The sequence below is a fragment of the Erithacus rubecula genome, assembly GCF_903797595.1.
Source record: "Erithacus rubecula genome assembly, chromosome: 3".
Taxonomy (NCBI): domain Eukaryota; kingdom Metazoa; phylum Chordata; class Aves; order Passeriformes; family Muscicapidae; genus Erithacus; species Erithacus rubecula.
In genome coordinates this window covers 41,394,537-41,461,427 of record NC_136689.1, presented here as the reverse complement: position 1 = coordinate 41,461,427, position 66,891 = coordinate 41,394,537, and the positions used below count along the sequence as shown (strand labels likewise).

Sequence of the window (66,891 nt, the reverse complement as noted above, 5' to 3'; positions counted from 1 at the left end):
GGTGGAATTTCCCTCTGGAAAAAACCATCCATGCAATGACACTACACTTGCAGCAATCCTGCTGCTCCTCTGACCAAAATGCAGAGTGTGCTGCTTTTGCAGATTTAGAAAATAACAGAGTAACATGAGCCTCTTCCTCAGATCTGCTGCTGAATGATAAGGAAGATCTTTTTTACAGTGCTTCATACTTGAGCAGGGAAAAACCCTATACTGCACCCTTTTAAGTTGAATATATCCACCTAGGTTCCCAGTCCTGCTATCTGCTTTTCTTGATAAGCAGCCTCACATCAGTTTCAATGGCAGCAGGATCAAATGCAAAGGTGTTAGTCTCTATTCAAAATGAGGCCTTAGACAAGAGTTATTGCTTGTGAGGGCCAAAAGGAGATGCAAGTGCCATTCTCCTCTACTCAGCCCAACAATTCACCAACCCTTTGCAGCAGTGTGGATACATCATTGCTATTCAGTACAAAACCACCCACCCTCATCTTTTATTCTCTATACTTAGACATCTATGCAAACCACATTTAAAGCATTTATTTAAAGAACCACCTCTGACTCTCAAATAATGTCAGCCATGTGGAAGTATGCGTCTTATTTTTTTAGTAGTGTGCTTAATGTTCAGACAAGTTCCATATTTGTGGCTCTTTAACTGTGTCAGTAGATTTCTCACTGGTAATTTAAAGGATAAAATCCATTCACAGGTTTTTTGCCATCAGCCCGTGCTGCTCATGACACCAAATGCAACACTGACAGATGAAGGCAGGAGTCCCTATGAAAATGCAAGGACAAAGAAGAAACTCCAAGTAGCAACATTCCTGTGGGTCTGGTTCAGGTGCACTTTGTGTGACAGAGCCATGAAGGGCTGCTCAAAGCTGGTAATTTCCACAACCCTTTCCTCAAGCAGCATGGCTGCTCTGTGAACTTGGCACATTCCAGCTCACCAGGAGAGGGTCTCCATGTGCCTCGTGGTCCCAGGCAATGCTCCTGACAGATGCTTTGTGACACCCAGTCCCTGCAGTGAGTCATCTCCTGTGGAGCAAAGGTACCTGGTGTGTGCAGGCTGGAGCACAGCTCTGTGCAAAGGCAACCAGGTGACTGCTGAGGGCTCTCTGACCACAGACTTTACATCTTACTAATCTGTTATCAGGCAGGAAATTCACTCATACCCTATTTTAAGCTGCTGAACACACAACATTAAAATCTTGAGCTTCTGTCAGAGATCTCAGAACATTCCTTCAAGCATCAGCTATCCAGAGAACCTTTCCCTTTTGTTTCCAGCATAAATCCTGTTTCTTATAAGTGCTTCCCTCTATGAATCACCTATTGATTAATAGAAGGAAACAGCACAGACATTTCAAATAACAGGGTGGCCCAGAGGATGAGGGGAAACAAATACCTATTCAAAAATGAACTTCCAAAGAGGGCTGAGTAGATCAAGTAGCTACAGGAAGATTTGGGATCCCATTTTCATAATGAATAGCTCAAGTGCAAAGAGAAAAGGCAGAATCATGGTCTAAATCTAAAGAAAAAAACAAAACAAAACAAAACAAAAACAAACAAAAGGGAGGGGGAGTATGGGCAACCAAAGGGGAACTCCTGCCTCTGAGTTGTGAAGGCAGACTGGCAGCCAAGAGGGAGACAGCTGGGAAGCCCAGAGATGGGGACAGGCCCTTCCACAGCCAAGTCTCATTAGCAAGATATTAAGAAAGGTCTTTGCACTGTCTGTTTGCTTCCTAACCACATTTGACTGCCTATAGGCAGTGACAGGAGAAATAGAAAATGTTTTTTATACTCTCCTCTTTAGTTTCCTTTACAGGATGGTTATAGCCTATTTTACCTTGTGCCAGAAATATGAGCTTGTGAAGTGTCTAGATACAGAAAAAAGTTGCCAGTTTAACAAATTTGAATTTGACCTCTGCAAGATCCTAAGTGTCTACACTTCAAGTGTGCTCTTCCATATATATTGGAAATTCAAACCTTTAAAATACTAGAATTAAAACTCTCTGTCTGAGATCTGTACAAGTGAAATGTTTCCTCTGTACAAAGCCCCCTTTTTCCCTCTCCCAGCATTAGTAGCTAGATTTTCTGCCCTGGCAGAATCATACTTTTCAGTGCTTCCTGTTACATTAAAAATGGAATGATTGAGCACATTGTGTGTAGGAGTGAAGCAGAGTCTGTTTTAGCACCCAGCTTTATATGTCAGGAGAAGAAGCAGTGATTAACTGTGATCCCTCTCCTGCCTGCTCCCATGCCATAATCTGCATGTACATGGTTACCTGTGGCTGCTGCAGAGCCACATCCCTGCATTTCCATCTTGGTGCCCAAGAGCAGCCTGGAGGGCTCTGAAACCAAAGTCAGTCACACAGGGCAGGTTTTGAAGCCTCCCTGGCATGACATGCTGCAGCAGTACCCAACCAAATGCTCTCATCTCCTGAAGCTTAACAAACACTTTGGATTGCAGAGCTCACCTCTGTTCCCCACTCCTCAAGTCTGTTGTCTCTACTTCTCCCTCATGATCCAGCTCATCCTTGTTTATTCCCCAGTCTCAATACCTTCTCAATCCCTTCTTTCTACCACTGCAAGTATTATTTGACCCATTGTTTCCCTCCTTTCTTAATTTGTCTTTATCCTTCATTTCTCCTTTTCCCTTCTTTCATGTATAAGCTGTTACATAGTAGTTCCCTTAGCTATGGTTCAACACAACCACTTGTCAAAATGATGCAGCTTCATAATTTCACCTCCCACTTTGGGGTTGGGTTTGCTAATCAGTTGCAGAGACTGAAAAACCTTTGCAGTATCATTTGGAATATGTTGATCCTCCCCAGAGCAGAGCAGAGCAGTCTCTTTTGCCACAGGAAACATGTTCAAGCCTAGCTGCAAATTCCTCTCCACTGAAGTCTCTCCAATGTGAGGGCAGTTTTGCAATCCCAATAAATAAGAGGTCATGGGGTTAGAAATGAAACATTTCACTTTGAAAGCCCCTGCAACTCCCCCAGTGGTTAGAATTTGGGGGTTTTTTAAGATGCCCTCTAGACCTCGATAGTGGGATTCACTTTGTGTAGGTAACTGAGTTTAAAAACTACTGCCTTTTGTCTAAAAGGGCATTCATTCTTTTGTTTTCCTTATTTTGTTAACACAAGAAGGTGAGATGGCAATTCTTTCATTATTTTCCAGTGACTGTATCAGAACAGCACTTTTCCAGCTCAAATTGCAGGTGTATTTCCTAGATGTAACAGCCACTATGTATCTCAGGAGCAAGTTCCACAACAGCAGGAAGACATAAGGAAACACACTTCAGCCCTTTGGAAAATCCTGCCCAAAAGGATCATGTTGAGCCTGACAGATTGTCTTTTATTAAGATGCAGATGAACACAAATCACTTCACATTGGGGACTCTGTTCCTCTGATCTAAAAGGTGACCCCTGAGCCTCCTTTTCAGCTCCTTTGCCTTTCCTCCAACTTCCTCCCACCCTTTTATTTCCTACCCTCCCACAGGGTAACTCCTTTCAGTGAGCTGCTCACACCAGAATCCCCAGATACACTCCTGCACCTACACTTCTGTCGAGCCAGCAAGGCACAAACATATCTCCTGTGATGCAAAGTGTCTGAACCCCCTGAAAGTGATAGGTGTGCTGAATACCTGGGGGAGATTCTGGGAAGGACAGACGGATTTTATATGTTCAGGTCTTGAAAAGGAAAAGCTGCTTTGGTGATTTTCTGTCAGGATCATTTCAGCAAAAGGACTTAGAAAAGTAGTTCAAGGGATTTGCATTTGATGGGTGTGTGAGGATCATCCAGCCCTTGTTTGGAGAAGGAAAACACACATTGCAAAATAAGCTGAGAAGATGTTTGACATATCAATCTCTCAACAACCAACCTACCAGAAAGGAGAGGGATCTGCCTCCTTGGTCACAAGAAGGTTTGGTGTGCTCAGCACCCTGGGGATCCCATAAGGTGTCTGTCAGATTTCCCAGGCAAATTGGGAAAACTGTCAATAATGCAAATGAAATGCTGATGCACAGGGATAAAAGCTGCTCGAGTGCAGTCTGGCATCCACACTGCTTCCCTGTCCCAGCAAGCAGGCGTGGGAGGGCACCCCAGTATAACAGCAGGGGCAGGCTCAGTATTCCCAGTGCCATTGCACAGTGCTGGGATGAGCAGTGGGATACCAGCAGGACATGAAACTGATGTTCAGGTGCAGGCATTCTGCAGACAGAGCAAAAGGAACAAAGCAGATGTCAGGCAGTCTGCAGTAGGGCTCTCCTCTTGCAGGCACTCCTTTGGAGCAGTAACTCTTTCAGGGGGGGAAGGGGGGATAAAACAGCCACCCAGCAGTGTGTTAATCTTCACAGATGGAGCAGCTTTAATGCTGTCTAATCCTCCAGAGGGAGGAAACTGCATTTCCTTTGTGCCAAGGATATCAAAATGGTTGAAGATGGCAATCTCCACTGACATTAACTTTATTAAAGGAGGGGTATTTCCATGAGCTCTGAGAAGGCTTGGTCAAGAGCCAGCTGGAGATGCACTGCATGTAAACATCTACTCATGACAACAGAAAATAACAGGCAGTTGGGAACTCCTGAAAGAATTTACAGGCACCAAGCATGCACACAAACTGGAGATTGCATATCACAGCCACATGCATCAATTATGCAGCTAGCAAACAATTGCATAGCAGCAACAATGTGAGCAGGTAGTTACTGCTTTTCACTCTTTTTTAAATTTGGCTCCTGTATTATTTTGCTGCAGCTATGTAATCAACTTTTACTCTGAAGAGGGAAGTGGCACCCTTGGGTTGTCATAACAAGAACACCAAACCTTATTGAGCCACTTCCTTGGCAGTGGATGATTTTTACATGTAAATTGGATGCATAAGTAAAAAAAGGATAAATGTTCTCAGTAAATTTTGAGTGTCAGGAGCCAGCACTTGACTAGACTTTACTTTAAATAACTGTAGTATTTACATTCCACAAATAGATGCTTTCTTGTATCTAAATATCAAGCAACTGTCATTTTGCAATGGTATTGCATATAAAGTCAGTTCTTAAACAGGTTATGTAATGCACAGTTCAAATATAGTCTTGGGTGTCAGAACATCTCACTCAGACTGCTTGGAAAAAATGGAAAATTAGAGCTCTGAATTGAGGATTTGTAATATAAAGCTCAACTATTGTAATGGAAGCAGAAAATGCCCATGCATTCATCTCCCCTTTCTGGAGGACAGTTCAATTGCCATCATGTCCCCAAGCAGATTTTGCACTGAATCACTGTGACATCTGCTAGGGAAATGAACACAAATCTATATCTGCATGTAGCAAATACACTGGCAAGGCTGCAAAGGGGGAAAGGTAAATAAGTGTCATTTTTCACACAAACTAGAAAATGATAGCTTGTCATATCCATGAGTAAATTCTAGCAGAAGTGAGAGGAGGCCAGATGCTTCTTCACCTTTTCCCCCTTCCATAGCATTACAAAGACACACATTAAGGACAAAACCATGGCTTCTTCTTCCCTGCCTACAGTAAGATCATCTGGACACATTTCACCATCTGGGAACACGAACAGTAATGGATCATATCTGTCATTTGCACAGGTTAGTAGAGTTACCCTGAGTTCAAGGAAGCTGTGCCTCTTTCCTAGCTGAAGGGCCAGTCCAACATGTCAGAGATTGGGAAACAGAAGCTGGAAGAGCCCCAAAGAGTGAGGGTGCACAGCAACCTTCTCCAGATCACTTATGGCAAAGAAGACTTGCCCATTGCCTTGTCAGCAGCAAGGGATAATTTTATGACACAGAAGCAAGGGGTTTAGTCATGACTTGCATACATGCAAAAATCATGATGTAATGTAGTACGACTCTCTTGGTAGAGACAAAAAAACCCCCAAACCAACAAAACTTAGAAAAAGGATAAAGTTAGCTTGAATACCCCTATATGTCCCCAAGGACATATGCTCACAGACTGAGAGAAAATCACCATCTAGCAAGAGATTCTTTGCTCCAAAGCCTAACATAATTCCTAACAAAGCTCCAAAGCTGCACCATAACACTGTGACCTCTCCTCCACTGCAGTCACACACAGGGCTGGAGATGAAGGCAGCACAACAGAGCACACCTGAGACTCAAATACCTAAGTGCCATGCAGGATGTGCAAGATGGTTCTGACTTTACACCCATAGAGGAAGCAGCAGCATCATTCTAAGCTCCTTTTAAACTAATGATGCCTTTCACACAGGGTTACAGTAGCTGCAGCTCTTTTAGAAGGAAACAGGCTCTCCACCAAAAATGCATAAATGGGTACAAAACCTCTGCAAATCACACCTTCACCTGTAACAAATGCATTGCATTAACAATTAACAGTATCTCACTGCTAGAGCACAGCAGAGCACCCTTTCATCAATTATGGCTTGTTTTCTGGTGCTCCTTCCCCACACCCAAAAGCCTGTGTTCAGACATTTCTCTTCAGATATTCTCTGATTCAAATGGCAAGATTAACATGACTGTAAAAAGGGTATCATTACAGGTTTTTTTAAAGGGATGTACAACCTTCCACTCACTCTTTCTTGTGCTTTTGCAGTGAGAATTTCTGCCTAATTGGTATCCAAGTGTGCAGTCAGATCAATTTCTCTTCAAAAAGAGTGCTGCTTTTTATCCAGATGAAAACAGATACTACAGACTTCACTTACAAGCTCTGATTTTAAAAATTACTGTAATCAGACTTTCACAGAACCACTCTGATAACAGATGTGTGACTAATCTGCTTCCTAATGTTGTGGTAATTCAACTACTAAATTAATAAATAAATGGTTTAAAATTAAAAAAAAATTATACATTTGGACAGGGGCAATGAATGCGAAAATCAGAGTTCAAAAGTCTCCTCTGAAATATTTTTAGTTCATATTCTCCTACTTCTCCACAATCCTAATCTTTAAAACTTAGGATAAAGAGAACTTTGAAATTTGGACTCTTTATCTGAATTTGCTTTTTCATGTAAGAAATAAACTTTAAGCTTTCAGGAGTTACATATTTAGAGTCTTGTCTCACAACAAAGAACATTGATTCTTCTAGTCAGTAGAGAAATAGAAACAGTTTCTCTTGAAAGCTGCATTCCATAGTTTAAATTAGGAACTGACTGGAAAAAAAAAAAAAGGTAGAAAATAAAGACTATAAAGACTAGAGGGGCTTTTTTAAGCTATGTAAAGGAAGAACTGCCAGAATACTTTACATTGGCATAATGCAGTAAGAACACTAAAATACTTCTCTACTAAATTACAGTTTCCAGCCTTCCACTTTAAATTGCTATTTTTACAAATCCACATAGTCTAACTGAAGAGATGCTGGCTGGAGCCATGTCCCTGCCTGTTTCAAAGCAGAGGTGATGAACAAATGTAGGATCTGCCAGGCACCTCCTTGTGTGCTTGCCACAGGCTGACCCACAGCCAGGCTGCTGCTGCTGCCACCCCTGCCCCAAGCACTGCTCTGGAAGGTTGCAATGTGAGCAGGCACAGAGACAGCAAAGGAACACCTGTATGCCCTGAAGGGGAGAAATAAATGCAAGCAAGAAAGAAAACTTCAGGTGTAAGACAGACCTTCCTTCCAAAAGATGCATTAGAATGGTCCCACAGCTATCTTATACACAGATGTACAAGAAATAAAAAAATCATTGAGAAGTTCAAAAGACACCAGTTGCTTTTACCTGCCACACATTTTGATTTTGAGTCTGCAGTTCTGTGGAGTTTCTCAGAGGAGCAGACCTCTCCTCTTAGTATTTCCAACACACCTATTGTCTTAGATTCCTATCCTACAAATCCTAACAATCATTACATTCTTGTCTGCATGTATTCTGCATGCATTCATGTAACAGCATGCATTCTTATCTGCAGTATGTAAAATTTTATATCTTTATCTATTTTATCTATCTACTATATGTTATATCTAGGACATCTTTAAAAATTACAAGCACATGAAACACAACTGAGTTTTGTTAAGTATTTCTGTCACAATACAAAAAGTCCAGCAGTTTTTAAATCAAGAAAACCTAGATAGGTTTTCCCCATCAACTCCAGGTAATCTCTTCATCTACAAGAACTGTAAGTGGGGGAAGAAAAGGAAGAGAATTCTGCAGCTTCTGCATAATATAACCAAATACCCTTCTCCTGTCAAACCCTCCTCCTCCCAAAATGGCTTAAAATAGATTCACAGGAGACTCTCCATTTGGGGGTCTTACTATCACACCATTGCTTCACGCTCTGCAATTCAGAGGACTGGGAACTGAGGTTGTATTTCTGGTAATGAGAACTGAGTCTGTAATACAACACCCTGAACCAGGACTCCAAGAAGTAAAACAAAACAATGAAAGTGGGCTGCATATTGGGAAGACAGCACAGAGAGTTGACATTGCAGATAAAGCCTAACTTCCACACTCCTTGCTTACTTTTACTGGTGTCCAAATTGAGTTTTTGTCCTTCTTCTACTGCATGTGTTCATACTTTAAGGCCAACTGAGCAACTTTCCTTTGTAGGGACTTGAGGAACTCGAAGCAAGACAATGAAAGCTTTTTTGAGAGCTAAAGCTAAGTCATACCAAGAGAGCAATCCCTACTATTCATACTATTTAGGAGTTTGAGCCTCATGCTACTGTGTGGTATGTTATGTCAAGAAGCTTGATTCAGACAGAGATGCTTGGGAAAACCAACAAGAAGGGAGTCACCTCAGACTGCCTGAAGCTCTCAGCCAAGTCTCACATGACTAATTCAAACATAATTTTCCACTCCTCAAATCTCTCATTTCTCTTCAAATGGGCTGCTCTTCCTCTCACACCTGCTTTCTGAATGGAACATGATCCAAAATTGGGAAATAAGCACTGGGACTGGATCTACAGAGCACAGGAGCTTTCTTTGCACAAATATCTGTAAGCACCACTTGGCTAAAAGAAATTAGAACAGTAGTTTACAGTGAAGAGGTTTCCCCTCTTTCTGTGCAGCCAAACAAACCAGGCAGCTCACAGACCAATTAATGCAATTTAGGATCTTTTTTAGACTAAGAACTTGCTGAGATGGGAGCAAATGTCTAAAGGGAAGAGGCTGGATGACATACTCTGCTGAGCTGTAAGTGAAGAGTGCTATGAAACTGTTTGAACTCATTAGTCTGCAGAACAAGATGACAGAGAAGGCTCTTAGTGCTCATATGAGAAAAATAATGTGAATTGTCGACATATTTGTAAGGGCTTAAAAGAAAAAGGAGAAATTAAAAGCAAAAAATAAAAGAGAGATGTTGAATAAAGGTTGAATGAAGTGCAATTAACTCAATGTTGTGTGTAAAACAATTTTCTCCAACACATCCTCAATGCAAATGAGGCACAGTAGGAGCCAAGGCCAGTGAAGGAAGCAGTGCTTTTTACAGAGCCTTTACCACTAGAATTTATCCTTTATAAATGATAAATAAGAGTGACTAAGTCCTGGCAGTTTCAGCCCAAATTTGAATTCTGCTGTTCCAAGTACCATGCAAACATACAGGAAATTAAACCTGCCCTCCAATATTTGCAGTCTAAAGAAAATAAGCTAGAGAAGGAAGGAAAATGTTTATCACATACAGATAAGTGTTAATTACATGGTAGCTTGCAACACTGAAGAGAGAAAACCAGGCAAGTCAATTTACTTAAGGGTAGGAGGATAATAAAGAAGGACATTATAGAAAATGGGGGAAAAAGCTGGATAGGAGATGACCCAAGTAGCAGCTTAAGGACATCAGGATGAGTATACTCCATAATACAAGGGAGTACCCATGTAGACTCCTCTGGCTTTCTTCCTGCCTGCACAGCTATTCTCTTTTTTAATGAAAACAAGGACTTCAAGAGAGAGAAGGGGAAATGGTGCACAAACAAGCCTATCCCAACATTCAGTCATTTGGGAGCCATGCTGCAGGTGCAAGTCCCACAGTTTATCTGAGAAAGCAGTGTCCCAGCAATGCACAAGGTTTAAATGCATGTGTGCATTCTTTTTAGGCTTTCAGAATTTCACTGGTGCACCAAGCTTTAAAAAAGGTTTGAATTCTTCAAGCATTTTTCTTCCAGGTCACAGAAAGTGGCTCCCTTTCCAAATTATTATTAAATTTCTTTGGGTTCATATACAAAGTGGATAATTCTGGATTTCTGCCTTCTCTCAGAACAATGAGCAAATGGGTATCTATGCTGTTAACTCCCCTATTGATTTTGTGATTCACAGTGTAATCAATTTGCCTGTCTCTCCCCAGACTTCTGCCTCAGGGCAAGGAGAGCTATACTAATGGAATGGGACAGTGAGGCTGTCTCTGTTTGCTGTTGTTACCAATACTGCTTATCTGTGAACATACACTCTCAATTTTAATTTTTTTTTTTTTTTTGCCTCCTTCCTCTCTAATGGCACATTCACCTGAGGAGATCAGCAAGTAGGTAAGCCCCAGATTCCCATAACAATTAATATCCTCTTCATGTCTGCACCCAGCAAGCTAATGGAGCCCACTCACAACTTACCAAGATTATCAATTTGTATCCCTTACCATCATCACTTAGGCTTTATCTGTCTCTCTTCAGTCATATCAGCACTGTGTCTATGTTGGTATTTGTGGTTGGTATCAGCTTGTGACTCACTGGCTAACTCTTTGCTAACGTAACTATGTGGTTTAGGAGGGATTTGCTTCAACTGAAGCAGTATCCACTTTTTCTTTCTTCCTGAAGCTCTAGTCCAGCCTCTACTTTTTGCATTCCAGTAGCAAATAATACAAGCCGTGGGTGTTTTTGTATTCTTCTTTCAAATGCTGCATTGTCTTGGCTCACAATGTTTGCCTAAGTCTCTACATCAGCACATTTTGAGTTCTGGCATGCCTTTCTGTATTTCTTGTAGGTTTTAGATTTCATTTTCTAGTACCTCCACAGTACTGGACAGTTGTTCAACATTCTTAAGATTCCTAAACCAGCCTGGGGGGTTTCCCTCTGCCTTGCAAATTATAATTGATTGATATAACTGGTCAGTTTTCTATTTTCTAGTAATCATTTTCTAGTTCTCTGATGGCTTTGTCTCAGACCCCACTCAGTGCGTGGCAATTCATCAGGGACCACGTTAACTCCCTCAGTGGAAAAACCTGGTGTCTTTGTTTGCATTTTCAATTTGTATTCATATATTAAAAATAGAATGAGAAAACGCACTATTCACCTCTTATCTTTGCTTGGTCACAATTCAAAAGTCTGAGACATATCAACTGATTCAGAATGAGAGGAAAGAAAAAGTCTTATGACTGTCTTCATCTTTTGCTGGTGCCCACTGTCTGCATAAATGGCTTTTTCAGTTGGCCTCTGCTTTTCCAGAGCAACGTCAGCTGTGGTGCCATTTTTAGCTGTGACATTTCCCCACTCAGAATATTTTCTCGGTCCATTATTCCCCGTGTACCATCTGCCATACAGTAGTCACACAGTGCCAAGAAGCCTGGTCACAGTCTGCTTTATTCAGTGGACGAGCCCTAATGGCTTAGCCTGGCACAATATGAGCCTCCACATAGCACAGCATCCCACTCCAGCTGCCTGTGCCATGGTTTGTGGGGGTACAGCAATCCAGCACAGCCTCAGAGACAGCTGTGAGCACAGATTATTCTGCCATGGAGCAGTCGTGCTGCCATTCCCCTGCTGTGGAGGCAGGAGGGAGCAGCAAGCTGCAGGCCTCCAGATGCCCTTTGTTCCCAGCTTCACACTGAGAGCATGGCAGAAAGGAAGAGACTGGGAGCAGAGGAAAGCACTGCACATCCTGGATGCAAATTGCCCTGGGGTTATAGTGTTATGGTGCTGAACCTGGCTTTGTATTGGATGCAGCCTCAGTAATGTGAGCCAGGATCATCTAACCTGTTGAACAAAGGTCAGATGCCAGTTTTAGCATCTCTCTTGCAGGCTGTACAGGTGTTGACTCTGAACACCTTGGTGCCAGCACTGCAGAATGCAAACATCCAGTCTCATCCTTCTCCCCTGTGAGCTGGCCACAGCTTCTTGAATCCAGGTCAGTGACACAAACCAACCTGGCAAGAGAAACGCCACAGGGGAGCACTCAATACCCCTGCTCCACCTTTGTACAGTGTCTAGTGAAAAAAGATGCCAAGGCTGAACACAATCCTAGGGAAACCTCACAGTCCCACAGCTGTGATATCTCATCAACCTTGGTGTTAACCAAGGAGGGAAGACTCTTGTCCTGTCCAGATACATGAGTACACTCTGAGCTGCTGCTCTCTCTGGGTATGCTGCCTCCTCAGCCTGTACAGATAAATGAATGTTTGATATGACAATGACACATTTTCTTTTTGATCATTGGGTATTTAGAGAGGAAGTGGTAGGCCAGATGCTACTCCCACATGGTGGAAATTAGGACGAGTTTGGTGGAAAGGGAAGGAAGAATAACATAATGTACCAGGAGTCCAGTACCACAGCATTAATACTCACTTGTTAACCCCTACTGTAGTTCCCAATCAAAGTAACCTTTCCCTGAAATATCTCAAGGGCCCAAATCTGTAGTATGGTGTGGTCCCTCCATGAAAGTCAGTATAAACTGATGGCACAACTCAGCATTTTGTAGGATCAGGCCCTTGATAACAAGTAAGATGGCTCTGAGCAAGAAATTCCAGATGCATTAGTAGATAGGCATAGTGCTTGGAGAGGGGCCAGGAAAGAACTGTGCCTGAAGAGCTTCTGGCTGAGCATACCTGCTAGTGCCACTCATCACTGTCTTGGGAAGTAGGAAAAAGCAGCTCTCAGTGTGTTCTGTTTCTGCCTATCATCCAGTTGCTGGGAAGGAGCCATTTGGATACACCCTCTGCACTTCACTTAGTGGTAGGTTTCATTCATAGAAGCCTTTCCATTAAGTAACTTATTTTGGGGGTGGCAGATCCCACTCACTTGTGCAAAAGGTAACGAGAAGCCTGCTCTATATAAAGAGAAGGGAAGGTGTAAGAAAGGCAAGGAGAGGAGCTATGTTCTTACAATCAGTTTCTGCAGTGGCAGCTAATTAGCATTTACACTAATTCAGATATTTAATATCCAAAAGAATTACCGTTGCATAAAATGCAGTTGAGGCAATTTAACACATAGTTTATTAGCAGTAATGGATTATATTGAACACATCATGCTTAAAGTGAGATATAAAGCCAGCAATATGTAAATGTAATTTTATTCTATTCTTCCTCTTTCCCTTGAAATGAGAAGGGCTTGCCAGAGACAAAATGGGGATTACTAAAGTAGGAGAAACTGTAAAATGGCAAACTAAACTGCAGCTGACTTGACACAGTAATTAATGAGAGAGATGCTGCCTCTCCAGTCATGTGCATCCTATGCATCTCTGCTTGAATAGCTGCTCAAATGGAGAGCAGCTTGTCTATAAAACAAAAGAAGTGGGGGGGAAATGGGAGCAGTTAATATAAACAGATATTTGTCTAATATTTTTGGTGGAATTAAAGAAATATTGTATTACAGCATTGCATTTTGAAATTTGTATAAAGCACTGCAGTTTCTAAGGTATCAATATAGTGGGACACAAATGAAATGGAAATAAACAGCAGGTTATCAATGTAATAAATTATTGCCTGGTGGGTAGAGACAATTAGAATCTCAGCTGCCATTAACAGTATTTCACCTTACTCTCCCTCACATTGTGCTAAGAACATTCCCTCTAAATAACAAGTATTACCTGAGATGCAACTATATCTTCTTTAAAAAAAAAAAAAGTTATTTCTTTCTTTGATATCCAAGGGCTATTAAAGTAGACAAAAAAAAAGGACTTGACTGCATGTAAGAAAACACTCTTAATTGTCTGGTCTATAGTTAATCATTACCAGCTCTTCCTACCACCCTGATGAAGATTTAGACAATTCAGTGCTGGGACCAAAAGGAAGGTAGCACTTGTTAGTGGCTAGTGCCACCTTGTGAACAAATTCCCAAGTACCCTTCCTTCACCCTTTTTACCAAACTACTTATGCAGCAGAGTAAAAAAATAAAATCCACCGTTTGCACAAGTAACTTCACGATAACATCTCCGTCTTTAGGGATAAAACATGACACGAAGCCTCCAACCAGACCAGACAAGAGCTTGACAAAATAGAGACAATCTAGAACGAAGATAAATATTTTACAGTACAGTCCATATCAGTAGTTACTCTTTTCCCAACATCAAGATTCAGCAAGTAGGGGAATACATTAGATCTCCCATCCTAAAGTGCAAGCCCCTTTGCCATCCTAGAGGCACAAGCAGCTCTCAAGGAAGCCAGATGAATTTTCCCCCTAACTTTGACAGAAGGAACCTTTTACTGTGCCCATTTCTAATTTGGGAAAGTACTTCCAGTTTTGTCCTTTTACTCAATCCTTTCCTTTTCAATGTTGTATTACGGTTAACTTTACATCTCCTACACTTTAAAGACTTGATGTTTATAGCAGTAGGAAAATAAATGGTAGAAAAATAAAATTTAGAACTCACACCAAATGTAGCTCCTGGTTTCTTATGAGTGGGGAACTTCAACTTACCAGGTGTCTGCTGGAAAGACAACACAGTGGATAGGAAGCAGTGCAGTAGGTTCATGGATTGTGTGGAAGGTAACTTCTCAACACAGCTGGTGAGGGAGCCAACTAGGGAAGGCACTTGTTGTGAACAGAAAGGGAGGAATGGGTGATATGATGGCTGGAGTCCATCCTAAGTACAGTGCTCACAAAAAATTACAGGATTTTCTATTCTTAGTGAGGGATGGGGATCAGCAGAATGACTAAATTGGATTTCCAGAGGGCAGCCTTTGGCCTGTTTAGGAGGCTATTGATAAGAGTCCCCTGGGAAGCAGTCCTGAAGGGCAGAGGAGTCCAGAAAGGTTGGTCGTGCTTCAAGAAGTAAAGTTGCATGTGCAGGCTGTCCCCTCATGCCTAAAGAAAAGCTGGAGTGGTGGAAAAGAAGCCTGGATGAACAGAGAGCTTTGGCTGCATCTCAGGGGATAACAAGGAGGGTTTATGAGCTTGGGAAGAAGGGGTAAGCCTCTCAGGCAGACTACAAGGCTATCTTGAAGTTATAGAGAGAGAAAATCAGAAGGGTCAAAGTTCAAGGAGAACTTATTCTGGACACTACTGTAAAAGAGAATCCAAATGTTCCCATAAAAACATTAGCAACAAGAGGAGAGGTAAAGAGAATCTTTATTCTTTACTGGATGCAGAAGGAAACAGTGACAAAGGATAAAAAGAAGGCTGACATACTTAATGCTGCCTTTGCTTCAGTCTTTAAGACTAACATTAAGTGGGTCTTCAGGTACCTGCTGAAGTGGAAGACAGGCACAGTGAGCAGAATGAAGATCCTATAATCCATGGGCAAATTGTCAGTGACCCACTACACCTGTGGAGCCAGCAGAGCTAGGCAAGTGATCATCCCCCTGTACTCAACACTGGTAAGGCCACATCTTAAAACCTCAGTTTTGGCTCAGTTTTGGGTCCCCGAGAAAGACACTGAGGTGCTGGAGCATGTCCAGAGAAGGGCAGCAAAGCTATGAGGGATCTGAAGCACAAGTTGTATGAGGAGCAGATGGGGTGGCTGGGAGTGTTCAGCCTGGAGAAAAGGAGGTTCAGGGGACACTTTGTCACTCTCTACAACTGCCTGAAAGGAGATTGCAGCCAGGTGAGGATCAGTCCCTGCTCCCAAATAAAAAGTGATAGTACTAGAGGAATTGGCCTCAAGTTGCACCAGGGGATGTTTGGATATGAGGAAAAAATGTCTTCACCAAAAAACGTTGTGAAGCACTAGGGCAGGCTGCTCAGGAAAGTAGTGGATTCACCATGCCTAGAAGTGTTTTGGAGACCTGTAGATACGGCACTTAAGGATGTGGTTTAGTGGTGGACTTGGCAGTGCTGGGTTAATATTTGGACTGAATGATCTTAAGAGGTTTTTTCAACCTGAACAATTTTATGATTCTTCAGTTTTTCACTCCAAGATACTTCCCTTTTCCATACAAGGAAGAAAGTGAGAGTAAAGGCTTGAAATCGCTCAGAAAACCAACAGCAGGGCTGGGAATGGTACTTGTCATTTAAATTGCAGTGACAAGTCATTCAGGAACCAGGTTTTCCATCCACCAACCCAGTACTTCTCATTAATAAAGCATCTGCTCTGCATCAAGATGGTTTGCTGGTTAGATACTGAAGCAAGATATAGGGGATAATTTCCTCAGTCCCATTTTGACACAAACTTAAATTTGAAGTAGGCAAAACATCAATCTCTGTGTCTTACCACAAGGGGGATGTCCTTTCTTCCTCTTCTAACCCATATCGCAAAACTGAATGGTTACAAGTTTTAGGAGAGGTATTGTCTCTTACTGTCTGAGTCCACAGCACCTAGAAAAATGCTGTTCCATTCAAGAGCTCCCAGACATCACCGCAACATGTAGTGAACATTTTTAAAGGGGTTTGTTCAACAGAATCCTTGTTGGAAGATGGCATATGTTAAACTTGGCATTTGGGCTCCATTCACCCTGGTTTCTGAGATTCTTCTGTCGTACTGTACAATGTACAATTACAGTAATTTATATGTCTTTATATTTCTTTTGTAATATTTAAGACGTGCACCATACAAATCAATAGCCATATAAAATTAGCTAGACTAAGGATATATAATATGAAAGGTTTCAGAAATTGCCAAATCAAGCCACAAAAGAAAATTTCTCATACTTTGCTGATATTTATGCTTCATACTTTGCTTATATTTATGAATGTAATCAGCAGTAACATATTCACAACTCCCTACATGGTTACACGAAACAAAAATCATATCATGACGGTATATCATGACTACTGCTACCTATGTTGCAAAACCATTTCAGTGTCACTGGAGCAGTTTGGCATTGCACATCTTCAGCTTTGTTAGGTATTTAAACATTAATTATGCCACTGTTGCAGCTACAGTTTTAATTGCATGCTGTTTGAACATGTCAGGCACATTCAAGCTCCTCTCTCAAAATTTTTGAAAAAAAGGTTGGAATTTTTTTCGTTTTTTTTCTTGAAGATAAGAATGATAGTTTTTGGATATATATTTTTTTTTTTTACAGTATTACAAAATGCTGCCTGACAGTGAATTTGCTGTCAAACAATAGGCTGGCCCACAAACAAACTATGCTGCACTACTGGAGGGGTGGCTGCAGTACCGGTTTTGTCCACTAGGGGGCAGCACCACAGAAGGGGGGTGGGGGGGGGGGGCTGCAGTACCATTTTGTCTGTCCCGTCTCTGAGGGTCTCTTCAGGCATGAGACCTCCCCAGAGAGGGCATGCAGGTGGTCACAAGTCTGGTTCTCTCGGAGGCACCGGCAAGAAAGCAGCTTGAGACGACCTTGTGTTTTCTCAGGGCTGTTTATTTATCTTATCTTTAAAAATGTTTCTGCCAGCCCGACACGGGTCCGCTCTGCAGGTCGACCATTGCAGAAGAACCCCTGGGTGGGTTGTGCCAAGGTCTTTATACTCTAAACTACGTATACAATATTTACAAATTTTCCCCAATGCCGTGCAACCTCTTTATAATGTCCAGTTCTTTCCCCATCCAATCTGTGGTTCCCAGGGTGCAACTTCAGCATGGATGGCACGAAGAAGAAGGAGGAAGAAGCCCACCACACCCAGGATCCGCCATCTTGACCACACGGCCCTTAATATAAACAATTTTAAAACCTACATATACTACATTCTAATATTCTAATTTACACTCTACTCATCATTATTTTCTGTGTCTCTTCTCTCAGCGTTGGCAAATTCATCCAAGGAGCCAAATCCAGCCCCTGCAGCTCCTGGACAGCACTCGGGGGTCTCAAAGGGATCTGCTAGGTGAGTCTCCTCTCCCAGAGGAGCCAGGGAGATACCCCGGACTCCCCACATCTCCCTCCTCTGTTTGCAGCAAAAAGACCTCCTTCATGGTTCTGTCCAGAGCCCTTCGAATGCAACGAAAAATACATAGTAGAACAATCAAAAAGACAACAAAGAAAATAACAATCTCTACTAATACATATAAACCAACTTTCTAGATCTTTCTCCATAAGGGTGAGAGATCAAAAAAGTCGATCATCCATCCATGATCCAGTGGCTTCTCCCAGTTTTGCCACACCTTCCTGTAATTGTCTTATATTTTCATGAATCGATTTTGAGTGATCCGACAGGTTCATGCAGCACATTCCTGCAAATTCCTCACATCCATGTCCATGAGTCAGCAATAGATAATCAATTGCTGCTCTGTTTTGAAGGGTCGCTTTCCTCACACTGTCGACATCTGTTAACATGTCGCTCAGTGCATTGGAGACAGCTTTGGTGTTTTTGCTCAGCCAGCAACCCAAATGATCCAATTGAGTCAAGGCCACCCCTGATGCTGTTTGGGGAGAGAATATCGCTACTGAGATTTTCTTTGCCTTGTCCCATGCATAGAAATTGTCATCACAAATTGGATCATATTGTTCAATCCCTCTTTTCTGTCTATATTTTAATTCTCTCAAAATTTTTTGATCTGGTGTTAACAATGTAAGTCTCCCAATGCTGCATGGACCTGCTTTGATGTTTGCAGGGATAGCAGGCCAAATTCTGTCCCCACAGACGAAAAAGACTCCTTGTGGCAATTGCACGGGAACTTGGGAGGGTGGTTTGTCTGAAATTAATGTATCATTACACCATGAACTATCATTTTTATAAACATCCTGGTTTGGAGTGGCATCTATTTGTTTTTTTGTCACCTCCTAATCTTCAAATTTCACACAAAAATCTATTTTCATCGAACCAAAGATTTCTAATTCTTGTGGTTCGAAACAGGCCACAGGGAGAGAGTGAACCCACATACACCATTCATCTATCTTTGGGGTTGCCCATTCCTCCACTGGAACTGCCACCAGACACATTGAAAACGGCTTTTTCCACCTGGAGTGTGTCAAACAAATCTGTCCAACCTCGCTGCTGAACTTTTCCACACATTCTCCCTGGGCTGCATCATTGGTAGATCCATCTCAATGCCCAATATTTTTGCCAAAAAGATCAAACACAGTGTCACATAAACAAAAATGATTCTCTTTAAGTCCTTTAAGTTTTTTCTGCTTTACTTGAAGAATTTGCTCCGTTGCTCCTTGTCTTGATTCGCAAGTTCTTTTCCTCACACTCAGGGCTGGTTTCTGCTTGTGCTGGAGCCCGGTACGGTTTGATGCATTTCGCAGGCACCCACTTCAGACCTTTATCTGTGGAGACACAAGCAAAACCTTTTCCCCAAGTGATTAGTTTGAAAGGTCCTTCAATTTTACCTGTTTCTAAATTTTTTGCCATAACTAAAGGATTCTCCTTCAGTTTGGCTCTCGTCTCGTTCATAAAGTGTCTTATGGTGGGTGGCTCTGAAAAAGATCCATTCAATAAATTCAGTACATATAATGCTTTATACAATCTCATGTAAGGTGTTGCCTCTGACTCCCCCCTTTTTTGTTTTCCAAGGAGTGTTTTCAAAGTGTGATGATTTCTCTCTATAATTGCCTGTCCTGTAGATGAATGTGGAATGCCAAACATATGTCTGAGACCTCATTTTTTCAAGAACTTGTTTAGAACTTTTCCAATATAAGTTGGCCCATTATCTGTTTTCACTTCTTGTGGCACCCCCAATGATGCAAATGCTTGTAGAAAATGTCTACATGCATGCTGTGCCATTTTGCCTGTACGTAAAGATGCAAAAATTGCCCCTGAAAATGTATCAACAGAAACATGAATATTTTTTAATTTGCCAAAAGGCAGATGCTTTGTAACATCTGTCTGCCATAGTTGAAGACTTTGCAATCCCTGTGGGTTAACTGCTCCCATGGAGACGGGTGGTTGAATCATCTGACAATCTGGACAGGTTTGTACTATTTCTTTCGCTTCAGTTTTGGAAAGGTGGAAGGATTTCATCAATGCCTGCACATTTTGATGAAAAAATGCATGACTCAATTTTGCCTGTTGGAAAATGTCAGATAAAGTTTGCAGGACAGTCATAATTAACTTGTCTGCTTGCGCATTTCCTTCCACTATAAATCCTGGAAGTGATGAGTGCGCTCTGTGTGATAAAATATTTGTGCGTCCTGTTTTCCAACATAATTTTCATGCATGATAAATAAGAATATAGAAGATCATTATTTGTTTCTTTCAAAAGCGATCCTTCCAACCTTCTAACTACATTTGCTACATATGCCGAATCTGTGACCAAATTAAGTGGTTGTTGTAATAATTCAAAAACTCTGACTACTGCCGCTAATTCTACAATTTGTGGTGATCCCTGTGCTATTTTTACATTTGATTTCCATTTTCCTGTAATTGAATTTTGCCATGTGATTGCTGATTTGCCCATTTACCCAGAACCATCAGTGAATACTGTGATTCCATCCAATGGTTCCTCACTTACTTTTGATTTTTCTCTGAATCTTAATTTTACTTTCAATAATTTGTGACTTGGATAATGAATTGAACAACTGCCTGTATAATCTAAAAGTGCAATCACCAGGTCCTGCGATTTTTGAAAAGTCCAGTCAAAATATATTTTCTTTAAGGGTAAGTATATCATTGAAAAGTCCCTGCCCGCCATTGTCATCAACCTTGTTCTTCCTTTTATTATCACTTGTGCTGTCATTTCCAAGTCTGTAAGAATTGTCCTTGGAGATCTGTAAGATAGGAAAACCCATTCTATATTTAAAAGAGAGTCTTTTTTGTGTTTGTCCCACTGAAAAATCAAACCATATAGCTGTGTTTCTTCTCCCAACACTGCTAAATGGAATGGTAAAGAGTCCACATATCGATGTGCTTTTCTGTCTTGTATCATTTCTGCAACCTTTGGCAAGCTTGCTTGTGCTTCTGGTGTGAGAGTCCTGGAGGATTTGATGTTGTCATCTCCTTTCAGAAGATCGAACAAAGATGAAAGGTCATCATTCGTGATTCCCAAAATTTACCTCATCCAGTTGATCTCTCCAAGGAGTTGCTGCAGGTCTTGGAGATTGTTGACTTTTGAGCTGATCTCTAATTTTTGAGGTTTGATTGTTTGTTCGGTGATTTTCTATCCAAGGTATTTCCAGGGTGCGATTTCTTGAATCTTTTAAGTGCTGACTTCGAGTCCTGCTTTTTGTATTTCTTTGATCACACAAGCACGAACTTCTTGCAGTTCTCGGTCTGTTGATGCAGCAATCAGCAAATCATCTCTATGGTGTATAATTCTTGGTTTGGGATATTTGTGTCTTGCTGGAGCCAAAGTTTGCGCTACATACCATTGACAAATTGTTGGCAAGTTCTTGAGGCCTTGGGGTAAAACAACCCAATGATACCTCTTCATTGGCTCTTCTCTGTTCAGACTTGAAACAGAAAATGCCATCCGGTAAACATCGTCTTCATGAAGTGGAATACTGAAAAAGCAATCTTTGAGGTCAATAATAACAAGAGGCCAGTCTCTGGGAATCATTGTGAGTAATGGAAGTCCTTCTGAAGAGGTCCCATCTCCTCCACTACTTAATTCAATTTTCTGAGGTCGTGAAGCAATCTCCACGATCCAGAAGACTTCTTTCGGATGACAAACACTGGAAAATTCCAAGGGCTGTTTGTCGGTTTTATGTGTCCTTTTTCTAGCTGTTCTTTCACCAAAGTTTTCAATGCACTCAACTTCTTCTTCTCCAAGGCCTACTGATCCATCCAACGAGGCGTATCAGTTTTCCATGTCAATTTTGGAGTGGCGAGTGCCGCAGTGAATCCTACTAAAAATCCATTGTCAGGTACATGCTTCACTGTGAAAGGAGATCTCTTCCCCATACAGTGAATGGCTTTTGCACTATAAATGGACGAGTAATAGCTGTCTTCTGTCCGGGTCCTGTGAATGTTATTGAATTTTTGCTTTGGAGGCATGCAGAACTTCCTCCAATGCGTGTGATTTGGTCCAAAGGTACAATCAAGTTCCATTCTCGAGGTCAGAAAATATATGAAATCAGTGTCATGTCCAGTGTCCACCATCCCTGTGATGGTTATTTTCCTGTTATGGTCTATCAAGTCCCAAGTAATAGTTGGCTGTTCACGGGTTATGTACTTCAACCATAACGTGTGTACTTCGACATGGTCATTGCAGTGTGGATGCCCTTCGCCCATCGCCAGCATTACTTGATGATGCAATGGCAGAACTATTGCTTTTGCCAGATGAGTATTTTGTGGAATTGTCAATGGGCGTCGAAGAGCCCTTGCTAAAATTGTCAGCTCTTCGAAGCAGTCTGCTGCAACAACAGTAGGATATATTATCAGTCCAAAAACGCTGCACTAGTCTCTGCCTATTATCAAAAAATCTTGTCTCTTTCGGCACGGTGCTTTCAGTCCTGTAGGTATAGATGCAGATTCTTCATTCAAAAAACAAACCACTTTTGAAGCTGACAGGATGTACTGCATTCCTGGTGGCAGCAAATCCCTGTCACAGGGGATGTCCCCTAACGCCCTGCTGAGGGAGTCAGATTGATGTTCCCCGACAGTTGTATTGTCTGTGCCGGTGTTGTTGCTGTTCCTTGTTGCACTGCCATCATTTCTGTCATAGCACAAGGTGGTCCCGCACTTTTCTCGGTGTTTTTGGCAGTGGCAATGGTCTTCTGTCCACATCCGTCAGAGAATAACATTCACTTGCCAGATGTCTTCCTCTGCGACATCTAGGGCAAAGTTCTGATGGCTTGGAAGTCTTTGTGGATTGAGGGCAATTCTTCCTAAAATGTCCAAAACCCCCACAGTTGTAGCATTGTCCTTCAGATGGATTCTTTTTCTTCTTGAAATTTGCAAAAATCTTTTCATGTTGTTCTTGAAGGACTTCTATCATTTGCTCCTTGATAATTGAAGCTATATGTTCTGGTGTTCCAATCTTGCTGCAGGCTTCAACCATCTCTGTCAGGGATGGCTCACCTGGCAAAGCACTGATGACTCTTTTGCATTCTGGATTTGCATTGGCAAATGCAAGGGTTTTCAGCAGATATGGTCTTGCTGTTTCTTCTGTAATTTGTCTATCGATAGCTTGTGTAAGTTTGTCAACAAATGAGGAAAAAGGTTCAGATGGTCCTTGTTTGATCTCTGTGTAAATAATATCATGTGTCCCTGCTGGTGAAACTTGAAGAATTGCCTTGCGAGCTGCTTCCTTGATGTCTGCCAGCACTGCCCTTGGAAGCCTGGCAGCTTGTTGTGCTGGATCATCGTGAGGAGGGTCTCCTGCTAATTCTGCCACGGTGAGGTTAGCATGAGCACCACCTTGGTATTTCATTCGCAGCTCCTCCAAAGCTCTTCTCCATCTGCTCTCCCACATAAGTCCTTGTGTGTCAGTAAGAATCAATGACACAAGAGATCTCATGTCATATGGAGTCAAGTCATATTCATTGAGAATACTTTTTAAAAGCTGTTTAAAATATGAGGATTCCAGTCCATAATTTCTAATTGCCTTAATTAAATCTTTAATTAAATCATGATTTATTTTTTGCCATCTCAGGTTTTGTCCTTGTGGGTCATAATTCACTGACATGATTATTTCACCAGTCCCAATTGCAGGACATTCTCTGCTTCTTGTCAAGTCCATTCTAATATTTGCCCAATCAACTAAAGTATCTTGAGCTGCTGCTGCAGGTGTCTGTATCTCTATAGGAATTTGTCTGCTCAAAGGAGTTACTTGTTGAGATTGAGGCAAAGCTGCTGCCTCATTCATTTTTTGATTCATAGGTATTGTTGATATTTGTGGTCCTTGCTGCATTGTTCTTTGTCCTGGCTGAAAAGTTTGAGAGCTTTGTAAAATTTCAGCTTTTTTCTGAAGATGAGGTTCCAAAAGTGCTTCCATTTGCTGAAAAAATCCTTCAAAAATGTTTTTCAGAATCACAGCCACAGACCTTTGATTGTCTCCAGTGCTCACCACGCTTACTGGAATCCCTTCTGATGCTGTGATACATAGGGTGTTCTCCTGATCTTCTTCAGGAGTCTGTGGCATCTTGTTTCCCATCTCGGTTTGTTCCTTATATTTAACTGGAAAATAGTCTGGTATTATAAATCCTCCGCCACACGAGGGCGCTGTTGGTCTAGCGTGTTGTCGTGTCCATGGCAACCGCTCAGCTTCCGGCGCCTGGGCCCGCCCCCCAGGGGTGCAGCTGCACTTCCCTTGGCCACGCCCCCGCTCGGCACGGACCGTCCCTGCCCCGCTTCCTGCAGTTTGCCTGCCATCCGGGTCGCCGTCCCTGTGACCCCCCTGCAGTCCCTCCGAGGTAGGTCTGCATGGGTATCTCTCTGTCTGTAAACTCTCTGGCCCCATCCCTGTCACTTCTGGGTTCGGAGACGCCGGCAGCTCTAGGCACCACGCCTGCGTGTGTTCCCTACGCTTCGGCCGCACCACGCATGCTTCGCTGGCCGCTCCCGAGCCGGGTGGCTCCTCCGGCCCTCCCCCCGGGCGCACCCCGCTCCCCCCGGACACGGATGGCCCCGCCGCCCCTTGCGCGCCGCCCTCCACAACCATCGCCGTCCCCGGCGTGGGCGGTGCCGTCCCCGCGAGTCCCCCCGCGCCGGTCCCGCTCGGATCCGCCCCAGCCGCGCCTGGAGAGCTTCCTCCCCCTGCCGCTTCTGCGATCCCGGCGCCGGATCCCGCCGCTTGTGGGGTCCCCGCGCCCCATCCCGCCGCTTGTGGGGGGTGCGCTGTCTGCGCTCCCGGTGAGGCGCCGCCGAGCAGCGGGGGCTTTCCGCCAACAACGAACCGCACGGGGGTTTCTGCACTTCTTTCTCGCCCCCCTGCCGCTGCAGCGCGTGTCCCTGTTCCCCCTGCTCTGGGTCCCGTGGTTTGTGGCGTTTCCCTTTGCGCAAACGGTGGCAAAACCGATAAAAGATCACTGTTTTGAAGCTCCGATGGTGTCGCAGTTACTCTATTTATTCCCACAACACCACGAATTGGAGTTTTCGTCCCCTCTGCCACTGCAGAAGTGTAAGGCATCGTATGTCCTGTTTGTTCTCCCTCCCTGGTTCCTCCCGCCGCCCTCGGGGTAGAATGTAACTGTCTCCCTGCTGGTGGTGAGGATGTTTTTGAGGGACTAAAAAAGCAAAAATCCAAACCATCGAAATTTTTGGGAAAAACCTCCATTCTGAGCTTTCCCGATTGAGGGGTGGGTGCAGGTAATTCTAGAAACTGGGGTGTATCTGAAGAATCTGGGGTGTCTGAAAATGAACTGCTCTGCTGCTGACAGGTAGTTTGTGTAGTCACCAGCTGCTGGCTGGATGCCCCCTCCTCCAGTCCTGGAAGACCCTCTATAGCCTTCAAAGGACTAGAAACCTTTACTGTTTCAGTAGTCAAAGCTTCCAGCATTACTCGTGCTACTGTTAAAAGATCTTTCGCTTTATTATCTTTCATTGTTGCAGCGTGATAAATGTCTCTGTTTATTTGCTGCCAAAATCCTACTTTAAATATCTGACTTGTATCAATTCGAGGGTAATGTATCCGTACCCACACAAGCAAATCTCTGAGCTCATCCTCCATTACTGAAATTGGATGTGAGGAGGCTAAAAACTTTAACATAGATAATATTTGGACCTGTTCGTGGCTGAAGGACCCACCCATGGTGTGTGCCTATAGTGTATCTTGGATCTGAACCGACTCACCAAAAGGCAAAGGTGCCAGACCCGAATCAGAGTCCTCCTGGGCTTCTGTCCAGCAGAGCGCAGGGAGAGGAATTCCCGGGATCCTCCCTTCCAACAAGAGTCTGGTAACTGGCTTTTCTGGCACCAGCTCAAGGTCTCTCTTCTGCAGCTTTCTTCAGGTGGATTTTCAGGGTTTGGCGGTCGTATTCACCTCTGTGAAATACGTGCTGCCAACACTCACGAGTCCAGGAATCCAGACGCGCACCCAGGGACGCCACGTGTCCCGTCTCTGAGGGTCTCTTCAGGCATGAGACCTCCCCAGAGAGGGCATGCAGGTGGTCACAAGTCTGGTTCTCTCGGAGGCACCGGCAAGAAAGCAGCTTGAGACGACCTTGTGTTTTCTCAGGGCTGTTTATTTATCTTATCTTTAAAAATGTTTCTGCCAGCCTGACACGGGTCCGCTCTGCAGGTCGACCATTGCAGAAGAACCCCTGGGCGGGCTGTGCCAAGGTCTTTATACTCTAAACTACGTATACAATATTTACAAATTTTCCCCAATGCCGTGCAACCTCTTTACAATGTCCAGTTCTTTCCCCATCCAATCTGTGGTTCCCAGGGTGCAACTTCAGCATGGATGACATGAAGAAGAAGGAGGAAGAAGCCCACCACACCCAGGATCCTCCATCTTGACCACATGGCCCTTAATATAAACAATCTAAAAACCTACATATACTACATTCTAATATTCTAATTTACACTCTACTCATCATTATTTTCTGTATCTCTTCTCTCAGCGTTGGCAGATTCTCCCAAGGAGCCAAATCCAGCCCCTGCAGCTCCTGGACAGCACTTGGGGGTCTCAGAGGGGTCTGCCAGGAGGGTCTTTGCATCCCCAGAGGAGCCAGGGAGATACCCTGGACTCCCACATTGTCCACAAGGGAGCAGCAGCACTACTGAGAGGGGGGGTATTTCACATCATATATTTTTCAGGCATGCAAATTAAGCCCTAGTCTTTTACAAAGACCTTCAAGAGCAATCAAATTTTTCAAGGATGAGACCTAAAATTTGCTGGGAAAGAGGGTAAAATGATCACAAACTCAATCGTTTAAGCAGAAATACACAAAATCACCATTCATTTGGAAGCATGCTGTAGTCTTTTTCTTGTGCCCTTGTCTTCCCTGATTTCTCAGCACCCTGCTGCAAACACAATGAATGGTGCACATCAGCCTAGGAAGTGGGAATGAAAAAGAATCTCTAATGGAACATCTTACCTGGCTAATAGCTTCTATCTTTGCAAGCAATGCCTCTGTGTGACTCCCCACAGTGCAGGCTCACCATCTGCCTTTGCTCTAATAAATGAACTCACATTACAGACACAGAGCACAAACATATCCTGAGTCTACTGCACCCAAGGGTCAGATGCTTTTGCAGTATGTATAACTAGCAAATGTTTGCTCCCAAATGTTTGAAATGGCTCCCAATCTTTCCTAATAACAATCATAGCCAGTGAAAAATTCATCACAGCTATATTATGGTAAGGTAAAACTCCTTAAAAAATATTTATCTATGTTCACTAATTGTATCTCAGCAATATCTTTCCAATATAAAATTCTGCTTCCCACAGTCTTGCATGTATAACTAATATCACACACAATCTGGTTCCACTTTCCTGCCTCCCTGTAACATTAATCAAATTTTGGAACATTCAGGGTTCCACTTTCAAAATTTCACTATTTAAATTAACAGCTTATTTAATTACATGTCATTCCTGGTCTGTGAAAGTCAGGATTTTTTTTCCCCAGAAACTTAAACAATATATATATACATATTTTGCAACTAATTCTTCCATAAAGCACTTCCTAATTTGTAATTTGTATATCTCAGTATATCCAGATGTATGAACTGTTCAACAGATCAAGTAAAAAAAAAATTATAATAGGTGAGTATATAAATGACTTTTTTCAATTTCATATATCAGTTTTCTCCTAGAAGACCATGGCTGTATGTTTTACAGTTGACTGCTGATGCTTACAGCTGCTGGAGTTTCAGGTCCCATTCTAATAGCACTTGGTTTCATAGAAGTGATGCACAACCAACCATGGCCCTAGTATTATATTAATTACTTAAATATTCTGCCTTTAGAACCCAAGGACCTTTCAAGTACCTGAAAGATGCACCTGAAATAGCTTTTTTTAGCATATATTAGCTATGAACCACATAAAACCTGCTGTGATACTATCACCTTAAAGTTCAAATGGTTTTTTTTCTCAGTAGTGCATATTTCTCAGGAAAGAAAGCTCTCCCATCCATATAGTATAGACACAACATCTGTGTGGATTTCTGTCTAGTCATAACTTGTTGTCAGACATCAGACAACATCAACCAAATTTGTCAGAAGCTGTCTTTTGACAGAAAGGACACATAATATCAGATAACTCAAAGACTTCCTACTTCTTTAAATTTGATGAAAATAGATGACAGTCAGACCTTACTCATGTCCTCACTGAAGCACTGCTCATTAACATCATTCCTTAATACCTGCAGTACAATTCCAGGAGGAGATATCAGAGAATCCCACACTAAAAGGTAGCATTTAGGATTCCCTGATTTAAGAGAAGCCTTAATCCAAGTTCATACTTTATCAAACATCAGAGAATGTAAACACAGGGCACTAAATATTTTTTTTAATTAGCTTTTCTTAGTCACATTATTTCAACAATTATCTGCTTCTATCCTAAATATTGCTTAGAACAGGGTGTTGGCATAAAGGAACTTACTACTTATGCTTGCCAAATAGAGCAGCTAGTTCATCTCAAGAGGAACAAAAAACAGGTCTTCTACAGAAACTGAGTCATCTCAGCAGCCTCCATTGATTGCAGACAACTTAAATCAAAGAACAATTGGGACATTTATTATAATCATGGCACAGTAGCTTGCTTGTGAAAGGTGAGCATGATGCAGTGCATATATGCTTTTTTCAAATGTTTTTAACACCATTATCTCTGAATTACTACGTCTCCCTGAGGACAGTTCTACACAGAATGGTTTGGGTTGAAAAGGACCTTAAAGATCATCTAATTCCAATCCCACTGCCATGGCTGCTTAGAGCGTCATCCAGCCTGGCCTTGAACACTGCCAGGGATAGAGATTCCCCAGCTTCTCTGGGCAACCTGTTCTGGTGCTTCACCATCCTCACAGCAAAGAATTTCTTCCATATACCTAACCTAAATTGCCCCTCTTTCAGTCTTTCTTGTCCTGTCACTGTTCAAGTAAAGACACAAGGTACAGGTATTGGAATTTGCTGCTGGTGAACTTACTTGAGCTTGGGAAGGCTGAAGAGTTGGGGGGAGTAGTTCCACTTTACTCAGCACTGCAGCAACCACATGCACCCCATGAGTTAACTGTTTCTCACATGATGAGGTGAGGATTTCTTAAAGCTGACTCAACTTCCTCAAACTTACCACAGTTACAAAAAAATTGCCATGATTTAAAGTCCACAGAAGCAGAGTCATAGAAACCAAATTAACCTTGCTGATCATTCATCTCAAAATAACATCTGCTTTATGAGAACTACAGCAGAAGATCCTTCTGGCAGGGGCATTAATGCATACTACTTTATTTTACAGGTCTGACTGGAAATGAGACTGAACGAAATATAATAAAAAACTTAGAAATATTGCCCTCCATTTAACATGCTGCTACACAAAAAAGTGTACACAGAAATACTGAAGCTATAGCCACACAAAAAATATATATTGTTGTTCTGGCAGTTGTTAGTTCAATATAAAAAGGAACTCTGTGGCTGTCTGCAGCTAAGCCTATTGAGCTGACTCAAGTCTTCTGATTAACATTTTTGAATCTTGCTACATCTCATTTCTTTTGGGGATGAAGAGTTCACTGCACTTGCCTTTGCATACAATGACAAGCACACAGCACCATGATAAGGCACCACTCAAGGCATTCCTTCAGTTTCATTTATGTGCTGCATACTCCAAAAGGACCAAGCCTCCAATCCTGAAAGGCACTTGGAATTACAGGCTGCAAACACCACTAAATACCAGCACAGCTCAGACTACATTGCAAAACTGCTGTGCAAAAGACAAACATGTGTTCATCATTCACCAAATAATAGTTCTGATGAGAACAGTGCTGTCATTGTTCTATCACTTTTTAGCATAGCTTTTCATTTACTATAAATGTTACTAGATATTTATTACAAGCATGGCAGAAAGAGCTAATGGGTTGCACAGCAGGGGCCAGCAATGCATAAATTTCTGGGATAATACTCTCCATAAAAAAAGGAGATGACATGTAATAACCCTCCTCAAAGAGTCATTAGAAGAACTGTGAGTGATTTAAGCATTTTTTCCACTGAGGCCAAAGATTTGTGATCTGTTGCAAATTTATTTCTAACCATCTCAACTGAATAAGACGTTTGGCAGGTCCAATTTGTTTTTAAAAAATTACTGGTTAACTTTGTAACATTAAGCTTCAGGCTGCAAAATTATAACTTCTTTCCTTTCATGCACATACACTCAGTGTTAAGAGCCTGGAAAAAAAAAAAATCTTTATTACATCTTATGTCTTTAACAGAGGGAAAAAGTCACCTCTGATCCACATCAGATGTGTATGACTGGATCATCTAACAACACACAAGTGGAATGACAGCTTGAGTCAAGCAATCACATACTCAAATATACAGCCAGAGATGAAATCCCTACTCAAAACAGGGCCACCCTCAAAGTCACAGGATGCTCGAGGCCTCGGCCTGTCTTATTCCAAGCATTCCCAAAAATGAAGCCTCCACAACTTGTCTGGGCCCTGCCCCAGTATTTTATCTCCCCTTAGTATTTCACTGGAATTTCCCCTGTTGCAAACTGTGTACATTATACAGGATCAGCTCAGGCCATTGCTCAAGTCACCAGATGCTTCTGGGCTTCCTCTGCTGTGGTGCAGCTGTTCAAAATGCAGGTTAAAGACCAGGCATGATTCTGAAACTCCATCATCCAAGAACACAGTCCTGCAGTGCAAAGTGCCACAGTGCAAAGAGCTGTAAGGAAAGGAAGGAGTAAGGAAAGGAAGAAGTTACATCTGCAGCAGCAACAATACAGTGGCAGGAAGAGCATAGACCAACACAGCTTTCCTGAGAGTGATGGAAAAGAACTGAGACCTCTGGCCAGGAAAGAAGCAGCTGACCGCACTGTGTATCCAAGAAAGTACTCCTGACTTACTGATTTCAGCTTCAAACAGGAACCTGACTTGCAAACCTTCAAATATTTCTGCACATTAAATGAAGAACATCTTAAATTAATTAGGGATAAATACAACCTGATCCACTAACACATTTCTTCAAGCATGAAATTAGATAAATTAGGATCTTACTTAGAATATAAACATTTGTTTACACATCTAAATGCTGAGCAAATTAAAAAGATACATTATTAAAATGTTAAGGCAGCTTACACTATATGGCTGAGTCTGTTTCATTCCTCTATCTGAGAAAGTACACTCAGAAGTCCTACAAGTACCAAAAGTAAATGAAATATTCTAACTTTAACAAAGCCCAAAAATCACAAGTGACAGGAAACACAGGATATTTATTTTAAAATAGTTTTTATTAAAAATGGAACTTTATTTATATGTTTTACCTGATCCTCCAACAATGTTGTACAGGTTTTATTTTAGAAGCAGGAACACAGATGTTCAACAGGTTGCCTGCATCACTAAACCATCTTAAAATTCAGTTAGAAATAGCATTCATATTTTGCATCCTAGGATGGAAACCAAAAAGAGGTACTGGATGCCACCATTTTTGGCTCACCAGAAAGAGGAGCACACAGCTTATGTGCTAGCTTCCATTTCAAACAAGCAATGCTGTTGCCAATCAGCAAGAACTTATGTCTCACTGAAAGGCTTTTGAAATTTGCTTTGAAGAAAAACTCTTGGAACACGCAAGTCTTCTTTCCTATTCACAGTTTCTCGCTGCACATATTCACTGACCACTTGTTCATATCCCTCAGCCTTGAAAAGCTGAGATAAGAACTCTGGAAGAGAATAATAATAATAATAAAAAAACATTAAATATTATGTTTAAACTATTTTTAAAACACCAGACAGCATTTATTTAAGCATATGTTCTTATGTGTTGCAGCATGAAAATCACACAGGCCTTCAGATTTCAAGCTGTTCTATGTGGGCAGACTGCTGAATAAAAATCAATAAAGATCTCCTTTAGAAACATCAACCTAAGCAAAACAGCTTGTAAAACTGGGGCTTAAGCTAGTTATTCAGTTGAATTTCCAAAAATTGCCACATCTCTTATTTTTATTAAGCCTTGTCATTCTCATTGTGACTGACACCAGGGCATTTTCCCCTTGTGCAGCTGACCTTCACTAGCTGAATACATCACTTACCAGAAATATTTCAAAGCTAATCCAGCTGTGCAGATGCACCTCTGCTCAGGGAAGAATAACACCCTATGTTACAGGCAATTGCTCAACAGAAAAATTCACAAAATGGGAAAGAGGATATGCAAGTAGCAAGACTAAGTTGATCTGAAGTATTTTCTATAAACAAATTTTACTCAAAGCATATCTCCCTTAAGGAAGGTGCTCCTTAAGAAGCACATCCAAACAGGGTGACCTGTGCAGCAGGAAGGTCTGTTCATGCTAGTGACTTGTCATGTTAATTAAAAATCATCATTTTTCCTTTCCTGCACCTCAATTCACTTACTCAGGCAGCAATTTCACAGTAAATTTAAGCCATTCTAAACTTGTGTTACTTGGTAGAAAACAAAGACATTCCATTTTTCAGTGCTCAGGGGATTAGTTGAAACAGTGATCATGTGGGTACAGGAAGCACCACAAGAGATGGTGTGCTGAGGAAGATGAGACCACCCACTTTGGTGGCACTGCAGGTTTACATCAACCCAAGCCCACAATGGCTTAAACACTGTGTGTGTATGTAAAATGGGAGACCCACACTAATAAAACATAAATAAACAGCACTCAATTTTGAGCCTATTGAAATCTCACTGTGAGGAAGTTGCACATATTTCATAACACAAAATTACAACCATACACTTCTCCACAAATTTAGTATGATTTCAAACAGTAGAAGGATGAATTTTTTTTCCATGGAAGAAGTTCTGTGTTGTTATCTGAGGTCAGACATATGATAAATAAGTTTAATCCAAATTACCCCATGCAGCAATTACTTGGTGTACCAATGTAGTGCTAAAGAGATGAAAAATAGCAAGGGTTGCAACCTCTGTGGAAATGATGGGAGTCATGTCTCCAGTAACAAAAGAATTCTTGAGCATTAAGCAATGCTTATATGAAAATCTGTGAAATTAATGAATTCATAATGATTAAAAATGGGAGTAGAGGTAATCTGTGAGACAGTCACAGACCAGCCCAAGGAAAAACAATCAATGACATGAGTGATATAAAACAAATTCTCTCTTTTCTTCTTCCTTCTTCTTCTTGGTGCCTACCTCAATTCTTCTCTCAAGGGAAACATGCATACTAGCAAGGAACTTCTCATTCAGAAACTATTCCAAAACACAATAAAAATGAGATTTAAAATTCCACAGCTAGGTCAGTCTCTTATTTGTTCCCTCTAGCATTCATTCTCTTTGTAAAAGCTAATTGTTTAAACAGAACTAAAAATCACTCAATAAATAACAGTTCTAGAAATGCTTCAATGAAGCTGTAGCACAGCCTGCATTATCTTAGATTTCATCATTGTCCTATGAAGAATAGGGGGAGCTCAGACAAGATTAATGGTTTTTATATATCAGAAACTATTAGGTAATATGTTATGGCATAAAATATGAAAAACATTTACTTGGCTGCAAATCGGTCTCTTCAGTGGCTGTACTTCGCTTTACACTAAGAACAAAGAGCCTCACAGAAATAAATTCAGAGCTCATATTACACAATGCTCTACAAGTGATATGGGGGTATAATGAGTTTAGCATGAGGAACTGGGAGTTAGCAGCTATAGACAAGCTATAATCCCAATTCATTGTGAGAGTCTAAGCAAATTCCTTCATGTCTCTGCACTTCAAATTCTCCACCAGTAAACTGCAATAACTACCCTTCATCCTGACTACCCTCATACCATTATGACACCTGAATAAAACATAAATACTGTATCACATGGAAATGGATATTTGCATTGCCTTCACTGAAAAACAAACCCTGGAAGACAGAGTGAACACAGCTAGTCTGTGCTATCCCAGCAGGATTTGTGCATGAGTTTCTCAGTGCTGCAGCCGCAGTTCTGCTTTCAGAAGTCAATAGACCTCATCCTGCTCACCAGAAATAGCCCTGCACAAATTATGATGCCAAAAGAATTGCTTACTTGCTTTATGAAGATGATCAATTCTCCTACTGAACACAGGTCTTTTCCCCTTAGGTAACAAATATGAATGAAATTCAGCAAATTCAGAAACTGCTGCTCTGGGAGAATTATGGCATGTACAACAAGCTTGTAAACAAGAAAATGCTCCACAGAGTTCTGGTAATCTAAATAACTGCTTCTTCCCAAAAAGCATGGTAAATAAATAAACCACAATTTAACACTTCATCCACACAAAACACCCATGATCATGTTGGCAATTCCCTGGAGAAAGTTTAAACAGAAGATTCACAGAAAAGAAAGCACTCTACAATATATCTTACCTTCAGTAAAAAAATAGGATCTTGTCCCATCTTGTCTGACATAAAAGTTTTCCCCAAGTTTGCTGCCAGATTTAAACCTGAGCATTGCATGATCATACAGGCCATAGTCTCGGAACAGGACACACTTGCCTGGTTTTAATACCTGTCACATAATACACACATGCTTTAATAAGCTAAACAGAAGCAGTCATATATAGGTATATTTATTTGTGTACACATACAGACATAGGTAACTAAGAAAAGATAGACTAACATAGTCAATACAATAGTGAGATAGATATCTATATCTATCTCTACATCTATATATATACTGGACTGACTCTTAAAAATGTTTCCCCATGAATAAAAGACTACAATCAGTTTTAGAATATATATTTGGGTGCTGATCAGCTAAATTAGCAACACTCTTCAAACAGAGAGGAAAGAAGAAAACATATAGTTTAACAAAAATTCCCATCAGGGCATTTTTCTGTTGGCTAGTTATTCTGTTTAGCACCTGATTTTGTTTAATGATTAAAAATATAATTTAGAATATCATGACAATTCTTTTTTCACAGGGGAAAGAAAAATGTCGCAGTATGTTGAGAAATAAATATGAAAACATTTTAGGAAAATGCATCATGGATTTTTTAAAATTGCTTTTTGGTAAAGAGAGTAAGCTATAAAGAGTTTAAAAATTTTAATTACATGGTCATTGCTCATGTTGATTTTAGTTAGATATCTAAATATTTATATGTGCTAAGAACCAATCCTGATTTTGGAAAACAGCTAGAAATATAAAAAAACGTAAACCTAATATTCCTTTTGCAAACTACTGATAATCAGCCAAATAATATCAGAAAATATAACACCCTTATGCAAAAGTACAAAAATATGTTGACTGTTTTCCTCTGCATGAATATATGACATCTCAGGAAAATTCAGAACAATCACAATTCAGGTTGTTCAAACCACTCTTTGGATGGGCCTATCCTAGTCTATCAACTAACAAAGACAGTTTAGGGGGGCGAGTGTCTCTAGATTAATGTTGACTTCTGAACATTCCACTTTTAAATCATCACAGGTCAGTATCAGCAACAGCCTAACTGCAGGTCACTGGATCTCTGGAAGTTAATTTTGGCTCACTATCATTCACACCTTATCAATACAGACCTCTGCAATATATAAACATTACTCATAGCATACAACCCAAGTCACAGCTTTAAAATCATAGAGTGGCCTGGGATAGAAGGGGCCTGAAGGATCACCTGGTTCCAACCCCCCCTACCATGGGCAGAGACAACTTCCACAGATCAGGTTGCTCAAAGCCCCATCTACCCTGGCCTGGAACACTTCCATCCACAGGATGCCTGGAACAGGGCATCCACAACTTCTCTGGCAACCTGTGCCATCACCTCTCTAAAGAATCTCTTCCTCCTGTCTAATCTAAACCCACTCTCAATTTGAATCCATTCCCCCTTTCCTTGTCACTACATGCTCTTGTAAAAATCTCTCTCCATCTTTCAGACCCCTTTCAGGTACAGGAATCAGTTAGGCCTCAAACCAAGCAAACTCACAATACAAGGAGAAAAAAAAAAAGGACATTTTAAAACATATTTTAGTCCTGCATACTTGGTGGACTAATGAAATGCATCATGGAATAAAATATGAAAAATCACAATTGCAAGAGAGTAATTTTGTCAGGAAAAAAAAATGTACTTTCAAGCTATAAAGAAGGAAAATGCTTTAAAGGCTGTAAAATCAGCTGGTTTTACCTTGTAAATGTTCCTCAGGACAAGATGCATTTTGTCAGGATGAATGGCAGAAAGCACAAATATAAGTGTGACAACATCCACGGAATCTGCTGGTATATTGTCTAGAAGATCATCTTTGGTAAGATCACACTGGAACACTTTACATCTTTCAGTACTATATAAGGCATTTTTCTAGGGAAAGAAATAGAGGAAGCTTTCACTGAAAATTAGCAGCATTTGTTGCTACAATAAAGTAAAAATCTCATTAAATTAACCAGTGGAGAGACACAAACCACAGTGGTAAGAGAATATTAACTTCCAACGGGAGGCTACTGCAATGAGAAAGTATTGCTGCTAACTACAGTAGTGAAACTACAAGTTGTAGAATAGTCTGTTCCCATGAATTTGAGGAGGAGTGTGCATTAAGACAATTCAGAAAACATACTATTTCTGTTTTACCCCTGCTTCTACTCTTTAAAGAATATATAAATAGTATTGAAAGGAATTAGGTATTACAGGGTGATGAAAGCAAAGCTCTTGAGCTACAGGTAGACTGCAAACAGTTGGGGCTCCTGTCACAATAATCTGGTTTTGCTGCTGACAAAGAAACCTGGTCTTGGCAAAAAAATAAATTCAGCAGGAGCTGTGGAGGCAGATGCTGTGAAGTCATCCAAAACCCAGGGCACACATTCAGCCCAGCCTCATCCTGGGGTGCAGCCACAGCATCCCAGGGAGCTGCTGCCCTCCACAGGTATTTTCTTCCCATCTTTTGCATGACAAATGCTGTTTGTGTCTTGTGGTTCTGGGTCACAATACTTTTAATTAACAGATATATAAAAATCTATCTGTGACTACAAACTTAATAAAGATTTTCAAAGCCCAAAGCCCCCACCAGCCCTTGTTGCAAGGCTTGACTTTGGACTGCAACCTACTCCTAGTCAGGTTACAAATTTCTTTAACAATAATTTTCCCAGCCTTGTTTTCAAGGTTCTCCTTGAGGCTCCCTCTATTAAGGGCAAGCTTCCATGACAAACAAATTTTGCTGCATAGTCAGCAGAGACATAGTAGTGCTCCCAAAAAGCACTATCTTCATGAATCATTCAAATAATATACCATAATGCTCTAATTTGACACTGAAAAGCCAAGTCTTGAGCAATGATTTGGCTTCTTACATAGGGTCTCCAATTAAATGCATCAGTCTCAACTTTTTGGCAAAGCATACTCTACCCTTCTTACAAAAAGGAAGCCAGAGAAGTCTGTTGTTACAGTCATTTGTAATTTTAGAAGCTTCTAAAAAACACTCTAAAAGGAGTTCCAAATATCACACCAACCTTCACATACTCAACAGCTCTAGGAGAGAAATCACAGGCATATGCAAAAATATTCAGGTCTTCTTCTAAGAGTGGAAACAAGCAGTTCCCAACCCCACAGCCTGCTTCCAGAATGGTCAGTTTTTGATCTGAAAACTAGGGAGGAAGCAATACAAGACAAAACATACAATTTTTATTTTATTTTCTCATCATATGAGCAGAAGCACTGTTCACCCAGCATCTTAAAAGCTATAATCAGTTTTAATTACAGTTCTTCAAAAAACCCAAAGTAGACAGCCACTCAAACACAGACATCCTGATTTTTGCAAAATTAGAAATCATTTTAGAACATATTAATATTTCTTCATTCATCTACCCTTTAAGTAATCAACTGACTTGTGCCATTTCTGTCTTGTTTTTAATTCAGCTATAAGGAACAACAGATGCATCTGGCTATTCCCCTTAACTGTGTTCAGCAATTAGCCTGCACTTCTGGGTGCTTTTCTTTAAAGCAGTGTACTGAAGTGCACCAGCTTGCACACAGAGAGACAAGCTGTCTACTTTAGAACTGGAAAATCAAATATTCCAGACTTCATTCTCAGCATCCAGGATGCCACAAACAGCATCCCCATCCACTAAGGGCCAATTATAAACTGAAACTGAACTGATGCATCTGATTCTGAGAGCTTATTGTTGATATTAAAAGAAAATACACAGAGCACTGCAAACTTTACATATGCCAGCTCTTAACCAAATGGCTTTGTTCTAAGCATTATTAACTCCCCTGGAAACAACTGATTGGGAACAATCAATCCCATCTTTTACAGCAGAACTGTACAGCTCTCACCTCACGACATGCCTTTAACTCTTGAAACTCTCTAGTTGTCCAATGTCTGTCTTTGAAGAAGTTGGTACTGTTTCTTTTGTAAAACAGGTCCCAGTTCTTCTGTGCCTCTTTCTCCAGTTTTAGTTGTTTGAACTCAGACACCAAAACCTGATCTTTAGCCAGTTTTTCTGCTTCTTCTGGGCTAAGGACTCGAGCACTATGGCCTTTTTTTGGGAAAGCATCATCTTCGGTAGATGTTGTTACTATATTTAAGCAATTGGCTGATGCATTTTCTTGGAACATCCTAGATTATTTCACACAAACATGAACACCAAAGACCCAAGGATGATTTTTTTCCTTAGTATGTGGTTCCATCACTTAACTTAGGTAAAATAAGTGAGGATCTAGAAGCAGAATTAAAAATGAGAAACAATTATAGTATTCACTTACTACAATTTCAATGATCTGTCCTACCTGATGGACCTACATTTCACCAGATTTCTCTTAATTTCAGAAAACCTTAATCTAAACTGTAATAACTGTAAACAACACCACACTGATGTCAAAGTTAAAGAAGATACTTCAGAGTCTCCTGGTCTTCCCTCTGCATCCTAGAAAGCTACCCAAAAAGAAAAAGATGGTGCAGCTCTAACTCTTCACCAAAAGAGACTTGAGAGGGAAAGCAAGGGCTTTGTTTCTAATTAACCTCAGTTAGAACACTTCAGAAAAAAAAAGGTAACTGAAGAACGGATGACATTTAAAAGTCACATTAAAATTAATGAAACAAAGTGTATTCATGTTAGCATTTCTCCTTCCTGCTCCCAGCTCTGTGAGAAACCACCGCTGAAAACAACAGCATTTATAACATCACGTCACCTAAAGAGGAGAACAAAACCAGTGATGTGCCCAGAACGTCTAGAGCCGGCCTGTGCCAGCATTCCACCCACTGCCTCCTCCTGAGAATTCACAAGGGTTTTAACAATCACTGGTGGTTTTATTTCCAGAAGTTTTAAATAAAAGAGCTTTGCATAGGCTGGGAAAGGACTCAAATATTTTCTGTGATGTTAAACTGGTTCTGACACCTGCCTTGTCATAAACACGCAGATCTTGGATGATGGAATATGCAAATTAAATGCTGCATGGGCCAGTAATTCCCAGGGAAGGCCAGGCAGCAAACACCCATCACTCTTGTACATCAGTGCCCAGAGCCAGGCATTGGTGTCAATTTACCAAAAAGGAAATGAGAGAACACAATACATACCCTAAAACAAACCAAGGAAAAAGAGTAGAACTTCAATCATATGATATGCATCATGGATCATATGTACATGTTATATATGCTACACGTGATGCTATCATGATATATACATGCCATGATGCAAATACAAAAGAACTGTCAGAATTTCGTCCAGTGTCACAGACACACCCCGTTTTCCTCCAAAAACAGCAGAAGAGGTTCCTTTGAAAGGATGTCTCTTCACGAAGAGCATATCCTCAAAACAAACAAACAAAAACTTAACCAGCAAAATTTCTGCCGTATTTCTACAGAGCCTCTGTTCTAGGCACGCTCCATTGTTTCACCACAGAACGGGCGAGGGAAACAAACAAACACTCGCCAGTCCTCCCAGTGACGCACCCGCCGCGGGGGGAAGGAAGGCACAGCGACGATAAACTCAGTTGCAACAGCTCACGCTTAAGCTAAAGAACTTTTTAAAGGTGTTTAATCCAGAGCTAAGCCCACAAACGTGTAACACCTCTGGGTGATCCCCCGATCCCCTCGCTCGGAACCGGCTACCCTGTAGCAGCTCCTGCCGCAGCGCGGCCGGCGCTCAACGCCCCGGCAGTGAAGCAAAGGAAAGGAAAGGAAAGCAAAGCCCCTCCTGCCCTGCCCTGCCCCGCCGAGGGCGGGGAGCGCCGGGCTCCCACCTCCCCGGGGACCCTCCCCGGGACAGCAGCCCCAGCCCGGCCCCGGCCCCCGCCTCGCCCGCCGTACCCGCCGCCGGCCCCGGAGAGGCTTCCCGGAAGGGAAAGTCAAGAATTTCCGGGAGGACGCCGGGCGGCAGCGCACGGAGGAGAGGGAAGGGACCGGCCGGGCCGGGAGCGGGGCCATGAACGGCTCGGCGAACTCGCTGCTGGACAAGGAGGAGCACCCGCTGCAGCTGGGCGAGAGCTTCGAGCGGCGGCCCAAGGCCTCCTTCCACACCATCCGCTGTGAGCGCCTCCCCCGCGGCCGCCCCTTCCTCCCCGCTCCGTTCCGCTCCCGTCCCGTCCCGCGGCTGCGCTGCTGCTTCTCCCGTCCCGCTGCTCTCCTCGCTCCGCCATCGCTTGGGGGGCTTCGTCCCCGCTCAGCGCCCTTCTTACCCGCTTCCTTCCTGCCCCCTCATCGCCCGTCTCCCTCCTATCCACTTCAGCGCCCTGCTCCCCTCCTTTCCCTGCTGCCAGCACCCGTCTCCCCCTTTTCCGCTCCCTCGGCGCCCGTCTTTCCACGAGTGTTTTCCCCACAGAGGGCTCCAGCCCGGGGAGAAGGGGAAGGTGGACGCTGGCAGGGAGGAGGGTTGAGCGAGGCAGGCCAAGGCGAAGGAGCAGCTTCAGAAAGTTTGTTGTTAATCGCTTGCAAACATAACAAGTTCCCCCCGTAAGGAAGGGGTGGCTTTGCCATTTTGTTTCGTTGCCTCTGTGGCCGCTAAGAGCGCGACAGGTCCCACGGCGGGCCCGGCCTGGAGCGCCCGAGTTTGGTTTTGGGCTGGGCGCTTTCCTGGTGAAGCCATGTGCAGCCCAGCAGACCTGACCCTGGCTGTCCCCAACCCAGCCAGATGTAATAAATCTGTCCCAGGAAAGCAAGCAGAAGGGACTCGAACAGTAATGCCTAATAAATGCAAGATAAATCCCGAGGTAGATTGTTTTGGAGAGGAAGTCACTGTATTCCCGTACTTGAATTCTATGGGCAAGAAATCTGAGCAAAATGAGTCCAGTTTTTTTTACTAAAATGACTAGTAAACCATCAGAAAAGAATGTAAAGAGTATTAAACTTACAATTCAATAGCTCTCTATGAAAGTGGGGAATTTGTACAGACAAAAGTAGGATATTTTGGGTTATGATGCATTAATATAGGCCTGGTCTCACTGCCCATATTCATACACCACAAATAGTACTTTCAATGGTACTGGTCACCCAAGTGCCTGATCCTGTGTGAATTAAACCCACGCCATATGCAGGTGGAAAAATACTGAATTTGTAGAATGGAAAGTGCTTCAATAACCTATTTCCTAAGGGATTGCAAAGCCAAAGCTCTTCAGATGACAACTGGAAGAATGCAGTTTTATTTCAGAAGATCTTTCTAAATACTCTATTTTCCATCTGTGACTTTCAAATGAGATTTCTTCATTGTCTTGGTGGTTTTTTTTCCCTGTCTGTTGTTCTGGAATGATTTATCTGGGATCCAAACATTATATTATTTCCATAATCCTCTTCACACAAACTACAATGGGAGGACATTGTAGGCTACATTTGTTTCAACCTTCTTAAAATACTTCATTCCTTTGCATAATGCTTTTGAAATACTGAGAGACTGGATTATGTTTGGAAAACACATCTTAAAAACATTTGATTTTTGGGAAAAGAGTTGTGGGTATATTTGGAGCAAAGTATGTGCTCTTGATCTACATGAGGATTAGCCAGGCATATGCTAACAAAATGAAAACAATTAGTTGAGTGTTTGTTTTGAGTAACTCTATATTGCTATACCTGAGAAAGAAGTCTGATAGTGATAGTCATTTCAAGTTAGTGACCGTGCTGTTGAAATTCTTGATCCCATTTTGGCAAAGACACTAGCTCTTGTACAGCTGGTTTGTTTTATTTAGCAAGCTTGCACATAAAGTAGGTGGGAAACAATAGCTAGAAACAGATTGCTCAGATGAAATTGAGGACTATGATTTGATCTGGCAGTTAAGGCATGAGGATTAAGTCAAGTGTGTCTGATTCTGCTTGTTGTACTGTCACAGTAAAACTCAATAAAACATTAACATCTTCCTAATGAGAATTTATTACAAGCCAGGGTTTGGGGTTTTTTCCTGCAAATGTGTTTTTCATAGTGGAATTGTATTTTAAATTTGTTCTGAGGTATTAGTTTCATAACTAATGCAGTAATTAAAAGCTTTAGTTGTGAATATAATTGCACCTTTTTAGATGCAGGGATGCTAGAATTGAATGCAGGCTTTTAAAAACAAACAGAAAGCAAACTAGCCTATATCTGTATGATTTTATTTCACTTTTGTCTAAATTCTCTCTCAAGATATTAGAGATTCTGATGGGTTTATTTCTGAATTTTTATGGCTCACCAGCCCAACAGAAAAAATGTTCTCAAATGACTACATTAAACAGAAGTGCCTTGGTTGGGAGACAAAGCATTCTGTACAACAGTGCAAAAATACCTAGAACAAGTGTTAGTTTAAAGCCAGAGCAGTGCCTCCCCTTACCGATGCTTTCAGTCCACGGTGGCTTTGCACCAGCATGGAGGCTGCTGAAGTAAGATCAGCACCTCTTTCTTTCCTCATAAGCCAGAGCTGAGATCTGCTCCACCCATGTGGAGCTTTTAGCACTATTGTGGAGGCGAGATGGCTGTTAAAGATCCTGAAATATCAGTAAGACTAAATGAGTGGGTGTCATTAAATTAGTGTTTGTCACAGAGAGTCCTCTGGTTTGGAATTGGGGAGAGCTAAGTAGAGCCCAGGGTTTTGGAAGTTGTTACTTTTTTTTGAGTTTGATTGGTACAGTTTTACACTTGCCTGTAAAACCAAGTGTCACTCAAAGCCTGGGGTTTGGAGAAGTCTGCTTTTGGTGTTCAAACACAAGATCTAGAACTTTGTTTCCATTTTAAAAAGCAAGTTCAGAATATGGCCACATGGCTGGGTTGCTACGTATAGACACAATGTACTGGTGGTGTGTCACTTCACCCCTGCTGTGCTTTTACCATTCCCGGTAATCACAGCAGATGTAGGGTAGCTGTGCAGGGCACATTGATACTTCTGGAGACTCAAACAAATATAATCACAATTGTTTTCTTCTTTAGATGATTTTAAGCCAGCATCGATTGATACGTCTTGTGAGGGTGACCTCCAAGTGGGTAAAGGAGATGATGTTACCATCACTTTGCCGCATATTCCAGTAAGTCTGTCATATATGTGCCCCTGTTTACACTCCAGCAAATTTGCAGTGTTGTTACAGTCTAATAGAATTGCTATTTTCACTTTCTTTATTAACACTGTGGGTTCAATATTAAAGAGCCAGACTTGTAGTTTGTTACTTTAGGAAAGGACTGTACAGCTGCATCTTTGTAAAGGGCTGCATTTGTAAGATTGCCAAATTATTAACTTTTGATTCCTTCCTTCCTACTCTTCCTTGAAAGACAAGGAGACTTTTGCTATTAGTTGAAGCTGTACACCTGGCTCCCATCCATTTTTAGTGCTATGGCTTATTGAAGAAAGGCAGTGTAACTCGGTCTTCAGTCAAGGAGGGATGTTCAGAACCCACAGGCAGACCTGTAAGCACATTCCTGCCCTTACTCAAACATGTTCAGATAGGGCATAGAGGGTTCACTGTCTCTAGCTTTATCAGTGGAAGCAAGGGGACAGTCCTGGTGAGTGGCCATGAAGAGTTTCCCATCTACTTCCTTCCCTAATGATGTCATAAAGTTCTACTATGTAAGGATGATGGTCAAACAGCAATGAAACCAGTGATCAATCTGTTTATAGGAGCAGCTGTTTGTAATTGAAGATTCAGTGATTTCCTTACCAGAACAAAAGAAAGTGCTCACGTGCTGAAACTGGATTTGTTTATTAGCTGGAGTTAATGCTATGTGTCAAGCCAATAAACTCGAATTCACAGACATCAATGGGTCTGGTAGCTGCAGGGGGGCACCAGTCAGTTTGGAAGTTGTGTCAGATCCTTTTGGTATTGTTCATCCCAGCACACCTCTGGTTTTAATTGGTAGGTGATGGTACTGTGAGAATTCTCACTGAATGAAGCTGTAGCCTGCTTCACCCTGCTCCTGTTCTTTATATGGCTTTGGTCACCTTCAGTGCTGCAGGAGGTCACATACTGATTTTTGTTTGAAATGATGAGCATGGTAGTGCTATTGGGGAGGAGGTAACAACACAACTAACAGCAGCATTCATCTTGGATTAGTTGGAAACATTAGTTGCTCATTCATTTTTTGTGTTGAGCAGCATCACTTGTAGTGTTCCTTTCCAAATCTCTGTGCTGAGGAGCTTAATTTGATTCTCTTCCCCTCAGTATGAACAACCTTGAGCTTATGGTATGCTTCAAAGGCTGAGGCAGCCAAGCCTCAGCCTTTTGTTGTTCCAAAGCAGTGCTGCCTGTGTTCTGGACAGAGAGCTGGAAAACACTTGGCACACTGGAAAAGAATTAGAGGTTTTGACATCATTCCATCCTGACAAGTTTCACTGAATTTCTTGGATACTGCTTTGCTTCCCAGTTGTCCAGCAAATGGACAGGATTTAAATCCCGAGTTGAGGATTTCTTTCTGAAATTGCCTTATGCCTGATAATATCTCTGATAATTTGGTGGAAATATTTTGGTGCCTCTTGCAGCTTGGATAAATTGAAGTACTATTTCTACATGTGGATTTAGTGACTTTAGTACTTGAAAAACAGTCTGGATTGGGAAGGGAAAATTTCTGTTTGTTAGAGTACTACAGAAGATCACAGAATATCATGAGTTGGAAGAGTGCCCACAAGGATCAACCAAGTCCAGCTCCTAACCCTGCATAGAACAATCCCAGGAATTACACCATGTGTCCAAGAGCATTGTCCAAGCTCTTCTTGAACTCTTGTCAGGCAAAAAACCCTCATAGGAAAAACCAATTCTGTCCTGTAATCAGTAAAATCTGTAAGCCACTGTTATTTAGGCACTAACATAAACCCTAAATGTTTAGTTTTAAATAGAAGGGTGGGACTTAATTTGCTTAAGCACTTACATTTCTACTTATTGTTTAGCCAAAATCACAGTATTTGCTGTGTTAGAAGGCTTCTGGGTAGCAGAATGGTAGCCAACAAACTTTGATCAATTTTCAGTGCATTTGTGCATTGTACATTTCCTGGCTTAGTTGTCAACAGCAAGCAGAATTTGACTTTCAACTTTCTTTTTACTCTCTTAAATGTTGCTTTCCTCTCTTAAATGTAGGAATGATAAAAATTAACATGCCTTTGAAGACCAGACTTTCTTGAGACATCCTTTCTGAATCATATTTCTGAATCTCTCTTACTGTGTCTTTGTTAGGAGCTCAGATTTTTCACACTCGCTGTTCAGAACCCATTTTAAATTCAAATATATTCTATCTATTAGCAACATGGAGTATAGGAATTGCTTTCGGAGTAGTTAAAATGTAATTGGTCATTTTTGCTACTTAGAATAAAATATAGGAGAGTGCAGGATTTTTTTCATTTGCTCCCTGATTTCAGTTGCTTTGCTACAGTATGTGCAAAGGTGCATATGAATAAACATTTATTTTAAAAATATATATTTTATACAGTATCTAAACATTACAGAGAAGCCTGAGAATGTTTCATAGCTGAGAACATAACCCCTTGAGTAACAAGGTGTATATCCATGCTGTCACATGCCAATAGACCATGGATTCAGCTGGTTGTAACCTCAAAACCAGGTGTATGGATCATCCTGTGCATGGATGCACTACAGCTGAGCATAATCTCAGCATTACCAGTTAGCCACTGTGCACCACCACATGAGTTTGTTGCCTTTATTGCTTCTTATTCTAAGCCTTAAGGCTTTTAAGGCTCTATGCAGCATTGTGTGGACTTGGGGACTTTCTGGATGGCAAAATACCCCCTTTGCCTTGGAGAAGACATTTCAGTATAATTGCATGGGTATATGCATGCTAATCTGACTATGAAGAAGGCAGCTGTTCTTACATAGTTTATAAGTGACAGTTGCTTGTAATCCACTGTGAAAATACCTCCACATGTATTTATGTAAAATATATGATGCAGTTTAAATTATTTTTCAATTGACCACATATTTCCTTGGGCAATAGTTCTGCTACACAAATAATTAGAACTTTATTTCTTATCCAAACCCATGATTTCCAGGGCAGAAACATCAAGAAGATTTCTGATACTTGTCAGGGACAGCTATGCAAATTTAGTTACGCTGCCATTTTGGGAATGAGAACTGTAAATAAAGACAGCCATGGAGAAGATGTTATGTCACTGCAGAGACACTTAAAATTATGAAAGGCATAATATTGCTATGTGGAAATGTCTGATCTACTGCACATTTTCTCTGTATTTTTCTCTTCATGAGTGAGTATTTTCTCTGGGAACTAAACATTAAGTGTTTAGCCTCTTTTTCAGAACAGTACATATATTCTTTTCTGTCAGTATTCATAAATTTTTGGACAGGGTAATATAACCAAACAAATGTGCTTTCTCTTTGTACCAGGGTTCAACTCCACCAATGACTGTCTTTAAAGGAAATAAAAGGCCATATCAGAAGGACTGTGTGCTTATTATCAATCATGACACTGGGGAGTATGTGCTGGAAAAACTTAGTAGCAGCATTCAAGTCAAGAAAACAAGGTAAAGCTGGGGACAGGGTTCTTGATGAGATTAATTATTGCTGAAGTTTCTTATTAAGACTGGGTTTTGAAACAGAATTCTCTTATTTTGTAGTGACATTTAATGACTAAGCTTTAGCTTTACATGGCCAGTTATCATGCCTAAGAAGGCAAGTAGGAGTGTCAATCCAAGAATAAAGAATTTACAAAGTCTCCACTCTGAAATGGCATAATTATAGTTTGTAGTGAAACACCTGTGATGATTTGAGGCTTTAGAAGGTGGCTGAAGGGTGGGAATCTCTAGTTAGCCAAAAAAACCCCATGAAAATATTAGACTGCCAAAAGATTATTAGACTTTCTAGGTTTGCTCCCTACAGCTTCCTATGGGACTCATGATGTTTCAATAACATGATCTTAGGGAACAAGAAAAACTCCCATATTGGATAAGCAATATATTTAGTGGAACACAAGTACAAAGCCTCCAGCTGGTGAAGGCAGGCAGAGGTGTAGAAATAATGGTTATGGTGTTTTACCTCGAAGAGCTGATGAAGCCAGAAATCCTTTCTGACCCAATGCTCATACTTTGCTGCACAAATGCTACAAAGTATGCAGCTGAAATGTTTTTAGCAGTCCTACTGCTCTGCAAGTACCTGAAGTGTCTGGATCTTTCAGCAGCACTGTACCACAGGTTGAGATCTAAAGAGAAAGCAGTCATTCGAATGTCTTGTGAAGAAGAAACTCTTAAATAAGTTTAGAAGTTTTACATTAAAGAACGCTTTATTGCAGTATAGAACCCTTAACTGCTAAAACTACTAGAAATGTGGGTTGCAGCTCACCAGTGGTTGGCTGGATGTTTGCCAAGAGCACCTTGAGTTCAAGGTAGATGGACTGTAACACTCCTCTGAGTCAGTGATGTGAAAACTCATCCATGCAGCTTTCATCTTGTCCAGTAGGTATAGGCACATCAGAGATGAGATTTGAATTCCCAATTTCAGTTCTGCTGGACTTTGTGTGAGTGAAGTTTAAGTCAGAAGGGAGCAAGTAAGTGCAGGAGGACCTGAGTTCAGTGAGATGTTTGGTTGCACTGAGTTCTGAGTCTGGTGTGGGGAAAAATACTCAGGCAGAGGGAGAGTAGTAAAAACTTTGGGGAATCCCTGTTTTGAAGAATAGTGCTTTGCAAAGTAATTGAATTTCTAGATCAGAAGTGCTTTTTATTTTCCATGGCTACTCTGATCTTTAACTTCCTGTTGACACTCTGTGGGAGCAGAGCTTTTAGTGTTAACACCTTGATAACGTTCACAGGGGAGTGAGTGAACTTACTCCACATAAAACCATCTGTAGTTCCAAGAGCATAATTAATACTGGAAATCTTTGGCTTTTACCTTCCACTTGATAGAGTGAGTATCTTTCCAACTCCTCACTTCTGCTGCAGATAGACTGTAAGCTGCATTAATGTGGTATCCAACAGCTGCATGTCTCTGAATCTAGAGTTCACTGAGGCACAGAGATAGCCCAGTAAATGCTCCATGTACCAGCTGTGGTACCACAGGTGGTTTAGGTGGATTCCCAGGAAGTTCAACATGGTCTAGTTTAATTAGTTTCCAGACACAAAGTGTGACACTGCTGAGCTGGGACCCTCCTTGAACAGAAACCAAGCTCTAATATCCACAAGCTGCTTCTGTGGTGCACTGCATAAAGCCATAACCACAAAGGCTTTGGTGTTATGCAATAAATACACCACACCCTTTAACCTTATTATGGTGTACTGTAAAGGAACCTGTTTTGGGTTTGTGCTTGGGTTTTTGGGTTTCTTTTACTGACAAGGATATTGACTGTTCTGCAATCTCATTCACATCAGTAGTTCAGTAAAAAGCAGAAATACTTGGTTTGAATTGAACAGGTTGGAATAGTGTTGTTCTGGAGACTATTTTCCACTAAGGAAACTGCTTAAACTGTTTTGAAGGGATAACAGCAAATTAATAGAAAGAAGGAATTAAATGCTTGTATCCTGTATTTAGCAGTAAGAATGATTACTCTAGTCAAGTTGACCTCTAAAAGAGTGCAGTTTGAGATGATTTAGTTGCAAGTTAGAAAATTGTTTCTGTTGCTGAGATTGTTTTAAGCAGGATTTTGTTGAGAATGGATTTGTAGTTACTTTAAATTACTATGATTGATTATTCTTTTTTAAAAAATACAAATACTAATTGCTAAATTTAAGCCTTCATCGTTGTTCAAGTAGAGAATTTGGCATCACTGAACCACATCTGGATTTGAAAATGCATTTTGTAAGGGTGTTGCAGTGTAGTTGTATATGTTTCTTTGTTATTGAAAGTAAGTGTTGCATACAGAAAGCTGTAAGTTGCTTTCCATCTTTGTAAAACAAAGCAGAGATCTGTACAAAAGGAAGTCACAAATAATGCATTAGCACAAGGACATTGAAAAGGCTGGACATAGTTGCACAGCACCACTGAATGTGTCTGGTTGTTTCTTCAGAGCAGAGGGCAGCAGTAAGATCCAGGCCCGAATAGAGCAACAGTCTGCACGAGCATCTCAGCCTCCTTCACAATTCAGAGCCCCAACCAAGCCAGCAGTTGGACCTAAAACTTCTCCTTTGAAGGATAATCCTTCACCAGAGCCTCAGCTGGATGATATCAAGAGAGGTAAAGAAGGGTTTGTAGTTTGCTAAGTTTTGTTTGATTTTCTTTTTCTTCTTTATAATGAAAACTATGGCTGTGCAATTTCTAAAAACATTCAGGGATTAAAAGATGGTACTTGACAGCTGTGTTGTCTTCTTTATATCTTGTTTCTTTATTCATCTCAGTGAAGTGATTATTTATTCTCTTCTACTGGAATACATATTTACATTGTTGTCTTCTCTGGCACAAGAGAACTTCCTCTTTCTGGATAATTTTCTCTCTTCCAAACTATTTCTCTGCTGTGAAAAGAGTTAAAAAAAATTAATGTGAGTTCAGAAACCTGTAGCTCAGTGCTGGATCAATTGCATGTGTGTCTTAGGCCACCACAACAATATTAACAAAGCCTAATGGTCTATGGTCTCATTATGCAGTCAGGTCACTTGGAGAAAGTTACCCTGCACTGAGTTAGGTTGCTGAGATGGAAGGGCTAGGCAGCTGTCTTCCCAGCACAAGACAAGCTTGCACCATGCCAAGCAGTGCTAGCAGGAGAGGAATGAGAGAGTGAACAAACCTGCAGCTTACCCTTTTCCACAGCCACTCATTTGCAGCTTTGACACACCTGCCTTATGGCTGCTAAACTTCTATTAAAAAAGGAATTAAAGGAATGATTGGCTCAACTCACTCTTCTGCTCAAGCAGCTTTATCTTAGTGTTCTGCTGTGGGTAGGATGCACTTTCTTTGCCCATGCCCTTCTTTTCCTGCTGGTGTAGTAACCTGTTTTTGCTCTGGATAATACAGTCAGGATAAGGAAGACTTTAAATTTTTCTTTGGTTCTTCTCTGGCACCAGCACCAGACACAATTATTTTATTTCAAGCTTGTTCTTTCTGTCTGGGCTTTTTTTTTCTGGGTTTCTTTCTCTTTTTTTCTCTGTCCCATATAACTATTTTTGTCTGCAGGCTTAGCCTATGTTAATTGCCCTGATGAAATTAATTACTCAGCAGGGTATTTTTTCAGTTCATGGTAATCACTAGGTGACACTTTTGCTGCTAAGCTGTGTATTTGCATAGGTGCTGACTGGTCTTACTTTTCTGCAGCAGTAGTGTTTTCAGTACTTGGATGCTGGTCAGCAGCTAGAATCAATGTCTGAGAGATTCTGTTAGCTACAGTTCCTTTAGCTGCTGTTTAGCTGTTATTTTTATTTTCTGTGTAATAGGTAAGGAAAAAGATAATAGGTTATATATCAATTTTTTTATTGAATCAGTTGTGGATTTTAAATGTCTTTTTTCTGTAGAGTGCAATAAGTTACCTAACTGTTGGAGCACATTTTGTGTACATACAGCAATTTTTAAAGGTTGTATTACAGTAAAATAGTTATATTTGTCTGGGGTGACACCTATTCTAAATAATAATTTTCTAATGGTCTAAAGTATGTCACATTGTTAAGAGCTGTCCTAATATTTTTTTTTTTGCCACCTGATAATCTTTTATATGAAAGTACTTCCAAATAAATAACCTGTGGGGTTTTGTTTCCAAAATCAAGGATTAGAGCACTTGACTTGTACTAAAAATAGGACTTTAATGTGGTGCTTTAAAGGGAGAGTTGTACAAGGCCCCAGATGAGCCAAAAGTCTGGGCAGGGGTGCTTTTTGCTTACAGTCTGTAACTTTTTCCAGCATTGATGATCTAGAGTGTCAGCATTGCTAAACCATTTATATCATAAAAACCTTCTTTCAAAACGTAGAATTAAAATGGCATCATTCCACAATGAAATGTATACAATGACCTGTAAGAGCTGTAAGGTAGTCTGCAATCCTGTTATCTTCCCTTAATGGGTGTTTTTATGATCACAGACTTGTAATTTCTGAAGAGGCTGTGTTCTTTCCATTCAAGTAGTAGCTTTCGTTTTTGGTTGAAGTTCTTCCTCTGTATGAAAGAAAGATAAACAGAAAGCTGAAATTCTGTGGGTTTTGTCTAATGAACACAGCACAGAGCTTAAAATTCCCAGAGGAGGTGCTTGAAAGGATCTCTGGCACTCTCTTGATTCCAGTATGCCCTACTTAAGGATGTGGTAAGACACACAGCCCTCATGAAGTTTCACAGGAGTTTTAAGGTAACCTCAGTGCCGGTTTCTGCTTTCCCTGGTACCCTCAGCTGTGCATTTCCACTGCTCCCTTACAGATGAGCTGCAAATGAACTTTCAGGTAGGTCAGTTCTGTCCCATTACAGCTGTCCAAACAACAGTGTCTGAGGACAGGGTCAGAGCATCTAGGAATTGAACCAGTCCCTCCCTTCATGAGCAGAGGTTTTTGGGAGGCTGTGCCAAGGGTTTTGCACAAGTGGAGTCCTTTCTTCTTCAAGCTTCTATATTGTCCTCGTGCCTGAAGGGAGCAAAGGAGAGGGTAGGAGCTTGTTCTTTTGAACACTCAGCTACATCTGATAATGTCTCATTAAGCTTTGGACATTTGCACATATACCACAATACAAGTCATTTATTTGCACAAAGTAATTGACGTTTATCAGACATATTTGACCACAGCAGAAATGTTTTCAACAGCATTGACATAATTACAGCATGCAACATATTGGTATATGTCAATAATATTGAAAAATTACAGCATGTAACATATTGATATATGTCAATAATATTGACATAATTACAGCATTGGAGAAAAAATCCCACAGAAACATATTTCAGGTTTGAAGACTCATGCTTAAAAATCTGAGGAGATTTTATTTACCTGGAATATAGCTGTGGTGTGTGAGAATTATGCCATAGCACTGTGTTTGTCTTCCAGGAACACCCTAATCAAATTTTCTGCACATCAGTATAAAATGCTGCCTCTTCTAGCTGCCATCCCCACATGCTCAGGGTGCCAGTATCAAGTTGATTTCTCCACCTCAGGTTCTGTTACTAACACTAAGTGTTCTGCTATAGGCATTGAAATTTAACCCTCCCTAAAGCTGAATGACTTTTTTTCTGGAAGTCCTTGGTATTCTTGCAGTGTAAGGTTAAGGCTTTAGTTAAAAAATCTGCGTAACCTATTGGAATTGAGAGAAGAAGTAGGAACAGTTAAACACTGTTATAGTATTTGATATTGATTATATACAGAAGACAGCCCTGTTGAGAAAGGCTGTTCTGTTTGGATAAGGATTTCTGACCTTGAATTGGTTTTTTTTTTTAACTCTAATACCTGCATTGCCTGCCCGTGTCAAACAGTTATTTTGCCTTCTTGAAAGAAATTTTACTTCTGTAACACAAAATGTAGAGAAGTTAAAGTTCCCAAAGCAGTGTCAGCCTTTTCAGATGATGTAGACTCAGTTAAGGCAAGTGTTCAAAACTGTACTGTATGGAAAGCTTTTTAAAAAGTAACTGCTGCACATCCTGGCTCTTGTCATCTTTTAAACTGCAAAGGCACGTCGACATGAGGTGTTTGATCTTATGGCACAGAAGGATCTAGGAGAGGTCAAATTCTTTCCTTGTTCAACTTAGAATATATGTTCACATACACACACAACTGTTTTAATTGGAAGCACCATAAGGAAATGTTTAACCCACATCTTCAGTACCTGTAACTGTACTAAGCAGTTAAATGGGAAAATGCAAAATCGAACCATTGCAAAGTGTTTTCCTATAAGGCTTTGGTGTCATCATTGGCTTAGTCACTGACAATGTGAGACAAGAGTGTTTTGAACAGAATTCCTTAGTGCTCCTGCTGAAATTCTCTTAGCAGACTTCTAGTGGTGCAGCAGCCACCAGAACATTAATGAAAATAGTTGCTTTTCTCCCATCTTCTTAGATAAGATGTTTAGAGTTCTGGGGTAAAGGAACAAGAGACAACAGAGATATGAGGGGAGGCTGTCAGCCTGTGAGGCAAAAGTTGACTAGAAGATGTTTAACCAAGTTTCTACCTGTGATCACTGTCATTGATAACAGCCTTAACTTGAAGCTTGTGATACTGGTTCTGTTTTGCTTTTTCTTGCCTCTGTTCAGCATAGTGGGCTTTAGCACTACTTCCAGGGCATTTTCTTATTTCTTTCTCATAACCAAACCTCTTTTATGGGCTCATAGTTTTCTGCTTCCCCAGCAGAAACCTCCCATTCTTCATTCTCACACTAATCTCCAATTCTGTTTAAAACTGGCCAGGCTAATCTTCCTTTCCCATTGGTCATACAGCATCACTTCCTTCAGTTATCTCCTCTTCTACTGTATTGAGTCCACACTTCTTGCTTAGGTTGTTTGGGTTTTTTTCCTAGTTCTCTGCATTGTGTTTTTGTTTTAACTTTTCCCTCTCACCACCAATGCCTAAGATCACATCACCTTCTTCACTCTGTTTTACATGTGGGCTCTATGTTCTCAGTCCCTCTGCCAACATTCCTCCATTTCAGCCACAGACTCCAGCTCTGTAGGTATACATGTGTAATTCTCAGGCACTTGTCCTGTATTAGACTTGTCTGTTGTATCTTTTTGCAGTGTGGACTGTGGCAGATGATAGTGCTTGCTGCAATCCAGGATATTCTAACAATGTATTATCATTACTATAATTTGCAACTAACAACTTGATTGCTAGAAAAATGTAGACATTTTACATGAAAATGGGGTGAGAAACAGTTTAAACCTGAGCATTTTAAAGAGAAAGTACCTTTATTCCTGGTTACCTTTCCTTTAGCTTTCCCCTATTAATTTCTTAGGCTTAAAGACAGAGAACATTTATAATTTGAAAGCTGTGATATGGGTAGGCTGAGAACAGTGACTCATTGGTGCTCATTTATATCAGACTCCAGACCTGAAATGTATTTTTAAAGCCTGCAAGACTGTGTTGAGAGGCAATAAGGGAGAAAGATATTACAGTACAAAGTAGGAACTTCTCTTGGCCTGTTGAATCAATATATGATTCTGTTAAATATATTTTCTTTCTCTTCCAATGGTCTCTTATGCTATGTCTTCAAGCTGAAAGAGTAGGTTTTACCTGGCATACTGGTAAGCTACAGAGAGCACAGATGGTATAGGCAGAGATTTGGATTTAGGAAATAAATTGGAGAAACAGCACCACTATCCTCAAATACCCAGCTGCAGTATAACTATAGCACTTGAAATTGAGCTCTAAACCTTGAAAGTGAAAACTAGTGATTTTAAGTCTGGCAAAAAAATCCACAGTTTCTCAAACTAATACATGCTGAGCTAGAGGAATTCTCTCCAGCAAATATTGTAGAGGCTGAAAACTTAGCTGTTACACTTTATTTTAGGCAACCTAAGGAAAACGAATCTTATTACAAAAAGGACTCTTGGCACACATCTAACCTAACATGAATTAGTCCCAGCATCATTTCTCCATTTGTTAGGTAGGAGTGATAATACCTCATCTCTCCCTTCTTTCATTCTTCTGTCCCTTTAGTCTGTGAATTTCCAGGTCAAGCACTGAATTCTAACCATGTGGGTACAGAACTGCTAGTACAACAAAAGCCTAAATTTTGAGGGATTCACATCCCATTCTTAATATATGTGTGGATGTTGTTCTCCCATGGAAACCTGCCAAGATGAACTGAGTCAGTAGATACTCAGCCTTGTGGGTGGATACAAAAGAGTTGTCCTCTACTAGTGTTTAGGCCACTTAAATTATGACAAATTTAACAATATTGTATAATTTAGGGTGATATACCTTAATAGTTCTTTAGTAGCCAGTCATTCAGCCAACACTGGCTGATGCTATTGAGGCTGTTGTGGTGCTGTCATGGTGTTCCAGTGTTTCTTTGCACTGGAAACCCTAAGTGGGCAGTATCTTGAGTTGTATAACTTCCTAGTTCCAGAGTCGTTTTGTTATTTCCTGGCTACTTGCAAGCTCTATGTAAGCAGGTTATGGTATTTTTGCCACTCCCCAGTATGTGAAAATCCTCAGCTATTCTCATTTGGCCTACTGCAAAATTATTTGATGTCATCCATCTGCTTCTGAAGTTTGTTTACAATGGGCTGTGTAACTTTGATCAGTTTCATACATTATCTGAAGTCAAGGCAGTTTGTGTTGTGATCATTTGCCCATGCCCGTATACCCTCCCTGCCACACCATGTTTTCCAAAAGCCTAAATGTCACCAGCATCTAACAATTCAGATTTAGATCTCTTCAATCAGCTAATGTGCTTAGTTTGTATGCAGACCATATAGCCTGTCAAAAATAATGAACCTGAAAGTGCTTTTAGGAGTGTGAAGTATATGAAGAATAATTGTGGAAGTGAAGGTTTTATGATACTAACCTATGCTGTTGTTTCTTTAAATTTAGCTACAGCAATAAGTAAAAAACTTTCAGAATATTTTGTTTTCCCTTCCTGTCTTGCTCTTTCATGTGAGATATTTTGTTGTGATAAACTATACTAGATAAAACTATTGCATTTGCACATTCTTTTCCAAAATTCCATGGGGCCCTGTTTATGGTATCAACTGGATGAATTCCTTTTTATTTCAGAGCTGAGAGCAGAGGTTGAAATTATTGAGCAGATGAGCAGCAGCAGTGGAAGCAGCTCATCAGATTCAGAAAGCTCATCTGGGAGTGAAGATGAAAGCTCCAGCAGCGAGGGGGAAGAGCCAGCACATGTTTCCCCTTCCCAGCCACCACACCAGCAGTACAACAACAGGAATGCTGTTGCTAATGGCACCAGCAGGCCACAAGGAAGCAATCAGCTCATGAACACGCTCCGTAAGTAAATGCTTGTGTCTTACCACTGGTGAAAGCTGATTATGAGCACTCATTTACTTAGCATGTTAGACTAGCTTCATGAAATGCCTTTTGCCAAGTAGTAGTTCCAGGGAGTTGCACTGGCTGAAATACATGGGCAGGTTTTATGAGCAGGGGGCTGAGACTTGTCTGAAGGTGTGGAGAGCCTGTGGGCATCAGTGCAGTGGCCCCCATTGGCCCTGTTGGCTCTTGATTCAGGCCTCCAAGTAGCCACTGGTGTGGGAGGATCTGATGCACAGGAGGATGGGAATTGTTTTCATGTGAATACATAGATTAAATGGAAAATAGTGGGGTTGACACATATGTCAGTTCAAGGTCTGTAAAGAACTGTGAACTGCACAAGGCTATCCTGGGTTCCTAAGTGCAGTCTCTGTAGTCTTCAGTATTGCTTTGTCAGCATATTTATTGTGTTGGTCTCAGCTGTATTTTCACAAATACCACATTTTGAAGGGAAATTTAAATTAAAATTATGTTAAAATATTTCAGCTATGGTGTTGCAAGCATTGAATCAGTACAAGCTCACTTCACGCTTTATAAAGTGTCAGAAACCTTTTTAATGCAAGGTTCTGTCCCATGAGACTCTCTCTGGGGACATGATACACATCTGTGTTGCTTTTCCTTACACTACATCAGGTGTATTCTAACTTGGTGGAGTTAAAATACTGCATTTACAATTACCATAAGTCGTTCTTAATTCCTCCTGAGAGATGTTTGCACACATCTCTTGGCACCCATTCATAGGAGCTGGTGGAGTCTGAATACAGATATGTGTAGGGTTTCCAGCTTTGAGAAAATAAGTGTATTGTACAGACCACACCAAAAAGCCCTGCTGGAAAACTCAAGAGGCCTGTCAGTCTTTCTGCCATTAATGAAAGACTGAATGAAATCCAAAGTTCAACAAAGTCATTAGGACTGTGTCCATTTCCCTGTTTCTGGTTGTGAGCAGCCTCTGCCTCTCCACAACAACAATACTGCATGAGTTTAATGATCGGAAGCCTCTGACTGCAGGAGAATCTAGGAACTACTAGGGTAGCTCCTCTCTTCATGCAATGCTTTTTGCCTTTGGGTTTAAAATACTTTTGCTGTGGGGAGAATCGTCCCTAACCCAAGTTCTTGTCTAGTAAAGGGGAAGAGGAGATGAAGAAATCCAGGGCATAGCTGTTTCTTAGATGCCCCATAACAGTTTTGAGGAGGAGGCAATGGGAGAATGCTGGAAGAGTTATGTTGAATTATCACAACATAAGCATGATTCTTGCCCCATTTTATCCCCTCCACCTCACCAAATCACAAGTGCTCTGCAAAACAGCATCAGAGCCAGTAGGTTTGATCCATATCCTGGCCTTTCATCTGATCTCTGCACTTTGGAGGGGGGGACTTTCACCATCACAGCACATCAGCTTAGTTCTACCTTGAGTTGTGATGGCTTTAACAGTCCTTTTGGTTGATTAACATGTGGAGGCCTTGCCTTGGCTAACCAAATGGCCTTAAACAAAAAAAAAAAAAATTGTTTTTAAAAGGTAAAGAAAGCCAAGGAATTCCCCAATGCCTTGTCCCAAAGCCATATATGGGATCATGGGTGGGTGGAGGCTGTGGAATGCTTTCTGCAGCTGCTAGCATGGAAAGGGCTGTTGTCCCATCAGGGAGCACCTTTGGTGGCTCTGGAGACACGGATGCTTGGTTTGGCCTGGATCCAGCAGTGTGTTAACCCCATGCAGCTCTTAATGTTCTTGGGCAGTTTCATTAAATCACAGATTATGTTTGCATTCATTTAATGTGTTATTCTTATTTAAATCTTCCAGTGTAAATGTAACTGTTCTTTGATTTGATTGCCATGAAATGTGAATTAACACCTACTCACTTGTTGTGTTTTGTGGTTTTTGTTTTCTATAGGAAATGACTTGCAGCTGAGTGAGTCTGGGAGTGACAGTGATGACTAGAGGCTGAGCTTTTGCTGTTTCTGTTACATATACATGAAGAACTAATTTACCTTGAAGTGATCCTATTGCTTATGAAGAGGAGCTGGCACAGAGATAGTTCCATGTGTGGAATTTTAATAGAAGAAATGCATAGTCCTACAAAATAGCAGATGTTGAGGACTGTTTTACTGTGTGAATTGTGTATATATTGTGTATATTCTTATTCTGTTAAAGCTTTGAATGGATATGTACAGTGGGTGAGCCAATGTATGTTCCTGTCCACCATCTGTAAGTTTAACATGTAACTATATGAGGTCATCTAAAAATTCCTTGTTTGTAGATGTTCAATGCATCATGACTTTGTCAGGGGACTTTTGTATATAGGGTGAGCATGTGCCTACCATGAGTTTAAAAAAACATGCAGGAGCTAGTGTGTGCACTGAAGTGGGACTGCCATAAATTAAGTTTCAATACTAAATTGATTTCTTTGCTTTGGGACTTTTCTAATGCCTTTTTATTGCTAATTATTGTTGATTTAATAGACTGACTTTTAAACAGTTGGAAAATAGGAATGATTAAACCATGTTCATCACAAACCTTGCTGCATCAGTGCCTTATAAGCAGGTTTTCTAAATAGTGCTTCAATTCCTGCCACCTTCCCTGTAGGGAGCAAAACTGAAAGCTCCTCAGATTGCTTCTGCAAATAAGAGCTGTGTGTCACATACAGCCTGCTGAGCTCTGAGGGCAATGACTCTAGCAAGATAAAGGATACACATCAATCACCTAAACTCATCCAAGTAAGAATTAGATGAGCATCCTCTTTAGAAATTGAAGGGTCTCATTTAATTCAGACATTGATCTAGTCTTCAGAAATATTTACAAGCCAAACTACTAGTGAGATTGCAATGCCACAAATGCAAAATATTTGTCTTAGTGAAATTCTAAGGCTAGAGCCCTCTTTGCAGTTTCCTAGAGAATGCAGAGAGAAGAGGTGACTAAACAAGTAGCCATGAAACAGCAGAAGTCTCTCTCCCACCACAGTTGTCAAAGTAGACTTTAGTCCATATTGTTCATTGGATGAGACCTCTTTGTGCTTGGCAGGAGTACACAGAACATGAAATACTTGCCTAGCATGAAACTCACCCCTGTTTAAAGGGGGTTTAAAGGGTGCTTAGTTGGATTATCATTAACTTTTTTGCTCACATGGAAAATGAGTGCCATAAGCAGCCTCTTAGAGCTTCAACACCAGGGTGACTTTTTAAAATCAAAATTTTGCTGACATAGGACAAGTTGCACCATGGTTGTGGTGTAATCCTGGGGAATGGGAAGCTCAATCAGATGCCTCTCCATTCTCAGGTGTCTGCTTTGCACTGCTCTCATCTGTTAGTTTGTGTTTTAACTCCTGTTTGTTTACTGAGCTCTGTCCTTTTTTTTAACATGTTGAAGATCAAGGGGACATTTGAAGGGAGATTTTATTAAATGGTTTATTTTTTTGCATTAGATACATATTTAGGCATATTTTTGCATTATTGTACATACATTCAAATATCCTTGTTTTTTTTAAAGTGTTTTGTGATGTAGGTATGTATTTTAATGGACAATTATGAAATATACTTGATGAAAAGCCACAATTGCTCTCTGTTTTTTTCTTTTCTCTTTCTTTTTCCCTATTCATTCTCTAACAGTAAAAGTGGTCTGTTTTAATAAGCTAGTACCAATTTGGGATTTCACACTTCGGTACAGGAGATCTGCATGGTATGGTTTGCAGTCCAGCAAATGTTAATGCTGCTCCTGAGTCTCCCCCAGCTAAAGATCTGAAAAATCAGGGAGACATTTTTCTGATGCTATTTCCCCATTAATGGAGTGAATGCCTGAGTTCTGTTGACATTATTTGCACCCAAAAGAAAAAGCAGTAGAGTGCAGCATTTTCCTTGCTTACCATCCACTGTCTTCTCATGTACTCTAAAATCCAGGACATGTCATAGGAAGTTTATTGGTTATGTGTAAATAAAAGATATGAAGCTTTAGAGGGTAGGATAGCACCTGGCTACATTGATTTGAACTGATGCTTTAATTGCTGATTAGATCAGCAGTTGGGAAAGCTTCATCCAGATAATCGATTTCTGCCTTGTTTTTGTACTCTAGGCCATGTTTTCCTGCTCATCCCTCCATGACAGATTCCACCCTTCCCACAGTTCTCAGGAATGTATTTTGTGAAGGTGAACCATGCAGTAGGCAGACTCTAAGATCAGAAGAGGTGGCTGCCACCACCAGCAGCAATATGTTGATTTTTTTCTAAATACACACGTGTGTTTTAAAGCCATTGCCAACCTGACATTTTGATTGAGGCCCTTGAAATTTTATGTTTTGTGTATTTAGAGACACTATCTGTTTCCATTAGATTGGTTCATAATTTGCAGCAAGTTTCATTTGGATAGAAAATGGAATTCAAGCTATTATTTCAAATTTTCTCAATTAATTAGCAATGTATTTAACATGCTGGACAAATAAGTTGACTAAAATGTTTTGATTAAGTGTACTCCTGATTGTTCATGGTAGGTTCTAATCTTTCAGGATTTTAGCACTAGCACATCTTATCACCACACAGTAATTTTTCCACATAAAGCAGGAATGTTTTTTATATGTCAGTTAATTAAAATGTGGATTAATAGTGTATGTGGAGTACAATTATGAGAATTAACTGAAACTAAGGATTTCTTTGCATTCATGGAGAAGTCCCTGCTGGCCACGGCAGGGTGAGCAGTTCAAGGCAGCTTTGGTTCCTGATGGTTTCTCCTGTTCTCTGACTTTATCTGTTTCAGTGGTTTGGCTTTCCTTAAACTTCACCAGCAAACATGGCCTGCTTATGACTTCCCATAACTAGAATTGGTGTAGGACTAATAAACAATAATGATTTAAGCAGATTGTCACAATTCCAAATATTGTTACAATTTTTTGTTTGTTTTTTGGTTTTTGGTTTTGTTTTGTTTTGTTTTGTATCATAAAAACGCTTGGTTTCCAAAGGCATAAATTCAGTAATCTGCTTTTCCAGGTGGAATGTCTTAAAATACAATTGCAGCAATGCCTAAGCTCATGTTTCAGATTTTAGTCGTGTGCAGAAAACCTTCCACCCTTGTTCCAGCCCCAAGGAATGACCAGCCCTGACAGCAGGCAGTCCCCTGGTGAGAGTCACATGTGTAAGAGTGGGTGGCACTGCTCTTTCTTGTTCCACCAAAGCACCCCCCTCCTCTCTCAAGTCTTGGCTGAACTGATTTTGTGGAGAAGGCAGACTGATGGAAAAAGGTTTTTCTTCAGCACGTCTCGGAATAGCTCTGTATTTGACTGTGGGCAGTACATCTATTTTGAAGATGCCTTGCCTTAGTTGATTTGCACAGTTTCCTGTATTATAGACTAGATATAGGCCTGTTTATAGACATGTATGAAAGAGTTTAATGTGCCAAGCCTTACAGTATTTTTTTCTCCTTCAAAGTCCATTTACTTGAGTTGTTAAAAACAAAAAAACCAAAAAGTTCAGCAATCTGTACACATCTTCTATTTTTTTTTCATTTGAAAACTAAGAGAAAAATAGCCTGGAAATGCATGTGTTGGAAACCACTTATTTTCAGTAATTGCCTATGCTTCATTATTCAATGTGCTAGCTGCTGAGTCAGAGAGATCCTGTGGAAAACACAGCTGGCCAGGAATGGGCCTCTTGATGGGATGAAGGCTTCTGATGATAACTGTGGATTCAGCTGCTGACCATGAATGACGACATCTTGGGTCTGTCTGGTTATTCACAGTTTGTTATACCCACACAAATATGTGTGCTATCAAAAGCACACTTACCTCACAAACAAAAGCTGCCACATTTGGGACAGACGTGAACTACAAGTTGTTGACCATGCACCCAAACCCTGTACTCAGAGGATAAAATTATTAAAAAAACCAAAAAAGTTAGGCAATAGCTGCCTCTGATTTATGTGAGAGGGGTGTGTATATAAATGGAAAAGTCTCTGTTTAGCTTTGCTTCCTATTCCCACTGCTCACACTCCCTTTCTTTCTTTTGTAATTCCATTACTTCTAGCACAGTTATGATTTCTGCTGCCAAAAAGTCCTGCAAGAATTTATAGGAAAGAGGGTAGGTGTTGAAACTTTACAAATGCACTGGCTGTATTCACGCTTGCTCTAAACTTACTGTAAATGACAAAGACCTTGTGAATGGACCCATCTTTCTCCCCCTCCTTGTTTTTACCTTTATTAAGATTAAACTATTCCTTTGGACAAGAGAAAGAAAGGGCAAGATGACAGAGGGTGAAAGACCTCAAGCTGATGCTGCATATGTTGGGGATGCTATCATGGAGCCATGGCCTGAGCTAGCCTGACTTGATCTCACAGCATTGTTGTAAATTGAACACAAAATTCTTTGCTAACTGTGGCTGGGAACACTGGGAGTTGGAGAAAAGTTAGGTTGAAAATACCTTGCTGAAGGGATTTGTGCAAGAGTTGTGAGGGGATGATTTGTCTGTGTCCCCTATGTAGTGGGAGTATCCACCCTCCCTTAACTTTTTGGGCAGATGCTGGTGGAAGCAGGACTGGAGTGAGGCTGACATGTTTTGTTCTTCTGTATGCTGCTGGATTTAGTTCAATTGCACACTTTTTAAATGGCACTGACAACTAAATGAGACAACTGATCTCAGAAGGAATTATGTGAATCTGACTGGAAATCCCACAGAACCTGTGTTCTGGTACCTCTGGTTGCGATTTTAATTTTCTGAAACTTTTGTAAAAATAGGGTTTTGTGAAGGGCTGAGTGTAAAAATGCACTAAGTAAAAATGCACATGTTGATACTTAGTGGAGGTTTTACATGAGAATTTTGACCTGTGTTTCTTCTCAGACCAGCTAGCTTTGTGGTAGGATGCTGTGTGAAAATCTTTGAGGTGCACTTGTACAGGGTCAGCTCTGAAGGAAAACATGAATGCTGTCAGTAAGATATAATTGTCTGTTCCTTTGCCACCCCAGTCAGCCCATAAATTCTGCCATCTCCCCTCTGTAACTTGGGAATTGGCTTTTTCCTCCATAGCTCTGACACCTCCTTAACATTTTCCTACTGCCAGACATTAACAACACTAACAAAACTGAACAAGCACCTGCTCAGGAAAACAGCTACCCAATACTTCAGTGAACATCATGGGTTTTACTCCAGTGCTTCAAATAATTATCAAGAATGTGATAGTCTGCCAGGCACACAGAGGCTGTGATATGAGCCCTGCACACTCCTCACACATAACAAAGATGCCCAAAAATTGTCTTAGTGTATGGGACACGTACCAAAATGGTCAATTACACTGGAGCCACAGGCTGTGCCACGTGTGCTTTGGGAAGCTGAATGAGAGGAGATGCTTGGGAGTGGTTTGCACAGAGGAGATGACAGCAGGACCATTGATGGGACTGAGGTGGAGAGGACAGAAAGGTGAGAGAGTGATGGCAGCCAGTGTTCTGTCAGTTCAGTCACACCATAGCCCCATAACAGCCCAGCACAATCAAGGTGAGAGGTCACCTATATGGTGGAGAAGCTTTGAATGCCCTGAGTAGCTGTCATCCTCTCCTCCACGATGTAAGAAGTGTTATATTTAGGTATGCAGTCATTGTAATTAGGGAAGAGAGAGAGTTATTTGGTCTGGGTGCTGGAGAGTGATGGCAGAAGGCAAGGGTAGGGATGGGAGTCAGCAGCTCAGCAGCTGCAGGCAGTGGTGGTTTCCCACTCTTTTCCAAGTAGAGATAGAGAGTCTTAAGGGACAGCACAAGTTCCCACTGGGAGTAAAAATTCTGATTGAGACAGACCCCAAGAAGTGACTTCCAAAGCCAGCTCTGCTATAACCCTGTCTTACTCCAAAGTAATTTTTCAAGTTTATGCAAGACACTAAGATGCTTTACCTCAGAAACAGCCAGATTTTTCTTCCATACTACTGAGACTGGACTCAACACTATAAACAAGATGGTGTAAACTAGAAAATAAAGTCCCTGATTAACCATTAGCCAGTCAAAATACCAGACTTGGTGGTTAATTAATCCAGCCAGTGAACTCACCTCCCAAAAGCCAAGAGATTTTAAGGTGCAATAAATACACTGCAGCTGTTTCTGTGCTAGCAAGTAGTACAGCCTGGGAGCAGATCCATAATGCAGGAGAGTGCTGAGATTGCAATGTGCACACTGCCTGCCTTTCATCTGAGAGGAAGCCACCCCTGGTGCCCTCTTCATGATGCAAACCACAGCAGGGTAAGTAGGGATGATTGGGGCATTCACTTTGTAAGTGCTCTCCTGACCTGGGCTAACTACTAATGTGTAGGCACATTGCTTGAACTGGCCTCATTCCAGCTTCTCTGCAAAAATACTGGGATAAGAAACACATTAAGAAATACTGCTTAATCCCAGAAGCATAATATTAGGCCTTGTGGAGACATTCTTGGTATTGCATTAATATATGAATCATACTGAATAATAATAACACAGGATCAAATACCTAAGACAACCATTTGTTAAAAAAAAAAATCCTTTTCCACATGAGAAACTCATATTTTCACAAGCTGTAAGGCATGAACAGTATTCCTAATTAATACACACAAATCTCCATCTTATAAATTGCTAAGTGACTATGCCAAACCAAAAGGAAGGCTGTCAGCAGCACAGCTAGAACCAGGCTCCAGACTTCCCCATCTAATCCTATCAGCAGCCTCATGCCCACGACATCAGCACAGGGCTTGCCCATGCAGGAAGGCATCCCAAGAGGCTGAGGCTGTTTGCTTTTAGAAGCTTAGGCTGACCTTTGGAAAGGAGGGCAGCTTTCTTTTCCATGGGATGTTTATCTGGCCAATGTCACTGCTGTCACTGCCCGTGCTCGGTTTTTCACTACTCTTCCCCTAAAGCATGTGACTGTGTCAGAAATAAGGGATGCTTCCAACATCAGAGAGGACTTGCAGAGCAACTGCAGCAGAAGTCAGGGCAAGGTCTGGGTCAGTGCTGTGCTTGGGAAAAGACCCTCAGGGTATGATGTGCCAGATACTGCCCTATCTGTGTCAGTTCACACCAGTGCTTTACCAGGATCTTTTTTTCCCCTCGTAGACAATACAGTCAATTTTCCTCTGCTTCTCCCCTCCTTTAGAAGGGAAGTAAATCGCTGCAGTTAAAATCATAAGTCCTCATAAAAACCTGCTTGTGCCCAGAAAGCTAAGTATCAGAGCTTGCCTAAAGCTTAAGAAGAAGTGGCATCTTTTTCAATAAATTTACATCTCTAAATAGATGATAAGTGTTGAATCAATTTCCATATGTTAAAATAGCAGAGCATTAAGGATTCTGGCACTTCAAGCAATCAACTAATTTGTGACTATTATGAGAATATCTTTTATATTAGTGGAGCAATTCATCTGAAAATCAGGGACAGTCTGCAGCTCTGTGCCCTCTCAATATCATAAAGGATCCTGTTTGTTTGCCTGAAGAGAGTATGGCACCTTATGACATTCAGGTCTTTGCAAAGTCACCTTTCAGCTCTTAATAAGCCAATTCATAATGTCTCCCCCACCTGGCTTTGCTGGCTACACGGTCTGCTCATGGATACACAGATCCAGCAATAAACAAGAGTGTTGACAGATACTTCCTGGTGAAAAAGGAAAGAACCATGGTGTACAGGCTTCTGTGTCCAAAAGAGATGCAAAGGCAGAAGCTATCCAGAGCTCTGTTCCCAGTTTTTCCCACCAGCCTGGGCTCACTAAGCCTCATGTCTGGCCATGTTGGCTGGCTGCTTGCTGAGCCTTAGATGACAAGTCCTAAACAAAGTTCACAACTCTTCATTCCTACTGCTGTGTCTGTCTGAAACAAACCATTTCCAAAAGGATGCAGGATGTTAGATGTGTGTGCAGCCCGAGCTTCAGAAAGATTCAAGGAAAATAAACTTCTTTCAGCACAGCTGGTGCTGGTTTTACCAGCATGTGGCAGGATGATGGCTTTGTACCAGGCTTTGAGGGTTAGAATAAAGGGAAGAGAGATTAAAAGCTTCAGGTGAAGGGATCTACAGTTAATACATCCTTGTATCACCCTCAGCTAGCTGAATCATCAAATATTTCCATCATATTTCAGTGCACTGTTCACAAATATAACATGACAATTGCTAATAAGTGAATGCACTATCAGACCAGTGGAGGGACACTGTGCTGCTCCTGCACAGCACCCAGCAGTGTGGTGTGATACTGCTGGCCTGGATGCTAACAGCAATACAGACTTCAAAAGTGCCTGCCTAAAGACCAGGAAGATGACAGTGCATCAGTATATTCTCCCTCACATTTAACACATGGTCTTCCTATTCCTAAAATGCAGGGACTAGAAGGAGGACTAATGCAGGGGTTGTTCAATGCCTTTTTAAAATTTAAGTTCATATTTTGGAGCTGGCAATGCCACCAGGGAAAGCTGCTAATTAAGCAAGTGGATTTTTCATAGCCCAGATCTTCATCACTATTTATGTATTTAATTTCTTACTGCCAAAGCAATAGGATGCTCATCTATTGACTTCAAAAGGAGGATTTGTGGGAGCAGCAGGATCTTTATTGTATATAGACTTTTAACTAACATTTTAATTTAATTGAGAAACTGTGCATTTCTAACTCACTTTCCCTTTCTGACATGTTCTTGGCTTGGATTATTCCTCAAAGCGTTCTTGCTCTTTCCCCAAGTCTATTTACCATTGAGTTAAAAAAAAAAAAGAAAGGGAACCCAAAGCAAAGAGGACAGCCACAGCTGTGCTCCTCATTACAGACAAGATAAACACAGACTGCTGTCTGGAAAGCTGAGTATCCTCAGGAGCAGGGAAGTAAGGTG

The 66,891-nt window shown here is 41.1% G+C and overlaps 2 protein-coding genes across 3 annotated transcripts; one reads left to right on the top strand and one right to left on the bottom strand.

Annotated features, from left to right (window-relative positions):
* Window positions 1-31,191: 31,191 nt before the first annotated feature.
* METTL6 (methyltransferase 6, tRNA N3-cytidine) lies at window positions 31,192-40,269 on the bottom strand. 2 transcript variants are annotated; one of them, XM_079302046.1, is made up of 6 exons: window positions 40,147-40,269; window positions 38,175-38,557; window positions 37,349-37,483; window positions 36,039-36,209; window positions 34,285-34,426; window positions 31,192-31,641 (listed from the first exon to the last, which is right to left on the bottom strand). In XM_079302046.1, the coding sequence occupies exons 2-6, from the start codon at window positions 38,454-38,456 to the stop codon at window positions 31,493-31,495; spliced, it is 879 nt and encodes a 292-aa protein (XP_079158172.1). In that variant the 5' UTR covers window positions 38,457-38,557; window positions 40,147-40,269; the 3' UTR covers window positions 31,192-31,492. The 2 variants fall into 2 exon arrangements, with proteins under 2 accessions (XP_079158172.1, XP_079158171.1); XM_079302045.1 differs by lacking the exon at window positions 40,147-40,269 and adding an exon at window positions 39,790-39,935.
* EAF1 (ELL associated factor 1) lies at window positions 40,231-59,656 on the top strand. The gene is made up of 6 exons (XM_079302047.1): window positions 40,231-40,364; window positions 43,223-43,317; window positions 46,633-46,769; window positions 49,241-49,407; window positions 55,840-56,070; window positions 58,000-59,656. The coding sequence occupies exons 1-6, from the start codon at window positions 40,262-40,264 to the stop codon at window positions 58,044-58,046; spliced, it is 780 nt and encodes a 259-aa protein (XP_079158173.1). The 5' UTR covers window positions 40,231-40,261; the 3' UTR covers window positions 58,047-59,656.
* The last annotated feature ends 7,235 nt before the right edge of the window (window positions 59,657-66,891 follow it).

Bases quoted from the DNA above. Each gene is read 5' to 3' on its own strand.
- METTL6 (XM_079302046.1), bottom strand. From the start codon at position 38,456: ATGTTCCAAGAAAATGCATCAGCCAATTGCTTAAATATAGTAACAACA. The intron at 36,210-37,348 runs GTTGGTGTGATA...TTCTTTCCCTAG, and splicing joins GAGCTGTTGAGTATGTGAAG to AAAAATGCCTTATATAGTAC. The intron at 31,642-34,284 runs GTAAGATATATT...ATTCTCTTCCAG, and splicing joins ATCCTATTTTTTTACTGAAG to AGTTCTTATCTCAGCTTTTC.
- EAF1 (XM_079302047.1), top strand. From the start codon at position 40,262: ATGAACGGCTCGGCGAACTCGCTGCTGGACAAGGAGGAGCACCCGCTG. The intron at 43,318-46,632 runs GTAAGTCTGTCA...TCTTTGTACCAG, and splicing joins TCACTTTGCCGCATATTCCA to GGTTCAACTCCACCAATGAC. The intron at 46,770-49,240 runs GTAAAGCTGGGG...TTGTTTCTTCAG, and splicing joins ATTCAAGTCAAGAAAACAAG to AGCAGAGGGCAGCAGTAAGA.